Source organism: Lygodium microphyllum, chromosome 11 (assembly GCF_053477565.2).
Source record: "Lygodium microphyllum isolate KBCC chromosome 11, Lygodium_microphyllum_v1.1.10, whole genome shotgun sequence".
Taxonomy (NCBI): domain Eukaryota; kingdom Viridiplantae; phylum Streptophyta; class Polypodiopsida; order Schizaeales; family Lygodiaceae; genus Lygodium; species Lygodium microphyllum.
The window spans coordinates 118,967,397-119,039,485 of record NC_141145.1 but is presented as its reverse complement, the minus strand read 5'-3'; the positions used below and the strand labels follow the sequence as shown (position 1 = coordinate 119,039,485).

Here is a 72,089-nt window from a genome sequence, read left to right as displayed (position 1 = left end):
GAACATTAAGCATTCAATGACTTGTATGAAGTCAAAGAAAGATGATATGCTTTCTTTTCAGTGTACTAAAGTTAATAATGTATGGGTGGACCTTAGAAGAGTGTAAGTTGCAATGGTGCATGTTCATAACTTGACTCCAAGAAATATGGAGGGGAGGCTCATCTTTATATGAAAAATGGATGAGGCACAAATATAAAAACATTGGAAAATGGAACGTGTTAATATTGCATCATGAATAGAGCTCTACAACATGCAAGGTGTTTGTCATCTTAGGGAGACACCTCACAAAAAACTTCTCACCTTCTTTGTCTTTAACTTGTTAACTTAGCTTGATGTGTATGAGTGTTGCTCCACAAAATCTCATTCCTTGCACAATTATATCTCCTCAATCTTCTTGTCACCTATCACTTCCCTTTAGATAGCTTCCAAAGGCTTACTTTGTTGTCATCTCCAAAAAAGTACCATTGCCATTAGTAGTGTTATCACCCCCATAATAGCCTATGTTAGTAGAAGCAAAAAAAGCATACTACCTCTAGCATTTAAGCATCTAGCCTGAGAATTAGCCTATGTTAGTAGTAGCAAAAAAAGCACAGTATCTCTAGCCTTTAAGCATCTAGCCCGAGAATAATTTATGGTGGATAGGTGTAGCACAAGTGCCCAATGAGAGACATGAGACTTTGAAATGGCTTTTTCATCACAAAGATATCCCAAGCATTATTGAATCACAAGACAAAGAAAAGTAACTTGAGATAGAAGACTAGAATGGAATTCAAGTATAGACATGAAGGCCTTAAGTTGCATGTTTGGAATACTGGGTGAAGCAACAATGACATATCTATACTTATATTGTATGGATGAATGACCTTCTTGTCTTAGTTTGATATAAGAAGCCTAGGAGTCACCCCATCAAGGGATAAAGTGAATAATTATTGGGAAAAAGGCCAATGTGGCTGGTTGCCCATCTTACTCACTAACCTTAATTATATATGTACACACTTATTCTTTATTCTTTGAGTGAGTACAAAAAGGTGTTGCTCATAAGATAGCTATTGGAGGCACTATAGACATAATATCTTCTGTGTGTGTGTGTGTGTGTGTGTGTGTGTGTGTGTGTGTGTGTGTGTGTGTGTGTGTGTGTGTGTGTGTGTGTGTGTGTGTGTGTGTGTGTGTGTGTGTGTGTGTGTGTGTGTGTGTGTGTGTGTGTGTGTGTGTGTGTGTGTGTGTGTGTGTGTGTGTGTGTGTGTGTGTGTGTGTGTGTGTGTGTGTGTGTGTGTGTGTGTGTGTGTGTGTGTGTGTGTGTGTCTTTCTCTCTCCCATCTTTGTACAGTCTCCATTCTACTCACAACTCCAATAATTGGTATTAGAGTAGGAAGGAGTCTCTAGCCAGCACTGCCAATAGAAATCTTCACGTTCTCTATTTTGGATGAGATTCATGTATATGGAGGGGTCAATAAATTATTTGGGTAGGCTCGTAACATCTTAGTTTGCTCTTTTTTTTTATTTAAGGTTAGTTTGGGCTCAATTTTAGACCTCTAAGTGTTATACATGTTGTTTTGTCTTTTTTTGCAATTTTGTGAATGGTATTCAAAAACTGCAAAACAGGTTAAGGGTTACAGTTTTCACTATAGAGATGTTGTGTACAGGTTACTGAGCATTGGTAACCAATGAGAGACTACTAGAAACAAATAGTTTTAGGTTTCAAGTAGTCCAATACAAGTCGTAGATTATAGATTTCACAATTGTGGAGGTTGATGTTGATTGTTACTGTATGCAATAAGTGTTATAAGAGTGGAGACTATTATGTATATGCTGTAGTAACCCTTGAGCTACATAGATTGTCATACTATCCACACATATTTTCTTGTGAATGAGTAATAACATTGTTCTTTGATGTATTGCAACATTTTTTTGGGAGATCAGTCTTTTGATATACTTTTGCATAATTGGATGATGTTATGCTACTATATTTGTAAGGAAGCATTGGCATTATAATGCCATGCTTTAACTAAATTAATGATTTTCATAATGTCTAGACAATGATATATGCATTATTATTGAGTGGTGGTTCACTTTCTATCGTTGCTAAATTTTGATTATATTAAGTAGATGTTGTAGAAAGTCTTCCAACTTTGTAGTGCAACTTATTGATTTTCTGATTGCTATCACTTGACAATTGATTGTTGTCTTGCCTGAATAGCGTCATCATTTGTAATGGATAGGGAATTATACAACGTTAGGAATTTTGATGGTACTTAGTTTAGTTTGTAGAATGAGTAGATCCAAGATGTCCTTATTCAGATGAAGTAGTTAAGACAATAAATGCACAAATGGAAAATCAACACAGATGCCTAAAGATGATTGGTCAGAGCTTGGTGTGTTGGCTTAATCTAATCCATTACTAGGTTGCACGTGGAAAATATTGTATATTACAATTGTGAATAGGACTATTACACATGACTTATGGAGAAAGCTATGTGACACTCACGAGAAAGAAATTGCTTCTAACAAGGTATATCTCATGAAAAAGTTATTTGACTTATAGATAAAGGAGGGCTTCACTATCACCTCCCACACTAATGAATTCAATATCATATTTAGCTAGATGTAGGCTCAAAAGGTAAAGTTTGAAGATGAGGTTAAGGAAATCTTTTTGCTATGCTCCTTGCTTACATGGTGGGACACTTTTAGAACATCAACCATTAATTTGGCTCTAGATGTTGAGTTGAAGTTTAATGATATTGTGGGCAACTTATTAACTAAGGAGATACACAAGAAATCCATGGACTAAGGTAGAAATGGCTAGGCATTGGCAACTCAGGAAGAAATAGGCAAAAAATAGTATAAAGACAAGAACCAAGACCATGGATAAATCCAGGCCCAAGAAAGACATTGAATGCTTCCATTGTGGTAAAACAGATCATATAGAAAAGGACTTTTACAAATGGAAGGGAGAGCAAAAGGATAAGAAGGAGGATAAGGATGATAATAGGAAAGAAAGGAAAGGAAAGGTAAAGATTAAATAAATCAATGTAGTGACTCTGCATAATAATAACGGTGAGGTGCTATTAGCTTCTACTCTTCTTCTAGATATGCTAGTTGTAGTGGATGGACAACTAGCTCAAGATTGGATTCTTGATTTTGGAACATCTTTTAATGTGACTGCTCATAAGGAGTGGTTTCATCCTTATGATAGCAACATGCATGGATCAGTCCATCTTGATAATGACTATGTACATGATATAGTTGGTGTAGGTGATGTGTAGTTTGCTTTTTAAAATGGATTTGTCTTTACTCTTTGGAATGTATGCTATGTTTCTAAGCTTACTAAGAGCTTGATATCTAGTAGTTAGTTGGATGACTTAAGATACTCTATTACTTTTGGGAGTCAGTAATAAAAAGTCCAGAAGGAATCATTTGTTGTTGCTAAATAAGCCAAATGTGGTATCCTGTTCATGTACCTTCTATTAAAAATCATGTAATTGTAGTAACCAAGTAGCCAAACGTATCTTTGTGGCATCACCAATTGGAAAATATGTCTAGAAAAGGAATGGAAATGTTATCTCATTTGGGTTACTTATCTTCTCTTGATTTTTTTGTCTTTTCGTTTATGAGCATTGTATATATGAAAAGCATATATCTTCAACCCATAAGAAAAACTTAAATAGGAAAAGAGGTGAGATACTTGACTTAGTGCATAGTGACACATGTGGGCATATGCCTACAAAGTCTATAGGGAGAGAATTCTATTTTATCACATTTATTGACGATGAAACTAGAAAAGTATGGACTTTCACTATGGGTAGAAAAGATGAGGCTTCGTCTTGTTTTAAATTTTTTTGACACTAGCAAAAAGTCAGTCAAATGAGAGACTGAAGTGTCATAAAACTAATAATGGTGGAGAATATATCTCTCACAAGTGCAAATTTTTTTTGTGAATTATGCAAGATAAAAAGAGAAATCATTGCACCTAGCAATCTTGCCCAAAATGGTGTTGTAGAGCATATGAATAAGATTATAAATGAAAGGATGTTGAGTATATAATCTAATTCTGGTCTTACTTAAGGATTTTGGATTGAGGCTATGGCAATTGCTATACATTTGAAAGGTCACCTTATAATACTTTGGAACTATGGTGATTATTGTACATTTGATATACTACTTTTGATGGTGGCATTCTTGATGAGGCATGCTCATGCAAGAAGCCATCTTATGATCACTTAACCATGTTTAGTTGTGAAGTTTATGTGCACGTGCCAAAGGAAAAGCACAATAAGTTAGAATCAAAATCCACTAAATGCATCTTTTTGAGCTATGGATAGAGTATCGAGATGGCAACATAAAAGGTTATTTTCTAGGATATGGTGCTACCTATTATTTTGCCACATAGAGCAAGTGCTAGTGCACCAACTGTATAGATAGAGGATACAAGTGATGCTTCAGCTAGTGAGCAAGAAGTAGGGAAATTTTTTTAGCAACATGTTGAGAGCCCTATGGTGCCTTATGAAGAAAGAGTGGATTTTGAAATTCCCACTCCAAGTTGGCCCATTATGTTGTGTTGATAGACTCATATCTCTCATCTTCATGAGAAATTTCAACTTGGGGTTGACTACGTGATGTTGATCGATTGTGGGGAGCTATCTTGTTATAAAGAGGCCATGATTGGTGATGACAAGCTGAAATGGGAGCTAGATATGCACTTTGAAATGGATTCCATTATGAAGAATCATACTTGGGAGTTGGTTCCTTTGCCCAAGGGAAAATATGCTTTGCCATTTAAGTGAACCTATAAGTTGAAGATTACATGTGATGCTAAACCAAAGTATACGGCAAGGTTAGTAGCAACAATTTTAAGCAAGAAAAAGGTGTGGAATTTGATTAGATATTTTCACTTGTGGTGAAATTGACTATTCTTTGCACTATGCTAGCATTGGTGGCTAAGGATGATATGGATCTTGTACAATTGGATGCCAAGATATCATTTCTACATGGTGATCTTCATTGTAAGATCTACATATAGCAATCGGAAGGCTTTGTGGAACATGGTAAAGAAAAGCTTATCTGCAAGCCTTTATGCAGTCTCATGGCTCTATAAGAAAAGTGAGACAGTTGTATACTAGAAAGACTAAAGATGGCATCTTAATAATGTTCATCCTTTATGTTGATGATATGTTGATAATTGGAAAGAACAAGGATGGAATTGATGCCCTGAAGAAAAGGTTAATGGAAACCTTTGAAATGAAGAATTTGGAATATGAAAATCACATTCTTGGCAGGCACATAATCAGGGATAGAACAAAGAGGTTGCTCTATTTATTCCAAACGGATTATGTCAATAAGGAATTTCAATGTTTAATATGGAGGGGGGAAGGCAATTAGTCCTCCATTGCCTCCATATGTGAAACTTAGTACTTATGATTATTCCAAATCTGATGAGAAGAAGACTGAAATGGCCGAGGTCGCATATTCATCATGTGTAGGCAGTCTTGTATGCTATGATTGCCATTTGCTTGGACATTGTATTTGCAATGGGAGTACTAAGTAGGTACATGTCAAACTTTGGCAAGAAGCATTGGGAAGTAGTGAAAGGCATCTTGCGGTACTTGAGTGGTGCAAGAGATATATGCATATGCTTTGGGAGAAGTAGCATTTGTGTACTTGGATACCCAAGCATAGATAATGTAGGGAATGTTAACAACAAAAAGTCAACCACAAGATATGCTTTTATCTTGAACGGTGGTGCAATCTCATGAATATCTTACTTATAGAAGTACATGGCACTATCTGCCACTAAAGCTAAGTATATAGTAGCTATAGAGGTATGCAAAAAAGCCATATGGCTTACTCATCTAGTGGGAAACATAGGCCTTAGTGAAGACATGCCATTGTTGTATAGTGATAGTTAGAGTGCCATCGTGTGAGTAAAGAATCATGTGTTTCATGTGAAAAACAAGCACATAGAAGTGAGATATCACTTCATTCCTCAAGTGCTTGAGGATAAGTGAGTTGGACTTATCAACATGCATACTGATAATAACCATGTAGACTTTCTCACCAAGAGTTTTCCATCCAAAAAGTTTGCACATTGCATGGAGTTGATGGGCATTGGGTGAGGGCAACTCACATATATTATACCTCACACATTCTCTCACTATTTTGTCTTACTTAAAGGTACATTGACCTTTAAGTGGGAGGTTGTTGGGGTAAGGGCCAATGTGTTTAGCTTCCCATCTTACTCACTAACCCTAACTATACTCACAAGAGAGCTATTGGAAGCACCACAAACATAGCATCTCTCTCTCTCTCTCTCTCTCTCTCTCTCTCTCTCTCTCTCTCTCTCTCTCTCTCTCTCTCTCTCTCTCTATGCAATCTCTATTCTCCTTCCAACAATAATGGGGTAATGACCCTAAAGAGTGGAGGAAAGTAAACAAAGAGAGGTATACTCCAAGGATTACAAGATCCAAATTGGAAGGTTATCTTGCAAATTCCATTAGAAAGAGTAGATATTTGTGCATTGCAGGAAGAGGTACAAATTCTTAATATTTTCATTGCCCATGTGCAATGTCAAAAGAATACATATATATCAATGAGAGAAACAAAGGCGGCAAGAATTCTCTCCAACTTTTATAATGTCCAACCCAATGTAATTTGGGAATATTAGAAAGAACTATGTTAGGGAGGGGGTAGGAGGGGGGAGGGGAGGGGTAGGCTGTATGGGATGGGTAGGGTGAAAGGAGGGGGAGGGGAGTAAATATTGAGACATTACAATTTGTGAGCCTTCTCTTGTTTCTCCATTATTTTTCCATTCTCTTGTACTCTCATTTTTCCTCTTAATATTGTTTCCAACCAATATATTTGACTTCTTGATTCAATTATATAAAAAAATTAGTAAAATTACAACATCTTGCTAATCTTAACTTTGTCCATTATAGTGCAAAGCAAAAAGTCCAAAATGAGTGCCTTACAATGCAAAAAAGCATTGTGGTTATAAAAAGGCATTGTACCTCCTCGAATTCTCAAAAAGCACTACATCACTTGTGTTTATGAAGAAAAAATCGTAACAAATGATTTCTTTTTGAAGTGAAAAATTAAATAAATACATGCACGGAAGATGTGCTAAGCCATGCATGGGGAGAAGATTGTATGCAATTGGTCTCTCATGCTCTCTTGCCTCTCAATTCTCCTCTTTTGCAATTAGTGATATTATGAGATTTTCATCAATTATATACAAAGATATGGTGAATTCTTACAACATTGGTATTAGAGTGAGGTAATTGGTTTGCACTTAACTTTCAAGGTCACCATCAAGGTCAAGATATCCATCCATCATCAGGTCTCCTCCATCTTCACTATCAATAACCACTAAAGAGACTATAGGATAAAGCTTTTACATAGTGGTTTATAGCTTTGGGCATGGGAGATGTCAATTTTATCTTTTCCAAGGTGAGATAGACATTGTCAAAGGTCTTTTTCTCAAGCTTTTCTTCTCTCAAACATGTTGCTCTTCAATACCACCACTTATAAGTGGTTTCTCAACATAAAGGTGGTCTTATTTGACCATAGCTAGACATTGAAGGTTTGTGTGTGGATGGGAAATAACTATCTATTGAATAGAGCATGTGTGCTTAACAAAGAGATTAGGCCAAGCATGTGTATCTCAGTACATCTCTCCTTATAGCCTAGTTTTTGAGTTACATAAGATCATAGTATGGAAAGGGAAGCAATAATTTACGAGTTGAAGAAAACTAATGAGAGTGTATGTGCATGTCTTCTATGAAAGGATACGTCTCACATGAAGTGAGAGGATATGTCTCTCATGAAGTCAGAGTGTGTATTTTCTATTAAGAGGATGTGTGTCCCATGTATCCTAATTGAAAGTGTAATATCAAGAGAGGTCATGCATGGACTTAGGGGCTCTATATGTGTGAGTGTGCGAGTGCATGTGCATACCCACAATTGTAGGAGGAGAGAAAGAAAGTTGGTTTTGTCAAAGATAGTCCTTGGGAGTAGCCTTTCTTGAGTAGATGAAGGGTTTAGCTATTACTTACATCAATATAAAAGATGATGAAGGGTTTAGCTATTACTTACATCTATATAAAAGATGAAGGTAAGAACCTTACCACCTAATGTGTATTGTAAGTATCAATTGTCATCCTAGTCGCAACTACAAAGATGCTAGAAAAAACTAAACCTTAGGGACTTATTACTTGTAAAGGAAGATGTAAATGAAAAAAATCTTATTGATAACATAGTGTGTGTAAAAACTTTCCAACTAAGGATGCACCATCTACACTAGCTAAAACAAAAAGGTTGTAAAATCAGCAATGACCTAAGTAAAGTATTCATTGTATATATCCCATAAGAGCTTACTATAGCATAACCACAAAGCAACCCTTGATATGTGTGTGTGTGTGTGTGTGTGTGTGTGTGTGTGTGTGTGCGCGCGCGCGTGCGCGTGCGCGTGCACGCGTGTGCAAGAACTTGATAAGAGAGAAACATGAGATTTTTTAAAAAGGTCACTCTCATCGATGGCATTTGGTAATAACAAAGACCATGTTACGATGCCCTTGTCATAAAAGCAACACTTTGTAGGGGGAAAGAACCCAAAACAAGGCAAAACATCAAATATTAATTCCATAATAATATCATTAAAATAATTATCTAGCAAAAATCTCATATAGATAATGTAATGTTCCCATTATTTAATTTATTTTAATAAACAATGTGCATATACATTCCAAAAATTGATTTATATTGAAAATAAAATGGTAAAGAAGATTTCACATTTTTAAAACTAGCTCTAACTATGAAGATAATTGAAGGAAGGCTTGGGAAACTCTCCCAAGACCAGCTTATTAAAACTATATTTGTAGCATAGAACAACAAAAAGAACTAGCCTAGTGGATAGTCACTTGCAGTTAAGTGCACTTGGGTGATGACACTGCTGGGATGGGTGACCTTCCAGGAAGCTTTTCCTACAAGCTAGTGGAAGCTTCTCGCGCACATCCAACGAAGCCTTCATAGCCCGTTGCCAAGTATGCCAAGGTCTATGCCTTGGTTGCCACCTTGGTTGCTGCCATGGTCATAAGCCTTGGAATGACACCCGCTTGACATCCCAATGCACAATGCTCGTTGTATCTTTATCTCCACGCTATGTTCCAAAAACAAAGCCTTCTCTGACATCATCGATGATGTCATTGAAAATGCTAAAAGCAGTGTTCTCTCTTTACCTCCCCCCCCCCCGATTACTATATAAACAGTGATAGAGAGTCATGTTAGAACAACAACCCTTGCAAAAGTCTCTCCGCTATTGCTGTTGTTGATGCAACAAAGCTCTGCTGTAATCAACCAAGTCTCTCTCTCTCCACACCTAAGTGGAAGCGTTGCTCAAATCCATCAAGCTTCTTCCATGGCTCCCGAGAGATGTTGAGATGCTGAGCAAGGTCATGCTTGGAGAGCTCCCCAACACGAGAAAGTAGTCACTGCTGAAGCGCAAGTGGAAGTTACCCCCAAATCCATTCAACCCAAAGGACCGGTTATTCCACAACAAACCGAAGTTGCGGTCATAACTCTAAATCACAATGGATGGCCGAACAGAGATAATCAAGTTTAGTACATAAGAAAAGGATTACTTTTAAGCTATTAACTCTACAACTTTCTAATTTTTCTATTTTACGTTATTGTTGTTTTTCATCTTACGATAAAATGAGGGATAAGTTAGTAATGTTAGAGAAACCCATATGATAAGTCAATTACATAGATTATAATTAGTTAGAATGTACTTAAACTGACAAAAATATGTTAGTATTATCAATTTCTTTTTAGGAAAGAACACGAGAATTGATGAGGGGGATATATTTTATGCATCGCATGCATTGACAAGTGTGTTAAAAATGGTTTATGGTTATGGTTGCTTTTGGATTTGTGTATGACCTATGATTCCATGCTTGTAACATATAGACGAGTTGTGGATTGTGGTGGTTTGGGACATTGGGGTCCCCAACCCAATGCTCCCTGAGACTCTACGGAGTGTGGAAAAACTCACATGCGGGTGGGGATCCTATGATCTCGAGGGAGGTAGGTGTTTTTGGTTTTTGATCACTCGAGCACCTGAGAGGGCAAAGGGCCAAGTAATAAGTGCCCTTGGTATGTAGGACAGCTCTTGAGGCTCAAGGAAGCTTAGAGGGGCTCTGAGTCAGTAAATTCCCTATTGATTGCGGATGGAGTGCAATCACATACATCCCAATCCTATGAGATTGGAAGGTCCTATCCTAGGCTTGGAAAATGTCTGCTTGTAGAAATATGGTTTTGTACCACTCTGAGGAGTGATGGTTCTGCTTGTTATTATGAAATAAGGTATTTGATTTTCGAATTGTTTGTTATGTGCTAAAGATTGAGTTTAACAAACCCAGTTTAAATGAGTAATAAAAGGAACCTGTTTTTTATATGTCCAAACACTGTGCTAGTATACTTTGCTAGTTAGAAAGCTAAAGCAAACCCAATCGAGGAAAGTGGGAGGCTTTGATCCTGACAATTGAATACTTATGGCTAGGTAGACCTGATAAGTTGGGTAACTTTCCACTAGATAGAGTTGATTAAATCATGACCCTCCCAATATCGATAGAATTAGTTACCAGGTTTAACACCATTTTAGGGGGCTAGAGCTGAGATTTTACCTTATGGGTAAGCATATGTTAGATTGTGAAGAGGCTATTCAAGAAGGGTACCACCAATATGTACATCACATAAGTGGGCATCATGAACAACTTTACGCATGGCATGCTTGCACAATAACTACATCAGAAGGATTATATTGTTGTTCATGATGCCTGGGTAACATGAACAACTTTTCACTTGGGGTGCTTACACAATAACTTAATAATGGTTATACAATTTTTATTTCCACATTTAGGATTCAGTTGTTTGGACATCATAAACCCAAAAATATTTAGGAACAACATATAGATATGCTAACATAGCTAAACCCATTAGTTCATTAAAAATGTAGTATTCAGCCTTCCATAGTCATAGGATTGCCCCTTTAGGATTCAATTTCATGAATACCATGAATTTGGAGAGAAAAAATGTTCAAAAACAACATAGAGAGATGCCAGTGCAAGTGAAATTTAGTACCTCTACATAATCAATTCTATATTCAACCTTCCATATATAGGTTTGTTGCATTTCTAGGAAGAAAGATCAAGAAGGAGTTTCCTCAAGCATAATATTTTCAAATTAAGATACCTCTAGGTTAGGAATCATTATGCACCATTGTCAATTAAAGAAGCATTGGAATTAGGAAATTATGCCTCAACAAAGAACTCATAATGCCAAGGACTAGTACAAGTACAAAATAGTACCACAAACTGAGTACTAGTGGGCATGCATGCATTTCACGCAACATACCCTTGAGTGCATGTGTTGAAATGAAGCAGAGACAATACTAAGCAAGAACTATATTATAATGTCCCATTGGAAGCCATAACAACTTGACATAAGTTTTATACAATTGATTCCTTGTATGATTTTGAAGATTACAAGGGTGTGAGAGGGAGTCCACAATAGGAGATCTCGTAAGTGCAAAGGTATAGAGAGGCTACTCCTCATACCTCTACAAAATAACCAAGTAGAAGATTAGAAGGACTAATGCATACACACGTGTTGCAAGCATCAGTATGACAAACTTGGTTGCTATCCCTTTCACCATATCTAAAAAAATATGAAATACCTTGTACACTTCCCTTGAGCAACACTGAAACTAGTCAACTCAACCAAAGCTCTAATTCTACACCCCGTGTAAGATCAGGGTGTCTATAGGGAATCTTCCTTAGTTTTGAAAGGAGTCATGCATGGGAATAAATACCACAGTTGGAGTATGAGCATTCAACATATAAAGGGTAGCTTTGGATGGTTGCTCAATGTAAGGGAAGCTTATGTTTTTATGTATTCTAGTGCCTATAACTCCATATGGTCAATTCCATACAAGACACTAGCATCCACTATGATTGCTTGCACCTATGATTCTAGCTATTACTGAGAGTAGGTGTCGATATATGAAGGCAGTCGGGACCACATATAGCTTGTAATAAACAATCACAATCTATGATAGAGCCTCATGCAAGACTGCATAGAGTAGGTGGGTAAATTGCAAGGTTGAAAGCATATTTTGATCCTATAAAGGCACCAAAAATTAGTATTTAATTGGAATATTAAAATAGCATAGTATGCCCTTACAAAAACATGTCCAGATAAGCATGATTATGCTTAATGCTAGTTGAAGGAATAAATCTTATTAAATTTATCCCACTCTCAAGTAGAGAAGCACATGGAAGATTAGATAACATCCAAGCAAGGATTCACACATTTGTAAATGTTGAACAAGAAGCACCCTTATGTGCAAAAAGTATCCATGTGTGTGTGTGTGTGTGTGCATGTGTGTGGAACAAGAGAGAGGGAGAGGGAGAGAATGAGAGAATGAGGTGTAAAGAAATTATATTAGAGCTCTGTGTGTGTGTGTGTGTGTGTGTGTGTGTAAATAATGTGTTGGAAGAGGAGCAAGGACATATATATGCATCTCATATAAAATACAAGAAGGAATAACATCTATCATAATTTGTGTGTGTGTGTGTGAGTGTGTGCGCACGCGCACGCGCACGCACATAGTGTGAAAAAACATGAAATGCATTAGCATTCGACTTTCTTATTGATCTAGAGAGTCAATGTCATCTAAGTCATTAGTGCTAGTGTCCGTGATATGGATGGTTCAAAAATACTAGATTTTTGGACAAGTTTAGTCTATTTTTGATATTTTGGATATTATTTCTTGTAAATATCCTAAAAAGCTGTAGAAAACTTCTAGAATAGGGTGACATGCAAAAAGCAAGTGACATTTTTAGTCGATTTTGGGAGATTTCATAAAGAAAAGAAAGATTGGGGAAATTGTGCGCGTCGCGATCGCAATTAATAGGTAGCAAACAATACTTCGAAACTAGGGGAAGAAGAAGGTGTGATTTGGGAGATTTCTAAGTCGGTGTCTTGAGGTTTTACCCCCCCTTTTGGAGCCAACGGAGCCATCGGATTTGGGATCTAAGTAGCATATAAGAAGTTAATATTTTGATGCACGTTTTGGGTCTACGAGGGAACTCAAGGAGATTTAATGCTTAGAGATTGCTTCTGAGTAGGGTCAAACATGGAATTTCAAGTTCTATCAATACATAGTGATTTGATTCATTGTGCTTTGTGTTTATCTGGTGTACATCTTGTCTATTCATTTTTTCTCTTCGATCTCCTATCCTCTACTTCCTTCTATCTCTGATCCCCGGTGGATATGACCTTGTGACCAAACCCCCTTCGACATTGGTTACCCCGATGTGAAAGGTCGTCAGAAGGAAAGAAAAGTTGGGAGGATATTTGAGACAAATTTCAGTGATGTTTTGTAGCAGTTAGTGCAGAATATGAACATGATTATGTAGGAACAACAACAACAGGTGATGCAGGCTTCTGCTCAAACAGAAACTATTGTGTGATGAATGCTTTGTAAGCAATAGAGCGTGAGATGAAGTTGTTCAATGGCAAGAATGTATCTACATATGTGCATACCTATGCTCAAAAGATGGAATTCTTTGGGGTGACTCAACTTGCATGGAGCCAATATTTTGTTCGAATCATTGTACATGAACTGAAAGCCTGAATTACTGAATTGCACATGCAGGATGCTGACTAGGTAGCTTTCAAGAAGACACTCAGGGAAGAATTTTACATTGAAGACACCAGTTTGATTATGCACAAGACTTTTCAGGAGTGGGTTTTACAACCCGATAAGGGTCTTGTGGCTATAGAATTATTAAGAGAATTTGAAAGTCGATTTGAGCAATTAGATCTTGCAGAACAACAAGTTCTTGCAAGTTAGAAAATTAAATTGTTTCTATAAGCAATAGATCCTGAGCTTCAAGAAAATCTTGATGATTTGCTAGAGGATCAAACTACAAAGACATGTCTTAAAATAGAATGGAGGCATGTTAAGGAAGCTGTTACTGCACTAGTGAAAAATCATAGAAGAAGAGAAAGATTGCATGTATCTAGCTTGCCTACTGTTACGAACAATACAATTGATGTATCCAATAAGCCACCCACTTCTCTGGCTAACCTTATGGCTACACCTGTTATTCCCAATGTTGGGGAGAAAGATGTATTAGAAGATGAATTGGTTAAAGGCATGCAGGATCTTCAGTTGAAGGTCACAAAATTGGATGAGAAATAACAAGAGGAAAGGGGATGGGCAGCAGCCCCTAAACTCAAGAAAAGATATATGTGGTGTGATAGTTTGCAGCATGAAAGGAAGGATTGTGCTTCTTATCAAGAGTCCTTGGTATGATAGCTCATCTTTTGAAAAGATGGCAAGATCCATGCACACGAAACGGGATTGCCTCTTGCTTTGAATTTTGGAAAGGGAGGTATGCAAAAGTTGTTGAAGACTTGGCTATTTGAAATGCTTATGCGACTATACATGCTTCTACGTTTGATCTATAGTTGGATAAGGCCAAGTGATTGTTGGTCCAAAGGCTACAATATGGACACATGTTTTGCATGCAGTTGAAAAGAGGAAAGTTACTGATAGTGAAGTCATCTATGAGACAGTTCATAAGCTCGAGAATATGCCTTTAGAGGATATTAGATGTAATACTCCACAAATGGAGAATGTTTCAAATGCTTTGTTAGAGGCCTTGATATGTAATTCTAAGATGCTTCAAATTATGGACTACTTCACTATTTTCGGTGATGGTGAGAATGTATTGGATGCAAGTGAGGCTCAATTTATGTTTGATATGGTATACAATTGTCAGCATAAGCAGATTTCCATAAGCTCAACTTTGAAAGAGCACGCATGTTGCTATGTATTTGTTGATGGGTGTATTGATAGCATGTATATGGAGATTCAACAATCTCTAGTGTATGATACGCATCCAATGCCTTATGAACCTAGAGGGGATACTAGGTGTGGTTCAAGAGTTATGCAGATACTGAGTATTTTGATCTATGATCCAGGGGGTACCTTCTTATGTGCATGATGAGCAACAAGTTGATGCTATGGTTGTTTGATCCAGGTGGTGCATCAGTAGCATATACTAGAGGATTTGCAGGTTCAGAGGAGGTGGATGTCGTGCTACTACATTCACACAATGTAAAAAAACATGGAATGAATCGTCATCTAGCTTTCTTATTGATCTAAAGAGTCAATGTCATTTGAGTCATTAGTGCTAGTGTCCCTGGTATGGATGGTTCAAAAATCTAGATTTTTGGACAAGTTTAGCCTATTTTGGATATTATTTCTTGTAAATATCCTAAAAAGCTATAGAAAACTTCTAGAATAGGGTGACTTGCAAAAAGCAAGTGGCTTTTTTAGCTACTTTTGGGAGATTTCATAAAGAAAAGAATAAATTGGCAAAATCGTGCGCGTCGCGATCATAGTTAACAGGTAGCAAACAAGACTCTAAACTAGGAGAAGAAGGAGTGATTTGGGAGATCTCTAAGTAGGTGTCCTGGGGTTTTACCCCCCTTTTGGAGCCAACAAAGCCATCAGATTTGGGATCTGAGTAGTGAAGAGGAAGTTAATGTTTTGATGCATGTTTTGGGTCTACAAGGGAGCTCAAGGAGATCTAATGCTTAGAGATTGCTTTTGAGTAGGGCCAAACAAGGAATTTCAAGTTCTATCAATACATAGTGATTTGATTCATTGTACTTTGTGTTTATCTTGTGTACCTCTTGTCCATTATTTTTCTTCTCTTCTATCTCCTATCCTCTACTTCCTTCTATCTCTGATTCCTAATGGATGCGACCTTTCGACAAAAACCCCTCCGATAGTGTGCGCATGTAGATGAAAATCAAGGATCAGCTAAGTATGTGTGAGTGCACACGTGTGGTGTGTACCAGTGTGTCAGAGGATCTTGGACAAGGGGTGTGTGTGTGTGTGTGTGTGTGTGTACTAGAGAGAGCAAGAGAAAGGTTGAGTATACAAGAAATAAATAAGGGTCTTCTTTTTTAAGGGTGACATGACAATGAAAATAGGAAATGTCAACCTTTGAAAAGTTATTCATGGGCTCTCTCTCTCTCTCTCTCTCTCTCTCTCTCTCTCTCTCTCTCTCTCTCTCTCTCTCTCTCTCTCTCTCTCTCTCTCTCTCTCTCTCTCTCGTCCCCTAGAGTGATAAACTTCTTTTCTAATTGAAGATATGAAATGAAAGGATATTTTAATGGTTGAACATGTGCATGCAAAATGTGTGCATATTCTAAAAACACCCACAAATGTAGATATACTATATAAACAGAGATGTTTTTTAAAAAATGAAATAATATTTTAATGGTTGAACACATGCATGTAATATGTGCATATTTTAGAAACACCCACCCAAAAATGTACATCCATCGCTTCCCTCCCAACTTATATTAGAGTGGAGTTCGGTGTTCGTGGGAGCTTGTGTTTGGAGTGAGCAATGCAAGGAGTGAAGCTTTGCCACAAAGGTCAAGATTCTAGCTTCTTCTTTGACATTGTCACTTGTTGTTAGCATCTTGCTAAAATACTATTCTCATCACCTAGGATTTAGATCTAACTTAGTAGATGCTTAAGTTGTTGAGGCTTGATTTGGGATAGGGCATGTTCTAGATTTGACAACAAGTTTAAGTAGTTCAGTATAGCTTAATGATTGTGGTTATAGAGTGATCTTTGGTGCTCATGTTTTTTGCACGGAGTCACTTGTTGTGGCCAAAGAATTGAAATCTTAGCTTTTGTGAGTATTGTCTCTTTGGAAAGTAGACAAAAATGTCACATAAGAGAGCTAGTGGGAGTAGAATATCAAAATGTCTTGATTTCGTTCCTAGTGAATTTTGTGGGCCAATGGCCATTGTTTCATTGGAAGGGGAGTCATATTATTTTCCCTTTTATAGATGGGGCCAAAAGGAAGGTTTGGGATTATAATCTTTGTCAAAATAGTGATGTGTTGGATGCATGTTAAAAGTTCTTGGCATTTGCAAAGAATCAATCAATGAAGAAATTTAAGCGCTTGAGGATTGATAATAGTGGAGAGTATATCTCAAACATACATGCAAACACATACACTCATGTTGTTGGGGGTCAAGGCGCCTTCGCCTAGCCACCCGTGTATTACTACATTGACAGTACCTGCCACTGCACACTGCACGTGGTGGACGCCCATCACCGTCACTTTATTCTTTATTCTTTTAGTGACAGTTTGAATAAATGAAGGCCCAGTCACACATTGTGACTGTTGGAGTTCCCATTTGGTCTCTCTCTCTCTTTCTTGCTCTTGCTCTCCCACCATAGCTCTCTCATACAAGCTTCAATCCTTCTCACCTTTCAACTGATATCAGAGCATGGTTGCTTGAGCATTTTGACTTGGTTCGTGACTCCTTCAGCTTCCTATCAATTACCTACACTCATTGGGTTTCCTTCCCGGTAGCCATAGCCGAGCTCCCGTCACTCCCTGGCTTCCCGAGCACCTACTCGACCCATTTGGGCACCATGAGGGCGTTCCTTTAGAGGTATTGGAGCTCTCTTTTGTTATTTTACTTTAGTCCACAGGTTTTGTGACATAGGGCAACCATGTCCTCTTGCTTCTTGTGATGCCTACTCTCTACAGGTGACTTTGCCCTTCAAGAGGGAGCTCCTGGGGGTCCCTAGCTACTCCTCCAACCTTGCCTTGATCTTGCCTAGCCCTTCCATAGGCCCTAGATCTATTTGAGTCATCTTGAAGACCTACCAAAAATTCTTTTTTTACTTCAGCCCTCCCTTGGCACTCATTGGCAGCTTGAAAAAACTTCATTTGGCACTTGGGAACACCCCCTTGATGCTCGACATTGGTGGTTATCATTGGCATTGGTTTTTGGACTATTTTACCTCAGTCTAGGACAATCTAGGACTATTTTCGACCATCCATAGGTAGCCACAAACAGTGTTACATCAGCACTTTATGTTTATGCTTGGTTGGCATTGACATTGACATTGGTTGCTCGGTTGTCCCAAATGTACCCCGAATGCTAGGGGAATGTATGCCTATGATGTGAGATGCTTTTGGGGCTGAATTTACTCAGTCATTGACTATTTTACACAATCCATAGGCAGTCCAAAATAGGGTAGCCCTTTTTCATTACACTTTATGCTCATGCTACATAGTCATTTGATGCCCAATTATGCCTAGTTGGTGCCTATACATATGGGGAAGTATGACTATGGTTTGTCTATGGTTTTGAGCTTGGATTGAGCCACCGTTTGCTCAGTTTTGGATGTTTATTTGCTGATGGAGTATTCAAGGATGAAGTTTGTTTGCTTATGTTTGGATATGCCTATTTAATTCGAGCTATGTCTTAGATGTATACATTGATGTAGTGACTCTCAGGGATCAACATAGAGCTTGGATTTTCTCTCAAATCATTGGTTCAGCTTGAGCTTGCTTTGCATAGCATTTGAATCTTCATTTTTGATGTACTTATGGCATGTACTTTGCTTATGTTTGATCGGTCTTGACATGCTTGGCATATGCCACTACTACATGCCCATTACATTGTTTGGAGTTGGATGCTACTAAGCCTTGCTTTGGCTTGATATTTGATTTATTGGAGCTTACTTTGGCTATTTCTCAGCTTGCCAGAGTTACAATTTGGATGTACTTGATGTTTGTGGATGCTATGTATGGATGCTACACAGCCTATATGCTCATGAGGTCTTATTGATGCTTGCTCTTGGATCTTCTAGCACTGGTGCTATCATTTGCCCTTGTTGAGCTTCTTTGCTTGATATTTACGGCTTTTGTGCCAGTGGGAGCATCTTGATACGCTTGACAAACATTGAGCAGGCGGTTTATGCTACTTGAGCATTCAAATACTTGAGACTGGGATCTTCACTTGGATGCTACATGGTTGATATACAATGGTCCTCACAGATGTACTTGGGCTGATTTGGGCTTTGCACTCCCTGAGCATACACCTCTTTGTGTCAGGTCTTGCCAGTGTTGTGTACACTTTGCCCTATTATATAGAGGGTGTGCCAGCTTACTGACAAATTCTTTTGACATGCTTGGGTGTTTGCTCAATGTCTGTATGACTGTCACTTGCTGATTTATGTCCACTTGATGCTGGTTATGCTTTGACAGTCAATGGTTGACTTAGTGCATTCATTTTTCCTACAATTTGCTCTCATTGTACCTAGCTGTAATTTATTACAACAAGCAGTTATGCATGGAGTAACGTGGAATTTTTATGTTGAATCATTCTGATTTTTATGTACTTTTGATAGTACTTGGTGGGCAATATCATTAGCTATCATTTCGTGGTCATTTTGCCTTGGCTTTGGTGGTATTTTGGTTGTTTACAGCAAAAAACAACAAACAATTTTGAGCTGTCTCCATTGTTTTGGACTGTAGTATGGCATCTTCTTCCACTAATAGTGTTATCTTCAACATCACTAAGCTTGATGGTACGAATTATGCCTATTGGAAGAGCCAAGTTTGGCACGTATTGGTGCAAAAATCTCAGATCAAGCCACTAAGGATAGATGGCAAACAGCCTGTGATGACAAATGGGATGAGCTTGATGAGTTTTGCAAATCCACCCTCATCTTGTCTCTCACTGAACAGGTGCATTACAATGTGGTTGAGGAAGCACAGAGTGCTTGGCAGCTTTGGGATAAAATTAAGAACCTCTATGACAAGAAAAGTCTAGCAAGTCAGATGTATTGACTGAAGCAGCTTATGGACCTGTGCATGAAGGAGAATATGACAATGTCTGCTCATTTGAGCCAGTTCCATGCTATTCTACAGAACTTGAATTCGCAAGGCATTACCTTTAATGATGAGGTTACTCCATTATTTTTTCTTGGGACTCTAAGTGAGTCATGGGATGTATTCCACACTACCTTATGTACTCCTACTACTATTTTGAACTTGCCTGATGTAGAGAGTGCTCTTCTCAGGAAGAGATCAACAGTAAGAACTTGGATGCCTCTCATGTGTCGCATGCTTTGATTGTTAGAGGCAGAGATGGTAATGGAAAGAATGATCGCGGGTATGGACCTAGCAGAGACTCGCACAAGTTTAGGTCTAAGTCATGTGGTAAGTCGTGTAGCAAGTCTTGTGGAAGAAATGCTAATGTGACATGTCATCATTGCAACAAGAAGGGTCACATACGCCCACAATGTCATGAGTTGCGCAATGAAAAGCACAAAGAGAAGGGAAAAGACAAAGTACATGAAAAGTCCTCTAATCGCAACATCATGCCTATGAAATTCAGTGTGAAAATCGAGGAGATAAATGTCATGCAGACTGATGATTCCAATGGGGAGTACATACTTGCAGCTAGTTCTTGTGATACTACACCATTGACCGAGGTTCACTCTATGTACATGCAGTGCTGGCTTCTGGAATCTGGTGTTTCACTCTATTCGCTTGGGTGATGGCAAGTCACTTGCTATTGTTGACATTGGGGATGTACGGTTGCAGTTCTCTATTGGCAGTACCTTTCTGTTGCAGTTCTCTATTCGCTTGGGTGATGGCAACTCACTTGCTATTGTTGACATTGGGGATGTACAGTTGCAGTTCTCTATTGGCAGTACTTTTCTGTTACAAGATGTATGTCATGTACATGCACTTACACATAGTCTTATGTCTGCAAGAGGGCAGCTTGATGATGCTGGGTTTCATGTTTCATTTGGATATTCTGCCTAGAAGATGACACATGGCAGACTTGTGCATGCTAGAGGTGCCAAGGCTGGCAGCCTCTATCCTCTTGTAGTTGATGGGTCCTCTATTGACCATGTTTTGTCCGTCGATTCCATCCCACATGCATCTCTTTAGCATGGTTGTTTGGGCCATATGTCTTTAAAGGGAATGAAAATGTTTTCTAGCTTGCAGTACTTATCGCCCCTTAACTATTCATGTTTTGATTCATGTGAGCATTGTCTTTATGGCAGACAGACTAGGAATATGCATAAGAGGTCTAGTAGGACACGCATGAGTGAGCCCCTAGCATTGGTACATTCGGATGTCTGTGGGCCCATGCCCTGTCAGTCTATGGGTGGTGCAAAGTATTTTGTGATGTTCATTGATGATTTTTAATATAAAGTCTGGGCTTACCCCATTAAGCTTAAGTTAGATGTCTTAGCTGTGTTTGAGAGATGGCTTGCATTGGTTGAGAACCAGACTAGGCATAGGCTGAAATGCCTTAGGACTAACAATGGGAGAGAATATATGTCACATGCCTTTGAGCAGCTATGTGACGAGAGGGGTATTAAGCATCAATTGACCGCCGGCCCCTATACCCCACCCCAGAATGGTTTGGCAGCTGAGCGGATGAATAGAGCCATCTAGGAGCATGTACGCAATATGCTTAGCCATGCATGACTACCACATAGCTTTTGGGATGAGGCAGTTAGTACAGCTATGCATATCATAAATAGATCACCTTCCAATGGTTTGGATTTCTAGGTTACAGAGGAGATATGGACTAGGAAACCTCCGTCTTATGCGCATCTACGCGTCTTTGGATGTGAGGCATTTTGCCATGTGCCCAAGGACAAGTGTAGTAAGCTAGATCCTAAGAGTGTCAAATGCATTTTCCTTGGCTATGGAGATGCAGGTGAAATGGGTTACTGCCTCTGGGATCCACAGGCACGGAAAGTCATCCGTAGCCATGATGTAGTCTTCCATGAAGACAAGATGCATAGGCAACCTGAGAAGGTGGTAGAGATAGGCAAGGTTATATTCCAGGAGGAGCCGCGTGCTCTTGCATAGCAAATTGGATAGCCTATAGCAGCAAGTGGTACACATGGCCAGGTTGTTGGGAAGGATGCTAGACATGCAGTAGAGCCTACAGTGAGATGGTCTACTAGAGCTAGACGTCCACCTGATCGATTTGAGCCCTCGATGCATTATGTCTTGGTTACAACTGCAAGAGAGTCTCTCACATATGATGAGGCTATGCGCAGGGGTGACAGTCACTCCTGGGAGAGGGTTAGGCAATCTAAGATAGACTCCTGGCATAAGAATATGACTTGGGATTCGGTTTCCTTGCCTGTTGGCAAGAAAACTCTGCCATGCAAATGGGTATACAAGCTGAAAAGTACCCCTAGACACCCCAAGCTGGCTTATAAGGCAAGACTTGTTGCTAAGGGTTTTAAACAGGAGCATGGAGTTGACTTTGATGAAGTTTTTTCTCCTGTGGTCAAGATGACCACCCTATGCTTGGTTTTGGCCTTAGTTGGGCAGCTTGACTTGGACATGTATCAGATGGATGTCAAGACTGCATTCTTGCATGGAGATTTGCATGATGAGATTTACATGGAGTAGCTTAAGGGCTTTGCAAAACCTAGCAGGGAGCACCTAGTGTACAAGTTGAAGAAAAAACTTTATGGCTTAAAGTAGGCACCTAGGGAGTGGTATCATAAGTTTGATGCCTTTATGCAGTCACAAGGATACAACAGGAGTGCTATGGATCCATGTCTTTACACTAAGACTGCTTGTGATGGCTCATTGCTTATTTTGGTAATTTATGTGGATGATATGCTGATAGCAAGGAAAGCTCATGATGAGCTAGATGCTCTTAAATCTCAACTGAAGAAGAACTTTGACTTGAAGGATTTGGGACAGGCCTCTCACATTCTTGGTATGCACATTAAGCGAGATAGGCATCAGGGACTACTCTACATCTCATAGAGGGAGTATATTCATAAAGTCCTTAAGTGTTTCCGCATGCAGGATGTGAAGCCTATTGGCTGTCCATTACCTTCTTATGTGAAGGTTTCACAAGCCAATTGTCTGCAGACAGATGAGCGGGCAGTTTGATGTATGCCATGATAGCCACTCGACCAGATATTTCCTTTGCAGTTGGTGTTGTGGCACACTATATGGCTACACCTGGCAAGAAACATTGGGATGCCATGAAGGGTATCATGAGATACCTGAAAGGCACAATAGATATGTGTATTTGCTATGGCAGCCAGGATACCGGAGTTGTGGGATACACAAACTCTGATTATGCAAGACATGCAGATAGTAGGAAGTCCACTTCTAGCTATGTATTCACCTATGCTGGAGGTGTTGTCCCTTGGATGTCCAAGGTTCAAAAGTGTATAGCTCTCCCTACCACTGAGACCAAGTATGTTGCAGCCACACTGAGGCTTGCAAGGAGGCCATATGGTTGGGCCATGTGGTTCATGACCTTGGGATTGATACTATGCCTACACTGCATTTGAATTCTACGAGTGCTATTTAGCTAGCTAAGAATCCAGTCTCTTGCTTCCACTCATGCTCTACCTTTCAACTGGTATCAAAGCCAACCATTTGAGGAGCTTTTTCATATGTTGCTTCAACAGAGTTCAAAGGTTTAGCTCAAGGTTTCATGGCAACCATTGTTTCTCCCTCTTGAGTATGCATTGATTCTTTCCTTCTTCAGACTTGTTCTAGCTTGCTCCATGCTTTTGAGGAGATTTCCAAGGCTTACTTGAGCCTTATTGAGTGCTTATTGAGTTGAGGAGTAGCCATTTTATCCATTTTGAGTGGTATTATTGAATTTGACTTCTTTATTGTTGTGATAACAAAGACGAAACACATTGAGGTGAGGTATCACTTCATACGTGGGGTCATGGAGGATAGGTCTATTGACCTTTTCAAGATCTCCACTGATGAAAATCTTGTAGATCTGCTCATGAAAATCCTCACTCCTGAGTGCTTTGCCTTCCTCATGAGATTGATGGGCATTGGATGAGATGACGTTCTTCATCATCTTGTTGTACATGTGTACATTGTACTATCTTTTCTTTTTCTTTTCACTCCTCACTAGGGTAGATTCACCTTTAACTGGGAGGTTGTTGGGGATAAAGGTGCCTCCACCTAGCCACCCGCGTATTACTACACTGACAGTACCCGCCACTACACATTGCAAAAGGCAAGCGCCCGTCTCACTGTTACTTTATTCTTTATTATTTTAGTGATAGTTTGAATAAGGGAAGGCCTGATCACACATTGTGACTGTTAGAGTTTCCATTTGGTCTATCTCTCTTTCTTGCTCTTGCTCTCCCACTATAGCTCTCTCATGCAAGCTTTGATCCTTCTCAACTTTCACATGTATGCACATATGCACACATGCACATGCATATGTAAACATATGAGTGAGAGAAAATATAGAGAGAGATAGGAGAGGGAAGATTGGAAAAATAATTGAGAATAAGAAATAGAATTGTGAAAGAGAGGAGAGAGAATGGATACAAACTTATAAAACATGCATGCGTACGCATATAGACACATACATCCATGTGTAAATACATATCTACATGCATGCATGCATGCATGCACACACATGCAAACACAACATGCACACATATGAGGTGGAAAAAGATGAGAGACAAGAAATTCAAGAGAAAAAAAGAAAGAAGATGAGAGAAAAATGATAAGAGGGAGAGAGGGGGATTACACATTTATGAGACCACACAAATGGAAACACGCATACCAAGCACACACACACATATACTTGCACACATACATGCATGCATACACATAAGTGCATACACATGTGTACATAACATGTATCAATATGAGGTGAAAAAAGATAAGAGACAAGGGGACTCGAGAAAATGAAAAATGGGAGAAGAGGGAAAAATGATGAGAGGGAGAGAGAGAGAGGAGACACACACTTACAAGACCACACAAATAGAAATACACATATTAAATACATACATGCATATACACACACATGCATGCACACACATATACATAGAGAGAGAATGTGTGCAAGAGAGAGAAAAAGAAAGAAGAGGCAAGAGAGAGAAAAATCAGAGGGGAGAGAAAGTTGTTAAGCTTATGAGAGTAGATAAATGGACAAACCCTAAAACTATTATGTAAAACTAATCCTTCAAACCATTCTGTTTTATTCTTCCATTATAGCTTTAGTTTGAGGGTGAGAGAATGAGCTTATAGAGCTTCTCGAGTTTGAGTTGTGAAGCTTCTAGTCACCTCTTCCTTGTGATTTCTTCTTCTTCTTCTTCTTCTTCTTCTTCTTCTTCTTCTTTCCTTACTCCTCACATGCATTGGAGGAAAAAAATTCAAGTAATGGATCAAATGAGATGAACCAAGAGGAGCCATAGCATGTGCCCATGGACAAGTGACAATTGGAGCATCCATGAATAACTTTTTAGAGCACAATTGCAAGAGTTGCATTGAGAGGACTTGGATAGCTTGGTAACTTTCTTCCTGATGTAGCTTACATTCTTGGGATAGGAATGGAGTTGGAGAAGTGGCACTAGAGAGCTTAGATGTTGACTAAGCTAGGTGGGAGGTTAGTTAGTCTGTGAGAATGGAACTACTTGGCAAAATATGCAGTCTATTGAGCCCATTTTGTTGAGCTTGAGTGCCTTAAAATTTTGGTTCATGCTACAATTTTCATGAAGCTCTATTCACCCATTAGAGTGCTTAGTATCCTTACCATTGTGGAAAAATAGGGTGTGCTACAATGCAAGTGCTAGAGCACATAGAACATTAAAGTTTCAATATTTTTCTTTTAAATTCACATTCAAGAGTGCTTAGGTTTCAATTGTTTCACTTTATCCTTTTGTTTCATTTCATTTCAGTAGTGCATAGGCCTTTGCAACATTTGCCTATAGTATTTTATAGTTTGTATGGAACAAATCTAGGCACTCAAATTTAAAATGGATTTTTACCACAATTGTAGCTACAAAACTCAATTTTTTTCAAAAAATAGCCAATTTAAATTGACCAAAATTAGGCTCTAGATTCAATGAATGATATATGTGCTCCAATTTTGTATCTAGGTTCTCCTGTCCATGTACTTCTTTTTATGTGCAAGTTATCTCTCCTTTGATTTTCTTTGTCTTTCAACGTAGATGGGGTAACAGTGGTCATAAAAAGGTTGTGGAAAGTTATTACAGGTATTAAGAAGTGGGATGAATCACTTGTGGATGCCACATATGAAGGCACGATGAGGATGAGGAAAATCCTAGTAGTGGCAAAGCACACCTTCAAAATTGTGGTCAGATATACTCTTCCCACTAAAGATAAAAAAAATTCATGTAGTATTATAAGCGAAGGATTTTTGCCTCATATGGATGCATATGAGACTTACATAAGCACATGGATCTAAGGTTTTTAATGAAGAGTGACATGTTAGTTGCACTCTTCAAAAAACATGAGGATCATTAGGACTATGGCATCATAATTACCAATACTCTAAATTCTTTGTAGACCCTTATCACATTTTGCATCTCCTTCAACTCATGATGAAGGAAATTGAAAGGATACATTCTCTTGGTGGGTTCAATTCAATGTGATTGCAAGAAGCACAATGTAGAACAAATCATTTTTTCATGCATACAATTGATCAAGAATTTGCTCTTTTGATTATCAAAAGGGAAAGACAAGGATCTCTTTTATCAATGTTTCAAAGCCTAAGCATGATTATACACAAAGTTGTTTTCCAAATAATGAAGATTATGGGAAAAAGAAAGTACCTTTTTTGCTTGTATCGAAAACATGAAGGACAAATTATTAAAGTGTCAAAAGCTATAGACCAAGGAGAAGAAAAAATATCAAGGTATGGAATTGTTTATGTATCAAATTGTATTTCTAAGAAATATAAGTTTGCACATCATGTTTAGAAGGACTATATACCCGACACAATGCAGCTATGATTATTTCATGTGTTTTCAAGTGTTTTTTTAAAAACTAAAAACCCCTAGAAAAAATGTAGATACGTTGTCTTTTTGCTAGCTTTGTTGTTTGAGTGGTTATTTGTTTAGTCATTTAGTAGTTGGATTCCGTGTACTTGTCTAGCTTAGGATTTGTTTTTGTTATTGAGACTCTTACGCATGAACACATCATAGAGAACACATATTATTTCTTATTGAGACTCTTATGCATCACATGGATTGTGGGTTCACAAGCACTTCACATTGCACTTGTTGGATACGCTACATTCAGGGGTCATCTCCTGATCTTTTCGATTAATTCCATTGATGCACTTTTTGCACCATTGTTGAGCACTAGCACAGCATGAGGCCCACTGCAGCTATATGCAGTAAATCTTAGTTGCATGCACACCTGAGAGAGCACCTTCATTGAGCGTGCACTATTTCTTGCATGCATGAGATTTGGAAATTTTCATCACCGAGTTAGGAACCTCTAGTTGGTGGAAAAGGTGGTTGGGTGAGTTTTAGGGTCGTGAAGGATGCCATCAGTTGTGAGATGGTTTGTTTTTTTGGTCGAAATCATGAGGACCATATTCTTTTTTAGAATAGTTGTGAGAATTTTTGGGTGGGAGGAGCAGAGTACAATATTTTCTTGTTGAGCATTGAGAGATGAAGATAAGGATCTTTAATAATCAAGGAATTGTGTTTGCATGTTGCATGATGCACACACATGTATAGATAGGCTAGGCAGTATTTTCCAATGCATCCATTTTTCTTCGTGTGGAATATCACTTGTTTGATTGCATAGCATGGATTCAACGTTGCATCACTTCTCAAATCATGAATGGTTGAGCATGGCATATATTTTGAAAACATATTTCTACTAGGTCACATTACATGAATCAAAGCAAGAGGTGATGACAGTGAAAAGGTAACAATTGGGTGTGGAAAACAAGTAGCAAAGATTCAAGATGGTGTTCACATCTTTGCAAAGGGTTACCTACTATGTTTTCTTGGTTAAAGAAGTTTTCTTAGGGATGGAACAATGTCTATTGGACATCCTATTGGTGATGGCGAGATCATTTTTTAGGGTTGACAATGTGACAGTTAGTGCATCCAATAAAGATTCAAGGGTGGTTGATGGACAGGTTGGGCTTACCAAAAAAAGATGGGAGAGGTCGCATTAAGAGAAAAATCTTATCCTAGGGCAATACTAATTCCAACAAGCCGAACATTCTACAGAAATAATTGATATAGTTGGTTCAAAGGTGTGAAAATTTGTAGATTGGGTTTACACCCAACCAAAAAATGTAATTACAAAGCATAATGACATCCTAGACAAGGTGGCATATTTGTGTATGGAAAAGGGACACACATGAATATGCTTTGTTCTAGCCAAGTGGTATGGATCTATATTTGCATGCTTGTTATGATCATGACCAAGCAAGTTGCTACAACATCGAGGTGTCCATTAGCCTTGGTGCTTCATGTATCTTGGTTGATTGAAAAGAAGCAAACTACAACAAGTTTCTCTTGTGAAACTTAGTATAGTAAAACTTCAAAGTAAAAATTTTGTGTGGCTTGGATGGCTTGTTGGTGCCTTGGGTGTTGATTAGTTATCTCCTACCAATATCTACATTGCAGTACTATATTGCTGGTTGGAGTGCTTTAGAAACTAGGAAAGTTTCAATCTCCATGCTTTCATAAAATACATCAAAGTACAATATCATTGTCTATGAGAGTGACTCTTAGCAAATGATGTTCTATGTGTCCATGCAAGACAACTTGGCATATCTATGCATAAAGGCTCTCTCACATTTGAAGTTTTATACTTTCCAAATATCTCTGAATTCATTTCCCTTCCTAAATTGATCCATGATATCTATATATTTGCTCAGCCACATCACTCTTGGGGGGGGAGGGGGGGGGGGGGGTATTTTGTAGCATGTAGTATGATAGCAATGTTGTGTGCAAATACAATTAGGACCACCCCAAATTCTTTTCCCTTTTTGAGGGGGTTTTCCCTTGAGCTTGTACACACTATTCTTCTTCATTTAGGGTTTTATACATGCTATTTGTTATTTTTGTTGTTCATTCCTCAAATAGTAGAGTTGTTAGCTTCACCTTGATCATCCATTACTACTTGTTTTGCTTTATTTGCCTAACATTGCACCAAAAATAGAAAGTTCATAAAGAAAATATAAAGAGGAGCTTGAGTGTCACTTTCTTGTTAAGGTTGAACCTTCTCTTGTGGAGGGTCTTAATGTTAAACCTCCCAACCAAAAATAGTTGAGTAAATCTTTTTAGAGTTCCCCTACATATCTGTTTGGTAGGAGTGAGGAGTCACTCAAACAATCTTATGTGAGAGTACCATGAATCTAGATCCCTATGGAAGAATATCAAGATGAGATAAGGTGAAACCCCATAGATCGATTATCATGTACCAAGCTATTTGGTGACTAAGGAAATGTGAATAAAGAATATAAAAAGGTATGGGTCATAGGAAGTTTCATTATGATTACAAAATTTGGAAGTGCAAGAACATTCTATCAAAAAACATTCCAAGAATACAGATGTTGATAGAATACACGTCACATGTCAAGAGAAGATCTTGGGATGCCTCAAGTATCTCAAGGATAAGGCTAAGTCCTCTAGAGTGGCCTATAAGTGTCTATAATAGTCTCTTTTAGCTCATACAAGTCTCATTACCATCAATATTTGATCCCAAGTGGATGATTAGATTAATAATTATTGCTACCATTTAGAATGTGAAAGTGGTACATAATTCACACAAGTACCATACATTTTAAAGTCCTTTAAGTCATGATAAACCAATTATTGAACTTTGGGTTACAATGATCTCTTCTAGTATTCTTTCTAAAGCATGTGTAAGTCAAAGATGCCATAAGTCTACATCTATATAGGGGTTGTCTTCATTAAATCCATTAAGAACATCCAAAATTTTACACATTATCTCACCATCTTTCCAAGGCATAACTTTGACATAACAATCAAGATTGTTATGTAATATTGCATCTATGTCATTGTCTAAACTTATCCACCTAGCAACAAAGTCTTGCTCATGTACATCTGTAATATCCTTAACATAATGCTATCTCCCATGCAAAAACTCCAAAAGTGTTTTATTTTACTTTACAAGCTATAAAAGAAATTATAATGGCTACAATTGTGCATCAATCTCATACATTGCATGCAATGATGTTTATATAAAGCCTTGGGTCAACTTGCGATAATGTGGCATACTATTTTTGGCTTTTGGTAATATGAGCACTAAATATGGGCATCCTCTACAACATTCTCATATGAAATAATAATCTATTAGAGTAAATTTCTCTAAAATATTGTCTCAAGGGCCTTTTCAATGTTACAAAAAATGACACAAAAATTTGCATTAGTATGCTAGATTGTTTAAAAGCATGTCTAAGACAAGAAAAAATCAACCACTTATAATTCATTCTTCCCCTTAAGGTTTAAACAATTAGCCCCCAAGTACCATTGAAGTTTTGCAAAGAACATCATAGTTGGATTTCTTAATTGTATATAAGTGCTCCATAGAGCATAATTAGTGTATTGAAAAAAACCTTTCAACCTTCTCCAAATATGTTATTTTATACGATCATAAGAAATCTTCAATTACTTGAGCTCACTTCTAGATATTTGGGGGTAAAGGTGCCTATGCCTAGTTGCCCATGTATTAGTTACACTAATAGTACCCACCCTGTGTATTAGTTATCCACACACATGTACACTGTTGCAAGTGGTGGGTGCCCATCACTATCATTTTATTCTTTCAGTGACATTTGAATAAAGGGAAGGCCAATCACAATGTGACTGTTGGATCTCCCACAATCTCTCTCTCTCTCTCTCTCTCTCTCTCTCTCTCTCTCTCTCTCTCTCTCTCTCTCTCTCTCTCTCTCTCTCTCTCTCTCTCTCTCTCTCTCTCTCTCTCTCTCTCTCTCTCTCTCTCTCTCTCTCTCTCTCCCTCTTTGCTCTTGTTCCTTCCACCATAGCTCTTGCTTTTCCTCTGTGCTTCCACTTCAAGGATCACTCCCTTCAACTACTATCAAAGCCATTGCACCAGCATTGAGAAGCTCAACTCGACCTTGCTTCAGCTTGTGGAGAGTACCTATAGTTCATACATTTCATTGGTAGCCAAAGCCTCACCACTTGAGATTTCTATTGATCATCTATAGCTTTAGCACTCCTTAGGACCTCTTGAGGCCTAATCTAGGACCTTATTATAGGTCCTTGATCATTGTTTTGAGCCCTATTGTGAGCAACAAAGGGAGGAGAAACATCACACCAATTTGTGCCTTGTTTTCAGGCTAGTAACTATGGAATAGCATCACACCAATTTGTGCCTTGTTTTCAGGCTAGTAACTGTGGAATAGCATCACTTCTCCAACATCCCCTCCTCATTGGCAACTCACTGAGCACTTAAAACCTCACCTAGATGCTCAATATTAAGTCTTGGCATTGCTTCAACACATGGCATTAAGGTTGAGTTCATGCATCAGCTCCATTGACTATGAATAATAGTCCAAAGGTTGTGAGAAATAAGGAATCCCCCTATCTTCATGCTTCATGCTCATTGGTGATGGTCATATGATGCCTATTCATGTCTATTTGATGACAAATCATGTGGGGATGCTATGCTAATGTATTGGAATAATATGGGACTGATTTGAGTACTCATTTGCTCAGTTTTACAAAGGTTTTTACTGTTGAAATAAACAAGATTGAATGTTATTTTATCAGGGATCTTGTATGCCTATTGCTATTGGATGCTACATTGGGATATACCAATGATATTGCATGCTTGGTTATGCTCTTTACATGCTCTTGAGCTGAGATTGGAGCTTTGACTCTTGACATTGGTTGTCATTCAATATTATGTAAGGTCATTTGATGCTACATTAAGAGCTTTGCAAGTTACTTGGGTCAGATAATCCCAAAGATATGATACTTGGATCTTGGATGTATGGATGCCTTCCCCATGATGTTTTGAGCTTTGTTTGCTCGTATGGCATTCGACTCATGTTTTAGTGGGAGCCGCTACTTGACACTTGGATGCCACATTGAGCATTTGGTTACGCAATTAAGGTTGAGGATCTTACAATGAGACTGTAGGAATTGGTGATATGTCATGATCTCATCATGTTTTATCTACGCAGTTGATGCTTAGTGGGATGATCTAACATTACTTTTGGGTTGGCACCTATCTCTATCATGATGTTGTCATCAGTGATATATGCATCATGGTTCGCTATGTATTGAGCTTCTGTTGCATTACTTAGTCCATGTGCCTTTGGTTAGTCTCTTTTGTTACCTGGGACACATACTTTATGCATGATGGTTATGCCTACGGGATGTATCTCAGTGTCTGACGCATTGATCCTTTGACAGTTCTCGGTGCCCGTCACATATTCACTCACTGCTAGTTAAAGCTATTCCTTGGCAATTGCAGTTTGTCTTGTATCAATGATTGCTCCTCTTTGGCATTGATTTCTTACTAGTGTACTTCATTTTTCAACATGCTATAATTGTAGTTTGCTGCACTATTTATGCAAGTAGTCACTTCATTCAATAGTTCTTTGCATTGATTTTGTGGAGAACTCATTATCTGGTTAGTACGCCTTGTTTTCAGCTTGATCTGATAGACGTTTTGGGGCTAATTTGTAGGTTATTATAATATTCTATTTTTTCCTTTTGTGCATTTTCTTGGTCTCAGTATGGTTCATGATTCCAATGATAGTGCTACCTTTAATATTGACAAGTTGGATGGCACCAACTACACCTAAAGGTCCAAATCTAGCAAGTTTTAGTGTAAAAAATGCAAATTAAGCCTTTGAAACATGAGACTGAACATATTGATGCAGAAGATTGTGCTAAATTGGATAAGTCCACAATCATATGGTCTCTCTTTAAGTAGGTTTTTTATAATGTTGTCTCTTATGGACAGTCCACATGGGACTTATGAGATAAGATTCACAATGTCTATGATAAGCAGAACCCCAATTCTTAGATGTGTTGGAATTGAAGTAAGTCATGTGATCTTCGCATTAAGGAGGGCACTTCCATGTCATCCCACTTAAATGAATTTCATTCCATTCTTAGCCACTTGTCTTCACAGGGGATTAAATTCAAGGGTAATCTTCTCCCTTTGTTCCTCTTGGTTACACTGCATTAATCATGGCATACATTTTGTACTACTATGTATGTAAACATGCCTATTGATGGGCTAAAGTTACAGGATGTAGAGGGTGCACTCTTGAATGCTTTGAAAATTAGAGGCAATAATGATAGGAGTGATATAGGAGGGGTTTTTATCGAAAGGTCATATCCATCGGGAATCGGAGATAGATGGAAGTAGAGATAGGACATGGAAGAGAAGAAAAAGAATAGACAAGAGGTAAACACAATAAAGACAAAGCACAATGAATCGAATCAATATGTATTGATAGAACCTAGAATCCCTTGTCTGGCACTACTCAACAGCAATCTCCAAGCATTAGATCTCTTGGAGCTCCCTTGTAGACCAAAGACATATATCCAACAATAACTTCCTCTCTGTTGCTCTCGGAACCCAAATCTGATGGCTCTGTTGGCTCCAAAAAGGGGGTAAAACCTAGAATAAGGACACTCCTTCTTCTTTCTCTCCCAGATCACTCCTTCTTCTTGCTCTAGTTCAAAGTGTTGTTTGTTGCATGTCCACTGCGATCGCAATGCGCATGATTTCGCCCATCTTTCTTTTTCATGAAAAATCCAAAACTGACTAAAAAAGCAACTTGCTTTTTGCATGCCACCCTATTCTAGAAGTTTCCCTAGATTTTTAGGATATTTACAATAATTAGTATCCAAAATATTAAAAAATATGCTAAAATTTTTCAAAAATCTAGTATTTTTGAACCATCCACGCCACCGACACTAGCACTATTGACTCAGATGATTTTGACTCTCTAGATCAATAAGAAAGTCAGATGATGATGCACTCCAGATTTTTTCACATTGTGTCTGTGTAGTGGCACGACATCCACCCCCTCTGAACCTACACATCCTCCGGTATGTGCCACCAATGCACCACCTGGATCAAACACCCATAGTATCAACTTGTCGCTTATCATGCATATAAGAAAGCACCCCCTTAGATCATAGATCAAAATACTCAGCATTTGCATAACTCTTGAGCCATACCTAGTACCCTCTCTAGGGTCATAAGGCCTTGAGTGCGCATCATACACTAGAGGATGTTGAATCTCCATATGCATGCTATCAATGGACCCATCAACAAATACATAGCAACATACCTGCTTTTTCAAAGTCTAGCGCATGGAAATCCGCTTATATTGACAATTATGTACCACATCAAATATAAACTGAGCCTCACTTGCATCCAACACATTCTCAACATCACCAAAAATAGTGAAGCAATCCATATCTGGAAGCATCTTAGAGTTGCTTATCAAGGTCTCTGATAAAGCATCCAAAACGTTTTCCAACTATGGTGCATTACATCTAACATCCTTTAAAGACATATCCTCAAGCTCACGAACTATCTCAAAAACGATAACTTATCCTCCAAATCATATGCATCTAACAAGTCACTAATCTCTGTTTAAGTCCCTACATCAAGTAAAACATGATCTTCACAAACATCTTCAGATGCATTAAGAAAATCTATAGATGCAATGGCTGGCTCTTCCACTATAGGATCGTCCAAGGTATCCATGGTTGTCTCAATATCAGACTGTAGCTTATATCCCAGATGTTTGCCCTCTTTTTTTCCTCTTGTTTGCTATCTTGTTTTTGTTCCTGACTGACCTCTTCCATAACATGCTCGGGAGGTGGTTGATTAGTAGCTTTAGGCAAATCCACACTTCTTCTTGTCACTCTCTTAGATATCCATGCATTATCTTTACTGCCCATCCCCTTTTCTCTTGTCCTTTTTCATCCAATTTTGCGACCTTCAATTGATGTTCCCACATGCCTTTAACCAATTCATCTAATATATCTTTCCTAACAGTGGGAACAATAGCAGATACAACCATAGGGTTAGCCACAAAAGTGGATGGCTTACTATATACATCAATTGTTTTGCCCATAACAGTGGGCAAGCTAGAGACATGCAATCTTTCTCTTCTTCTATCCTTTTTCACAAGTGCAGTATTAGCTTCCTTGACATGTCTCCACTCTGTTTTAATACCTGTCTCTGTATTCTAATCCTCTAGCAAATCATCAAGCTTCTCTTGAAGCTCAAGATTTGCTGCTTGTAGAAACAATTCAATTTTCTGACTTGCAAGAGCTTGCTGTTCTGCAAGATCTAACTAATCAAATCGACTTTCAAATTCTCTTAATAATTCTATAGCCACAAGACCCTTATTGGGTTGTAAAACCCACTCCTGAAAAGTATTGCGTGTAATCAAACTAGTGTCTTCAATGTAAAATTCTTCCATGAGTGTCTTCTTGAAAGCTACCCAATCAACATCCTGCATGTACAATTCAGTATTTCACTCTTTCAGCTTATGTACAATGATCCGAACAAAATACTAGCTCCATGCAAGTTGAGCCACTCCAAAGAATTCAATCTTTTGAGTATAGGTATGTACATATGCAGATATATTCCTGCCACATCGAACAACTTCATCTCACACTCAACTGCTTGCAGAGCATTCATCACAACAGTTTCTGTTTGAGCAGAAGCCTACATCACCTGTTGTTGTTGTGCGTGCATAAGCATATTCATATTCTGCACTAGCTGCTGCAAAACATCAATGGAAATTGTGTTCGAAGGTTTTCCCATCTTGTCTTTCCTTTTGACGACCTTTCACATCAAGTTCACCAATGTCGGCAAGGTTTTTGTCAAAAGGTCGTATCCACCGGGGATCCAAGATAGAAGAAAGTAGAGATAGGAGATGGAAGAGAAGAAAAAGAATAGACAAGAGGTAAACACGATAAAGACAAAGCACAATGAATTGAATCAATATGTATCGATAGAACCTAGAATCCCTTATCTAACACTACTCAAAAGCAATCTCCAAGCAGTAGATCTCCTAGAGCTCCCTCATAGACCAAAAACGTGTATCCAACAACAGCTTTCTCTCTGCTACTTGGAACCCAAATCTCATGGCTCCGTTGGCTCCGAAAAGGGGGAAAAATCTCTAGGACACTTGATCAAATCTCTCCCAGATCACTCCTTCTTCCTCTAGTTCAAAGTGTTATTTGTTGCCTATCTAACACTACAATCACGATACACGTGATTTTGCCCATCTTTCTTTTTCATGAAAAATCCAAAACTGGTTGAAAAAGTAACTTGCTTTTTGCATGCCACCCTATTCTAGAAGTTTCCTTAGCTTTTTAGGATATTTACAATAAATAATATAAAAAATAGGCTAAAATTGTCCAAAAATATAGTATTTTTGAACCATCCATGCCACTAACACTAGCACTAATGACTCGAATGACATTGACTCTCTAGATCAATAAGAAATTCGGATGATGATGCACTCTAGAGTTTTTCACACTATGTCCACATAGTGACACGATAGTGGTAATGACCACCATGGGAGAGACCCTTAACAGTCTTATTCTCAGTCACATGGATAGTCTCGCAACAAGTCCCATGGTTGCAAGTCCTTATTAACTTGCCATTACTATGTGAAAGCAAGACATTCGGCCATAGTGCCATAAAATGCATGAGGACAAGTGTAAGGAAAAGGGCAAGGGTAGAGTACATGACAAAATGATGATCATTGTAGCATTAAGATTGAAGAGATAAATGTTGTGCTGACTGATTCAAATAATGATTTCATACTTGCAAATTCTTCTCTTGATACTTCACAGTTGAACTTCTTCTCTTGATACTTTACAGCTAGCTGATGCTTTGACAAGGTATACTCAATATTGGTTGATAGATTCAAGGTCTTTCTTTCATGTGACCCCTCATAGAGAGCGGTTCCACTCCTACCATAGTTTGGTTGGATCTGTCTATTTGGGTAATGACCTAGCACTAGAGATAGTTGGTATTGGTTCAGGTTGCACATCTACTCCATGATGTATGTCATGTCTCGGCTCTTGTGAAGAGTCTTATCTCTATCGGCACTTTGGATGATGCAGGTTATGCAATTTATTTTGGTGATTCCTCATGGAAGATTACCCGTGGGAATCTTGTCATTGCACATGGTGCTAAGTCCAATACTCTCTACCCCTTGCTTGTATATGGGTTCATTGACCATGTTTTGGCAGTGGATGTAGTTCTACATGTATCTCTTTGGCATCATCGCCTTGGACATAGGTCCTTGAAAGGAATGAAAATTCTCACCCGTTTGCAATATCTTCCGCCCCTTGACTATAAGTGCTTTGAGTCTTGTGATCATTGTTTATATGGCTAACAAACACGTACTATGCATAAAAGGTATGGTATGACATGCATAGGTGAGCCTTTGGCTCTTGTTTATTCGGATGTATGTGGTCTTCTGCCCTACAAGTTGTTAGGTGGTGTGAAGTATTTTGTTACCTTGATTGATGACTATACAAACAAGGTTTGGGTATATCCTATTGAGCAAAAATCAAAAAGTCCTGGCTACACTTCAACATTGGCTTGCTTTGGATGAGAACCATTCTAGGTGAAATACCTAAGGTCAGATAATGGGGGCGATTATGTCTCTAAAGCCTTTGAGAAATTTTGTAATGAAAGGGGTCTTAAGCATCAATTAACCACCTAACACACCCCACCCTAGAATGGTATGGCTGAGTATATGAATAGGACAATTCAGGAGCAAGTCTGCACTATGCTTAGCCAGGTAGGCTTACCACAACATTTTTGAACCGAGGTAGTTACTACTATCGTACACTTGATAAATCGGTCCCCATGGTACTGCTCTTGACTATTAGGTTGCAGAGGAGGTATGGTTTGGAAAACCTCCCTCATATGCTCATTTGCATATCTCTAGTTATGAGGCTTTCTGCCATGTTCTCCAAGACAAGTGCAATAAGCTAGATCCTAAGTCTAGGAAATGCATCTTTCTTGGTTATGGAGATGCATGTGAGATGAGCTATCGCCTATAGGATCCATAGGCTCAGAAGGTTATTTGTAACCATGATGTTGTTTTCCATGAGGAGAAAATGCATAAGTGACTTAAGCCTGTCGTTGAGATATACAAGGTGATATTTTAAAAGGAGCCTCCTACTACTGTACAACTAGCTAGACAACTTGTAGCAGCAATAACTGATGCTCTAGTGGCCCAACTTCCTGATGCTTCAAAGGATGTACAAGCCCCACGACTTGTTTTGAGGCGTTCTACTAGAGATAAACGACATCCTGCGCGGTTTAAGTCTCTGGATTATGTTATGGTGACAAATGATGGTGAGACTCTTACTTATGATGAGGCCATATGTAGAGGTGATAGTCACTCTTGGGGGAGAGGGCCATGCAATCAGAGTATGACTCACTGCGAAAAAATCATACGTGGGATTTGGTTCCTTTTCTTAGTAAAAAGTATGCTTTTCCATGCAAGTGGATCTACAAGTTAAAATGTACCCTTGGATGCCCCAAGCCAGCATACAAGGCCAAATCAGTTGGATTCTCCTATTGTGAATATGGCTACCCTACGCTTGGTACTAGCTTTGGTTTCTCAGCTTGACTTAGATCTTTATCAAATGGATGTCAAGACGACTTTTCTTCATGTGGGGACTTGCATGTTGAGATTAAGATAGAGCAACCTAAGGACTTTGCATAACCTAGCAGGGACCATCTAGTGTGCAGATTGAGAAAGAGACTTTATGGCCTTAAGAAGGCACCTAGGGAATGGTACCACAAGTTTAATGCTTTTATGCATTCACAAGGATACTCCCATAGTGTATGGATTCGTGTTTATACACAAAGAAGACTCGTGATGGCAGCCTTATGATTTTGATCGATCCTCTATGTGGATGATATTCTAATTGCTAGGAGTGCTCATGATGAGTTGGATGCTTTGAAAGGTCAGCTCAAGAATAGCTTTGAGATGAAGGACATGGGACATGCCTCACATATTCTTGGGATGCACATTATGTGCAATCGCTCTAAGGAACTCCTTTACTTATCACAAAAGGAGTGCATCCAAAAGGTCCTTGAGCGGTCTCATCTACAGGGGATGTTAAGCCTATTGGCTGCCCTTTACCTTCTCATGTGAAGGTTAGTTAGGTTGATTGTTCACAATCTAATGAGAAAAAGACTGAGATGGTCAAGATTCCTTATGCATCCACAATGGGCAGTTTGATGTATGCCATGATAGCCACTCGCCTGCATTTGCAGTGGAAGTTGTGGCACGCTATATGGCTACACCTAGTAGACGGCATTGGGATGTCGTCAAGGGTATCATGAGGTACATAAAGGGCATAGCTGCTATGTGCATCTATTATGGTATCCAAGATATAGGAGTATAGGAGTCATGGGGTACACTAACTTTGATTAAGCAAGACATGTAGGCACTAGGAAATCCACCTTTGGCTATGTCTTCACCTTTGCTGGATGTATTGTTTCTTGGATGTCCAAGGTGCAAAAACGCACAGCCCTATCTACTACAAAGGCAAAGTATGTTGCAGTCACTAGGACTTGCAAGGAGGCTCTCTAGTTAGGCCATCTAGTGGCAAACATTGGCATTACTGATGAGATACCTACACTGCATTCAGATTCTATAAGCACTATTCAGTTGGCCAAGAATGTGGTATTCCATGCACAAAGCACATTGAGGTGCATCACCACTTTACTAGAGAGATCATTGAGGACAAGTCCATTGATCTCGTCAAGATCTAAATTAACCAAAATCCTATAGATTTGCTCACTAAAAGTGTGTCATTTGAGCATTTTGCCTTCCATAGGATGTTGATGTTGTACTTTGTCACTTTTTTCTTGTTCTCTCCTCACTAGGGACACATTCACCTTTAAGTGGGAGATTGTTGGAAATAAAGATGCATGTATCTAGCCACCCATGTATTAGTTACATTGATAGTACCCGCACTTGGTATTAATTATCTCAAGTGGCAAGCACCCATCAATGTCACTTTATTCTTTATTCTTTTAGTGACATTTGAATAAGAGGAAGACCAATCACACATTGTGACTCTTGGAGTTCCCACATCTTGTGTCTCTCCCTCCCTTGCTCTTACTCCTTCCACCATATCTCTTGCTTTTGCTCCTTACTTCCACTTTAAGGCTCACTCCCTTCAACAATAGCATAGAATTGCCAAATCTGCACACATATCATTTAGAATTTATTACTATGTTTGAAACCTAGAATATAGCCCATCAAAGAAACATAGTACCAATGTGTGCATATTAAGGGTCTATATAAGAACACATGTGGTCTATACATGAAAGAAAGCAATCAGTGTCACTTGGATTAAACATTGCGTATTTGGAAGTGCAAATTTTGGGTATTCTACGTAGACGAGAGGATACATTGTTAGAAGAGAGCCATTGGTATCACTTGGCTTTAAGGTTACATATTTGGTAGAGGAGATTTTAGCTATCTTGCTGCTTAGATAAGAAGAGGATACATTGTTAAATATAGTGAAGTATAAGACAATTATATAACAACAAATTTCAAACAATATATATGAGAAGAAGAAAGCCATTAGTCATCCAATGAGAGTGAACTCAAGTTCATGTGATGGTCATCCATGTATGTGAATATCAATGCATTTATCCAATACTTGACAACTTTCATTAAATTCAAAACCTTTCAAATTAAAAATTAGTTTTAAGACCCTACTAGAAAGTCCACCATAGATCCCAAAAATTGAGGGACTTCGTTAAGTGGATCCATAATGATAGGTCATGAAAGTCATTTGAAATGCAAAATTATCTTTCTCTTTAAGCATTGCTAGTTATTTTGTCAAAGTTTATAACCACTTCCAAATTGTTGGAGGAAGAAAAAGCAAGATTTTTGTCACAAACATTCTTACATGGCCCAAAGTCCCTTTACTACATGGTGTTCATGTGCGCTATTTGAAATGCCCAAAAGAGAACTTTTATATAACTTGATATTTTAGAGCTATTTAAAAATGTCTAATCTCACCTATCCACTTTCTCTTTCTTTCCAATTATGCTACCTACTTCCTTAGCTAGGTAAACAACAAAATCTCCCTACTTGTTTAGATGTTTTATTCTATATTATCAAGGTGGAAGCAAGCTTCATTATAATGTTATCTTCAAACAAACATTTCTTCAATTTTATCGATCACTTGAATGGTTGGAAAAACATCTAAAGTGGAATCTCTATTATAGAATTTAGTGCACACCCTAAGGGATTTGTTACAATAATTTTTTGTCACAAGAGTTATTTGAAATGCCCAAAGGAGAAATTTGTACATAACTCAATATTTTAGAGCTATACAATTGCATAACCATATGTACTTTCTCTTTCTTTACAAAGTATTGCTACCTACTTTGTCACCTCTAGTAATAAAGAACTCGTGTTTGCTTGGATGTCACCTACATTAATAATCCTAAAAAACCATTAAAATGGAACCAATTTTCATTTTGATGGTATTACTACCTAGTTTTTTCCATATAGAGAATAAAGAACTCCTACTTGTTTAGATGTCACATTTAGTAACAAAGAACTACTATACCCTCAAAAACCCAAGTATTACAACATACTTTGTTGCCTATAATACTAAAGAACTCCTACCATACCATCAAAATGAAATCAAGTCTCATTATGCCTCAAACAAGCATTGTTTTCCTCTTTTAAAATCACTTTCAAAGACGCAAAGAAAAAATTGATGTTGTATTCACATTATCTGCCGTATATTTAAGCTAGATGTATTAGGCCACATTGGTAACAAAAAAGAAGAACATTAGTATCACAATACAAGATTTTGTAGCCCTAACTTTATAGGTTGCCAAATCAATTTCACTTTATGATGTAAACAATCTACATGTGACTGGGAATCATGAAACCCACAATATATACATGTAGTTTTAGGAGTTTTCTTGTGTATGATCTGCCATATGCCTAGATTGTTTGTAGCATAATGGACAAGGATTGCAAGCATGGGTACTACTTGGCTTGTAGGAGCTCATGATGTTGACATTACATAGGAATAAATATATTGTGTGGTCACCTTACATGAGCTCATGATGTTCACACATACAATCTACCACATACCTAGTCAACAAGGATTGCAAGCATCTATCATATGATGCCTCTCTTGTAGGATCTCATGATGTCTACAATACATGATATTAGATGTATGTGGTGGTTCTCTTGAAGGAACTCAAGACATTGGCACTATATGGGAATAATAGACAATACCCAACATTAGAAAATGAGCAAATTTTCATGTGATAGACTACCAACATAAGATATGAAATTGACCTTTTTATAGAAGATTTGGGTGTTATAAACGTTCAAAAGTTGAGAGGATTGTATGAGGGGAACTATTGAGAATTCAATATCAATACATGTGGAGGATCCACTAAGGTGATTGACATAAACCCTAGCATGAGTGATAGGCATCATGATTGATACATATTATGATGTTTTGTTATGGTTATTAGTTAGTTAAACCTATATACAAATAAATAATCTTGTATACTACAAGATCATGCCAATGAGACTCTCAAAAGCACTAGAAATTTTGGTGCAAATGAGCTGAAGGTTGTTAAAGAATATAATTTATCTACACTCTCAAACACGTGTGTGTGTGTGTGCGCGCGCGCGCATGCGTGCGTGTGTGTGTGTGTGTGTGTGTGTGTGACCAAATAAAGTAGTTTGCAAAAGAGTGCCTATGCAAGACTTTTGTTCAATGAAGGGGAAGAAAAGAGAGTCCACAAAGACACTTGTCAAAAATAATTAGTAAGTATCAAAATAGTCCATTACAATCTAGTAGGAAAGGCAACATTTATCATGGAAATATAGCTAACAAAATGAATAACCCAAACATATATCAAGTCAATACTTTATTAGCTTTGGTAAGAAGGTATAGGAAAAAGGAAATGAGAATATCACATTGAAGAACATGAGTAAAGTTTGTTGGAAAGAACATTGATGTAGTACTTAATGAGAATGGTGCGGAGGATAATGATATTTATGATGTGTGAAATGAACAAGGCCATAATGAGGTTTACTATGATGTCTTGGAATACAAGGGGATTTTGTGCCAAAAAGAAAATAAGGAGAGTACCAAAATGCCCCTATATTATGTGGAAATTCCCAAAATGTCTCTCAAACCTAATAAATGACCAAAATATCACTTCCTATTTGGTCAAAATTCCCAAGGTATCCCTTTGTTTGGGCCGAAATTCTCGAGATGCCCCTCAAATTTTGCCAAGATTCCCAATATAACCTCATGATGTTGATGAGCTTTTCACTACCACATATCTTGCCAGCTTTTATTAGGATGGTTACATCCATTTACATGGTATGATAAGACCCTAATTTTTAAAGGTATCATGCAATGAAGAGATGAAACATCGCATGGTTATGGACATAGATATAACCATTTGTAAGCTCATTTGTGGCAAATTTTTTTGTTCAAGGAAACATCTTAAAATGGAAGAAATGAAGTAGAAAAATGTTCAAATTTTTTGACTAAAATAATATAAGGGTATCTAAATAATATTGAATGTGTTGAGGCTTCCTTGAGGAATTTCTACAAATTTCGAGGTATTTCTACAATCTAGCAAAGAAAAAAAGTATTCTACAAAGTTCTAAGGTGATAAAAATGTAATAATCTAGCATTATAGAATATTAAGACAAGCCTCACTAACACAAGCAACCTATGATTATAGTATTACTCATGTTTTATTGAAGAAAATGTGGGAGAAAGGGTGCTATTGTGCTTCGTTAAACTTCATATTCATGGATTCAAGGGGTAGGGTGTAATGAGTGTCAAGTCATGGGGCAGATGGAGAAGAATTCAAGTCTATATTGTGAATGTTTTCAAAAGAAATCCCAAAAGGAACCCCAATTTTGCAAAGTTGCATCGGCTTAGTAATAAGGTAGATATGGGTAATACAACCCATGTAGGAGAATGGAACATGACTAGCAAAGTCTATGATCAATGGTCTCATGGCATGATAGTAGAATGAAACTATATTTGGGATACTTTTCTACTTTAGTATGTATAGTTGTTGGCATGTCCTTAGTGATTGCAAATCCATGTTGATTCTAGACATAGCATGATAAGCATGCCAACACAAAATGGTGAGCAACAAATCAAGACCATTTAATCTAAGTAGCAAAATGCCAAGGGTAAAGTATGGGGTATGGACTAACTCCTTATCTACATTAGTAGAACATGATTTGCTCCCCCCTCTCCCTTTCTTTAGATTAAATGTGAGTATTCCTCTATAGCACAAACATAGAATACTATTAGAAGAATCTACAGAAAAGTATTCATAACATGTTTGTCTTGAAGCTTACCAAGTTGACACTGAAGATTATAGGAGAACTAAGACTTTGAAGAGAAAAGGTCTTTAATCATTTTCAAGGTGGTGAGCGAATGTGTTCAATTGCTTTAATTGTTGTCCCAAACATTAGATTTTGCTTCTTCTCATTCAAAGCACCAAAAATATAGAGTTGAAGTTGCTAGGGTTCAATTGAAAGCATAGTGAGGATGTTCTCATGAAGCTCCTAATGTTTTAAGGAGCCCTCAACAATGCATAGAAGAAGGATAGTATAATTCTAATTAAAGATGATGGTGATGATCAAGTCACAAATGTTAAGGCTTCTAATAAGCACATGTGAAGCATTATTTGAAGAGGAATGGACTCTAATACACATGTAGCTTAGTGCTCTACATGATAAAACTCCTCTTGGAATAGTCATTTTGTTGTACATGCATTTCACAAAGGATGAATTGAGTTGCCATTACGAAAAATGGAAACATGCAAATCACCATGACTCGATGGCTTGCAAACTAAGTTTCTTAAAATGTTTTGGGATGTGTTTGGTGATGGTGTGCATTGTCAAACTATTTCAAGAATGCAGGACGCGTATTTGAGTTTGTCAACAACAATCTCATTAAGAAAAACTCTAAATTGTCTAAAGAAGAAAAATCGCATCAATTGAGGCGTATGAAAATGTTGAAGCTTTCTACAACCTAATTGCTAAATGTATGATCTATAAGGTAGAGATGCTAATGCCAGACTTTTTAAAAACAACTTTAAATTAGGATTTTTTTTCAAGAGTTTGACAAATTTAGAGAAATGTTAGTGCTATAAGGTAACATATTATGTGTTCAAAAAACTACCTTGGTCAAAGGGTTATTTCCAAATGGATGGATGTAGGTACTTTATTCTTAATAGGTTGGGGGGGCTAGGCTATTCTTGAAGAGGCAAAGTACTGTTAGTTGATAGGCAATGACTTGTGATCCAACTTTTTTCTCTTTTTCTTTTTTATAGTTATGTGTACACCTTTTTTTCATGTTTCCTAACCCACAACTAACACACACAAGAGAAAAGAGCAACCAACACATGGTAATGCTTCAATGCAATGTGGGCACTCTTCTTTACTTTTGCAAAAGAAAGTTTGAAAATATTGTTCATTAACAACAAATTTTCAAGGGTACTTGATGAACCATACTTTAAATTAGCCTTCTGTACCTTTGTACATAACAATTGCTAGTATGTATGTACACACACACACACACACACACACACACACACACACACACACACACACACACACACACAGGTCATTGAGGGATACACTTCAAGCCCTTTACCTTTGTGAAGGAACTCTTCTCTGTTAAAGTGCATAGAAATTTATTAAGGAACCCCACATCAAAGCCAATCAAAATCGCATAGAAATTCATTACTCTTATTGGCTTGACAACATGCAGACTTTAGTCATCTCTCCAAAATTTGCAATAGCAATCAAGGACAAGGAAACAATCCAAGTCTCAGCACAAATTGCTTCACCTAAGGGGGCCTTATGGATGGCCCAAATGAAATCGCTACACTAAGGAGACCAATATATGAAGGGCTAAGATAAAATGACCACTTTTTGCATTTTGTGTGCAAACGTGAGTTGAGAACTTTGATGAAAACTTAGACCCATTGCAACCTTTGTGAAACCCAAAAGCTGTCTTCTAATTGGCACATACAATGAGACCCCATGGTATGGAAGTGAGGTCAGATACTAGCTACCTCATCAGAGCAGTCCTCCTCGGAGCCTTGTGGTTCAGAGAGCCTCGAGAACATTAGCAGCACAATGTTTGGGGGGGGGGGGGGGCTAACAAGGCCTTTTTGAATCAAGAGCATTTGGAGAAAATGGAAGGAACAAAGGGTGCGCTAGTGTGAGTTGTGACATGATGTTTCCCAAGGAGGATCGAAATGGTATATGGTGGGAGGCCACAAGAAGGGCCTAATATTTGTAAAGAAGAGGGGAGGGGAGTGATGCACATGCACATGGCATGGACGGCACATTAACTATGGTTAAAGCCTGCACAAGAAGATGGATGGGTGGGCGTCATGTCCTTGGGAGTCAGACAAGCTGCAAGAGCTGCTCGTTGATGCCAGCAAGCTCCTCGATTCGGACCTTGCGCTCCTCTTCTGTCTTGTGAGCCGCCTGCAGCTGAGCCATGAGCTCGATCTTCTCAGTGATGAGCACGTCCGCTGCTATCTGGCTGGCTTTCAACCTCCTCTGCAGCTCCTCTATCTCCGTCTCCTTCTCCTCTACCAGCCACTCAAACTCCATGAACGCGCCCTCGTACTCTGCAATCCTCTGCATCAGGCCCTTCCCCTTCTCCTGAAGATCCCTCACCTGCAATAATACCACCAAAGGGCTAGCTCTCATAAACCAATCTAAAGCCTCAGAAAATTCATTGATGCCTCACGCAGTGATCTTATCCAACATCAAACATGGCTTCAATGCTAAGGTTTTAGATACTTCGGAGGTAAAACTAGAGCTGGCCAATAGTTATTCCTCCAAGATAAGAACCCATAAAATCAAGCTTAAGCTTCTCCAGCCTACAAACCACCCCCTGAAACATTAAAGGGATGGAAAGAATAAACAATCCTACTTTCAACCTCAACCTCCTCAATGCTTCCATAATTGGCTTTAACCACATGCCAACCCATGATACATTCACTTGTCACATCACATATACTCCTTGCAAGTTCTAGGAAAACTTCTTCTCATGGAAGAGCCAATTATCATCATTAATCTTTAGTTCCCCATCACATATATTCATCAATGCTCTAACCTCAAACTCCTCAATGCTTCCATAATTGACTTTTAAGTTTTAACATGCAAGCCTCTGATACATTCACTTGCCACATCACATATACTCCTTGAAGAAATCAATGACATCCTTGAAATAAGGTTCAAACAAAGACAACTATGCTTCTTCATAGAATCAAATCCATGTTGAAAAGACCTTCTGCAAATATATTGAAGCAATTTGCTTCTTAAAAGACATATTCCTAGTTATGATTTAGAAACTCATAAAGGAAGACCTTGTTTGAATTGTTGAATTCCCTCTCAAGATACGATGAGAAACGTTTAGGTTTGGTTGAACAAATATTCCTTGAACATGATGAAACAAGCATGTAAACTTATGCATTTATAGCATCATTAAGGTATGCCTCAAAAATAGCATGTAAAATCCAATTCTTAATGCTAGCATGTAAGTCACCATTGAGCTAGCACCTACATGAACTTTTCAATTCTTAATGTAGTTATTCTAAAAAGAACAATGTAGCAATGATGCATGTAGGAAGAGAGAATCTTGGGTTGTAGATGATGTTTGTTCTCCACCACAAATTGTGGTTATTAGATAGGCCACCTCTTAGGGGTTACATTGTTTAATAGATAGCTCTTCTCTTAAAACACAAGTACCACAACTTGAGGCAAAGTACTTTGGTTTGCCAACCCACTAAAGGCAACTTCAAACCGGCCTTACCCTTGGAGTGAACACAAGTTTATTAAATTCCTTAGCCGCGTAAGCCTAGGGCAATCACAAGAGCTACCTACAACCTTAGGGGGTACAATGATATATTAGACATATGATGTCAAGGTAAACCTATATCTACACACGCTTGGATAGATTTTTGATGCACTTTTTTCTCATTGTATAAAACAAAATTTCCACATATATTACACCACATTGATATCAATTGCATGCTACATCATGCTTTATTATGGATTCAAATTAGCTTGCATTCATTTTGTATCGAGAATTTCTCACTTTCTGTTTGCAAATGTGTGCATTTGTGACTTTGGAGTGAAATATAGAACTTCAGTTAAGGACATTGCTCAAATTTACTATGCTTTACCTAATAGCAATAAATGCATACATGAAAGCAAGTTTAGGAGTTTGGATCAAACTTATTCTTTTTTGGGTAGGCAATCATTTATTTTGGCATGAAAGACCTTTCGAGAAACTGTCCTTACTATATTTTAACTCTATTAGGAAAGAATCAATGTCGTTTTATTTTCTTGTTCATATTTGTATAAGACAACACTAAACTTTGAAAAATTAATGGCTACAAGGCAATATATATTTGGTGTGCACAAAGAGTGCAGAAATTTGCTAAATTCCATTGTGATTAGACATGCAATGGCATGAGAGGGCATATCACATGGTAAACTTGCTTTACTTACCATAGGAGTCATTCTCTGGCCTACCTTCACCTAATGTCGGTATGTTCTATGCGCAACCTTGCATCAATTGTAATATAGTCTCATTTCCAATTTTGATGGAGAAATGTTATCCTTAACCTTGGTTTCAATTTCATATATTGAATGATTCTTCATGGTTGGTAAGTGAATGGGTGAAATAACCATCCAATCATGGAATTGCGTCATTCAACTCCATGTGATCTATGATCTTTGACTTATTGAACCATTGCATCAAATACCTTTAGGGTAAAATGCATGGAACCACGACCTTGTAGCAATGTCAAGCATGGTTGATTGATACCATCTTAACCTTATGTGGGTCGATCCTAGTCTGATGATAGTACTGGGGGACTTAGATCTAGAAAACCTCATCTAGCAAACCCAAAGGCCAGCAATAAACCACCCTAATTAGACAGGAGTCAACAGCTGATTCCTCGAGAACAACCATAGTAGGCTCAATGCATGCAAGCCAGCAGATCCTGGCACTCCCGGGCAAGGAGATGTAACACACTGTATTTTCTCGCACAAGTTGAAACAACCATAGTTGTATTTACATAGTTACATAGCATTAGTGAGTCCCACATTCTTAATCTTTCCTGCAAACCTTCCTATCTTGCAGTGCCTTACAGACTAAATAGAACAATTATTTCTGTAGGAAAAATAGAGAAAATTTTAGTAGTACTGCCCTAAGTCTTCATTCGCCATCAAATATCCAGCTCTCAAACCATGGTGCAGTGTGTTGTCGTTTGCGAAGTTGGGCGTGTTGTATGTGCATTACATCTTTAGTGACTATAATTCATGATGTGGACTGAGCTATGCAGGTTGATTTTGTCGAGTTCCATTCTGAGGCTCTCTCTTCATCAGTGCGTTGTGTTCTGCAAATTTAGGGTGCAAAGTGGTGGTACCGGTTGTATCTTTTTATTTGGAAGCTCTTCTTTCTTGTTTTCCAAAAATCCATCTTTCTTGGCATGTTTTTGCATTTGCTGAAGTGTAGATCTTTTGACTGCAAGTTCCTTGAATGAAAAGAGGAGACATTCATACCCTTGAATGCTCCAGAAGTATTGAGGCCTTCTTTAAACAATTTCCTCCAAGTCTGTATGAACTATCCAAAGCTGACTCCATGCATTAATTGTCTACGGATCAAGAGCAACAATCAACTCCCCTCCCACCTGAAGAGCACTCCACTGCATTGATCTTTGAAGTAGATTGATGAGACTAGCTATTTGTGACTAAATTGTGCAAAAATGCCTAAATGCTCTAAGGGCCTGTGGCTGCTAACCAAACAGTCTGGGGTGGATGATCTCCGAAAAGCAGAATATTATTTGTGCATCCATCCAATCTATCTAACAATTGCCTTGCAATCAATTGATTCAGTATCATTTGCCATTGTTCCATCTGCAACTTGAGTTTCTGAAGTTCTAGTGTTGGATCTCAATGAGCCTAACCTTGGTGAAAGGGCCTGTTTGTAAAACCATTATGAAGCAGAAAAACTGAAAATTTGGAGCTAAAGCACAAATTTTGAGAACTATTGGAAGTCTCCAAATTGAACTAACATGCAAATAAAATCGACCTAAACATTCAGCTGTGTTATACAACAACTTGGTGTTCTCCCAAACATTTAATAATTTACCTTTTATATAGCAATCATTCCAGTGCTGGCATCCCGTTGGCATAATTTGCAATAAGCACATATATTGCTCATTATTGAAATCAAGTGAAATCTGGCATCTTGGCTACATATGTATGAGCAAACATAAGGCATACTGGTCATGAACAAATTTGGTATTCACTGAAGCCTACCTAATAACCATTTGATGATGAAGCACACTTAGTTCTCAAAAATTATCAACACATGGAAAACCAACTAATAACCATGTGACAATGAAGCATGGTTAGTTCTCAAAAATTATCAACACATAGAAAACCAACTAATAACCATGTGACGATGAAGCATGCTTAGTTCTCAAAATTTATCAATACTACTACCCTGTCAATAAGGTTCAATATTCACCTGATGCTCCTTTTCTTGTGAGAAATTCAAAAGTTCTTCATTGATGCTTAGAAGCTCTCCAACTTGATGTCTTTGTGCTTCTACTTCTGCGCGTGCTTCTTCTAGTGCAGCTGTAACCTCAAGTTCTTCACGATTAGACTTCGACTTTCTTTGGAAAATAGAGCACTCATGTTTTCAAGACGCTAACGTTGTTAATCATTAATTACGAATGAAGTTTCTTAAAAAACACACTCAAACTCACATTCTGCACATTTCTCGCCAGTCCTATCTGCATCTTCATCACAAATCTGTAAATATTATAAATATAAGCATTGGTAGGTCCCAAAATGCTAATTAAAAATCATTAGCAAGAAGCCCAAAAATAAAAGCTGAAACAAAGTGGACAAAGCATTGCACCTGAAACCGTTCAAAGAAAGAGATTATTTACAGCCACTAAGAAATAACTTTGTGGATGATGATCCAAGCTCACTCAGATAGACTGGTATAGCATAGCATGTCTTAAGGTAAACCCAAGTATTAAGCCCATATACTACCACTTGTAAAGCTCAGACATGTATGGGTTAGGATATTATTGCATCATAGGCATTTACTCTCACTGAACTAGGACCCTTTTGTTAGATATGTGCTCATTGAGCTGGTTCCAAAAAGTGGACTCCGTTCTTTTTCAGGAATTGATAATGGCATAACAGAAGGCCCATAATCTATTCTCCTTTAGAATGTCACAAGGTGAGGTTTTTTCACAAGCAAAGGAAATTCTTTTTGGAAACCCAGACTAATAAACCAAGTTACACAATGGCAGAACCCTGATGCAAAAACACAAAAAGGGAACAGCCACTCTCAGGGGAGAAAATTTTGTTATGTGGACTCAATAGAGATCCACTCCAAGGAGTGTACTGCCAATACGTGTAAGGAAATGCGTAGAAAATGTGCCTGAGTCTCAGATGGCTGGCAATTCCTTCTATTTCTGCATACTCTCCCTGGAAGCTGACCATCTGCCTCTGACAGTATGAATGATCTGTATCCACGTTGCAAAAGGGTCTCTGCATTTGAGCTGCATCTGGCTGTGTAAATATACCATCATCCACGGAATAATGTTGGCAACAATCTCTCATCTGTGCCAATGTTCTGCAAACTACTTGATTTTTGAAAAGTCCGTTTTTGAGTCACCCTCAGCTCAATCTGAAATAGCATAACAGATGCTTTCCTAAATACCCTCATAGTAGCCACAAGCCAATACTCTATAAGTGACTTGGGCAATGCTCCCCAAACCCCTATCATCTTCCCATCAGTGCTTCTGAAAATTATCTGCTCTAGCAACCCCAAAGGCAATGTCTTTGAGTCTCCTTTGCTGCCCCACATGTAGAAAACAAGATAGGAATGCTCTGAAGTAGTCAAGTCCCCACCACTAGAATCCTATGAGCTAACAATCAATGACATCTTCCAAGGTCGGAAGCTATCATTCATGATGAGAAGTGTGATAGAGCACTTGCAACATGGACAATCGATGGATCATGCAAGTATACAGAGTGAGCACTTCATTTACACAATGGACATTTTGGCCCCTCTCCTCACTTTCATCTTTAACAAGGCACTGACGGAAGGCTTCCCAAATGAGTGGACCATGCACACCATTGTACCTATCCACAAGACTAGAGATCCATTGGGCCCTAGATCCCGGTATCTACAGGACCATCATGGTGAGTGTTACATAATTGGACATTAAGATGGGTGCCAGTAGCATTGATCACAGTGCATGAAGTGACTTAGTGCGAATGCACTAAGGGCACTTCATGGTTAGGGCAGCCAAGTCCTAGCTACCGTCTCATTAGAAGATGCATCCAATGTTTCACCTGAGTAATCTTGCCGAATATCATGGACCTATTTCCACTGCAACCCTAGATTAGGAGGAGCCATTGTTAGTGGATGCTAACAGGCTTTAGGAGAGTAGTCGGTGCCAAAACACATATTCCTTCATAGGTACAAGAACGGTACAGGGAGGAAAGAGCTCCAATATTTGCTCAAGTCTTAGGGATGCCCCATGCACAAGGCAATATGGTTGGATGAATCTCAATTTAGTGATGACTCTTTCCCTTTGCTTCAGATTTACCAAGAGGCTTTGCCAGTCAGAATAGCTGCAGTTCTAGTTGGGGAGAATGTAGTGCACTTAGAAACCACCTACATATACATGCTCATACACCAAGTAAGCAAGGGGACAAGCAAAGGAAAATGACATGGTCAAGGAAACGTGCATGAGAAGGATCATGAGAACGTGCAAGAGAAGGATTGCACGAGAGGCGAGGCACATGCAAGAGGCAAGATGCATTCACAATCACTTGCAAACAATGGTAGCAAGATCATGCCTTGTGGATTGTGGACAATACATCGATGTTTTTGTGCATAAGGTATTATATAAAATTTTATGTCATGGCACATTACTTTTATGGTCAATTGCTTTAACAATGAAGAAGTGATAAACAAACAAAGTGGTGAGCAACAAAAAGAGAAAGAAAGAATGCATTGATGGCAACCTGTGATCATCATCTTGGTAGCAATCAACTGGTGCTTCTTCTTCTTCTTTTGTCCATGTTGAGTTGCAAGGAGTGGTAGGGCAAGTCTACCCACATGCTAAAGTGCACGCAAGATTGATGCGAGCCGAAGTGTTCCAGGCTTGATTGAGGTGAAGACTATTCAATGTAGATCAAAATGGAGTGAAGAGCTGTCCTAGATAGGACAATTAGGGGACTTCATGGATTCGAAGTGCTGGTGAGAGCTTGGGCTCTTTAAGCTAATACTTCTGCAAATCTCATTTACTAAGACAATGTAGATTTGAAGATCTCTTCCACCTTTCCGAGGTCGTCTTTTCTTCTATCGTGTATTAGACTGAGGGAGAACATCCACTAATAGTACTATCCATAATAGCATACCCATCTCTTAAATCTACTGTAGAGATTAGAGCACTCAAGTATTGTGCCAAGAGCAATGGCTTCACTAAGGGTGATTTGGTACGGTGTCCAATGCATACTCCAATACTAATGATGTTGCCTCTAGTAGTGGCCATCAAAGTGAGATAAGCATGTGGATTTTGTTCTTGTCTCTTGGATATCCTTTTTCATACACACTACTTTTTTAAAGATGGCTCTTTTTCAATCCTATTGTTCAAATCGGATGTATGTTTGGAACTATAAAGATGGGCTTTTGTTTTAAGTTATCTGAATATCAAAATTTAAGTGTAGATCATAAATTATGCCCTAAATTATGTGTATGAATTTTTTTTTCATTGGACACACATTCAATACACACTAATGTCAGATCATACTAAGTGGACACCATCGAACATGACAGGAGAGGCCCTAATCCTACTCATATGAATCCTCCTCCCTAATTTAGTCATAGAACCAAAAAGAGAAGTATCTTCGATCTCATCTGGAAAAGGGGCTCTTTACACCCACTCACATGGATCCCACTCTAATATCTAAAGAGGTCTCCTTTGAGAGGCCCAAAGTCTCCAAGGTGGCTGAGCATTGATGAGGGATCTGAATGTACACCCAACTCTTGTCTCTATGAGCCATGGCCCATCACCTAAATCCTCTCTCTCAAACTCAATGCAAACTCCTACAAGTCAACCTCCTCTCATATTAGTTGACCATCATCTTGCATTGTAAAGACCCAGGCAACTGCCAGAGTGCAGCGATGCGGAAGCATAGGTCAAAGACTGAGAGAGAGTGAACACAGAGAGAAGAGAGAGAGAGAAAAGGAGACAGTGTAAACGCAAAAAGTCTGCGGTGTAGTATGCTGTATAAGAGTGCAGAAATACACAAGGAGGCAGAGGAAATATATGCGTATGTCTCCGACTTGATAACCTCAATCTCTGTCAGCCCGAGCATAGTCTATCTCAGCCAATAGATCTCAAGATCAGAATATGATCACAATGCGCTGAGGGACTGCTATATAAAGCAAAAAAGAAAAGGTCAAAAAAGACCAGGTCGGCCGATTGACATAAATCTGTCCGACTGCTGCAAACTGTGCCACGTGGCACCCTATCCAACCTACTGACGTGGCATCCTCTGCAACTGCACTCTGGCCGTATTGCTCTACCCACGGCTGTACAGGGAATGACTCTCTAACACCCCCTCTCAGATTCTGGGCAGGGCAGAAGACTAAGGGATCTGGAATGTTGCCGAAGAAGAGCCTGAGGAAGCGCCTTCGTGAACAAATCTGCAAGATTATCCTTCGTCTTGCAGTACTCCACATCAATGGCCCCATCCAGAAGCTTCTCCCGAATGAAGTGATACTGGATCTCAATGTGCTTTGTTCGGGCATGGAATACAGGATTCCGCACCAAGGCAATGCAACTCTCGTTGTCACATCGCAGAAGAGTAGGACGAGTTTGAGGGCAGCCAAGTTCCTCCAACAATCTCCAAAGCCACACAACCTCACATGTGGTGGAAGATGCAGCTCGATACTCCACCTCAGTAGAAGAAAGGGCTACCGTGGGTTGCTTCTTGCTACTCCAAGAGATAACACCTGTACCCAAGGTAAAACAATAGCCTGTAGTAAACTGTCGGTGGTCCACATTACCAGCCCAATCCGAGTCACTCCAACTTGCAAGAACCAGATCAGAAGCATCTATACCTGCGGGATAAGAAATCCCTAAGTCAGAAGTCCCCCTAAAATACCAAAGAATCCTCACGGCAGCCTGCCAATGCACCTATTTGGGTTCAGTCATGAATCCTGCCAAAAGACCCACAGCAAAACAAAGATCAACACGAGTGTTGAGAAGCCAAATCAAGGATCCAATCAACTGACGGTAGCGTGAAGCATCCATCACGGGAGAATCTGAGTGTGAAGTGGCCTTCCAATTCGGATCCATAGGAGTAGTAATGGGACGACAAGTCTCCATCTCAAAAGTTACCAAGAGCTCCTAAATGTACCTCTGCTGAGAGATGAAAATCCCCCTCTGAGACTGATAAATCTCATGACCCAAGAAGAAATTAAGAAGCCCCAAATCCGTCATCTCAAATGCCTGATATAAAGCTGTCTTGGTCTCTCGGACCTTTTGTGCATGAGCCCCTATCAAAATCAAATCATCAACATACAACACAAACAACACAAGACCAACCTCAGAAGTGTGCATATAAAGCTATAGATCGGCCTCAGAGCGCCGATATCCCAACTTCAACTGAGGAAACGAATCAATATTCTCGTTCCATGCATGTGGAGCCTACTTGAGGCCATACAAGGCCTTCTTCAACCTATAAACTTGCCCATCCAAGGATCCAAAGCCAGGAGGCTGCTCAACATAGATCTCCTCCTGCAAGTCACCATTCAGAAAGGCCGACTTCACATCCAGTTGATAAACATGCCATCTCCTATGGCTAGCAAAGGCAAGAACAGCTCGAATAGTCACCATACGAGCAGTGGGGGCAAAAGTATCATGGAAATCAATGCCTAGGCGCTGAGCAAAACCTTCAACAAGGCGAGCCTTGTGCTTGTCCAAAGAACCATCGCTAAGGTACTTGGTCTTGAAGACCTACTTGACACCAATCACCTTCTTGTGAGAGGAACGAGGCACAAGTGACCAAGTGCCATTCCTCTCAATAGCCTCCAACTCAGCTTCCATGACCTTCCGCCAATGATCTGACTACAAAGCCTCCTTCACTAAAGTGGGCTCTTAATCCTGCATAACACGGGTTAGCAAACAATAGTTGGAGCAAACAAACTCCGAAGAATGTGCATGGTTCCTCCGTGACCTCCACGGTCCATCCTGCGGTTCCCACTCCTCAGGGACCCCCTCAATCCTCCCTGAATCTCGAAGTGTGTCACAGGCCCAACGAGGAGAAGGACAAACCTTTCCCCGTCACTCTCAATCTGCTGAAGACTCAGGAACATCCACCAGCAGAAGCTCCTCGGGGGTGGCCGGTGGAAGAGAAGACTCTGAATTAGAAGAAGAATCTCCATCAAGAGACTCTGGCTCCAAAGGAATTGTCTCGGGAGCCCAACTCTCCCCTGGATCTCCAAGGACGGGGTGCTCCTCACCCCCTTCTGTGGCCGGAACTTCCACGAACCGAACATCTCGGCTTGTGTAGATATCCCGCTTGACGGGATCAAATAAATGATAACCTTGGGACTAGGAGCTATAGCCAACAAAAACCTGTCATCGGGAAGCCGCCTCGAACTAATCACGTTGCGTCTTCGGAATGTGCACATAAGCGTCACATCCAAAGATCCTGAAATAAGAGACATCAGGCTAAGTCCCAATGTAAGCCTCAAAAGGTATCATCCTGTCAACGACTGAAGTGGGAGATCGATTGAGGATGTGAACTGCGGTAGCCACTGTCTCGGCCCACAGAAACTGAAGTGTCTGTCGGTGCTCCATCATGGTGCGCACCATCTCGATCACACTTCGGTTCTTCCGCTCCAAAATGCCATTCTCTTGGGGAGTGTTGGTATTAGCAAACTTCTAGTGAATGCCCCTATCTGCACAAAAATGAGCAAACTCATTAGACATAAATTCACTTCCCTTGTCTAAACGCAAGGTCTTTAGTCGCCAACCAGAACGGTTCTCTTCAAAGAGAAGCCAATCCTTGAAGAAAGAGAAAGCCTCCGACTTCAAAGTCAAAAAATAGGCCCAAGTCATCTTGTTGTAGTCATCTACGATCAACATGAAGTACAAGCTCCCTTTCAGGAACTCGATCCTCATCGGGTCACAAAGATCCGTAGAGACAAGCTCCATGGATGAAGTAGACTGCCTAGAAGCTTTGTTGGGAATCGCATCCCGATGCAGTTTCTCACAAATGCAGGAGATACATGGCTTATGGCTCACCACTATGTTTGGCAAACCTCAAACAAACGACCCTCGCAATGCCTTCCGAAGGTACGCGTAGTTCAGGTGGCCAAACCGAGCATGCCATAGCTCGGACTGTGTTTGAGAAGTAAGAAGAGAAGTAAGAGCGGAAAAAGACTTCAATTTGTAGACGCCATTCTCCTCATACCCTACAAACAAAACCTTCCTTGATCCACGATCAAGGACTCGAACAGTATCACTGTCAAACTCCACCAAGAGGCCAAGAGCACAAATCTTATGGACCAAAAGTAAATGATACCCCAAACTTGGCACATGCAACACCTCAAAAGTATGGATACCACGACGTCCATTTGGAATAAGTTGCATCTCACCCCGCGTAGCAATAGACACAGAAGAGCTGTCTCCAATGAGAATCTGCCCACGCGGACAACACCAATGGGAGAAGGAGTCATGTGCCAGGAGGCATCATTGTCCACGATCCACTCACGAGCCTAGGGAGCTGCCATCGCAACATCAGAAGTCTTCGGTGTAGAGTCCTCAATGACTGTTAAGTGTAGAAAAGCCGCTGATGAGGGTGCAACCACCGCTCCAGAATCCTTCGTGTCCTTCTTCTTGGTATTCTTCTTGCCTTTGTCAGGGCAATCCTTCTTCTAGTAACCGGTCTTTCCACAAATATGGCAAATCGATTTCTTCTCCTTGTCCTTGGATTTGTTGTCCTCCTTCTTCTTCTTTTGATCCTTCCCCTTCTTCTAAGAGGCTTGACCACCAATACCTCTAATTTGGAAGCATTCTGTCCCTTCAATTGTTCCTCCTGGTCCAAGACAATAGGAACCAACTCTTCCCACTGAAGAGTCGACTCCCGCCTTGATGCAATAAGAGCGGAATAAAAGGTACTGAATAGTGGCGGCCACTGGGACAGTAAAGTGATCGCCATGTCTTTGGAGGAAATAGGCTTCTCCGCATTTTGAACCTGCATCCGAAGCTGCCGAAGCTTGTTGATGTGTTCCCGAAGCGAAGAAGACTTATTCACGGACAAGGTCCGCATCTTCACCTCCAAAGAAACCCTCTTCATCAGGGTCATCTGGTTGTGCATCTAATCGAGCTCCAACCATATCTCTCAAGCCACCATCAAGTGCTCAATGTGAGCTATCACGACTGTAGTGCAAGACAGAAACAGAAAAGATCGAATCCTGGCATTCAGTTTGTCCCAATGAGACTGGACCTTGATCAACTCCGCACGAGCATTGGAAGAGAGTTTGGACTCATCCCTCACCGAGGGCCTGTTAATCTCCTCCATCACTAGTTCCACCAAATCATAAGACTCCAAAATGGCCAACATCGTCACCCGCCAGATGCGGTAATTGTCACCATCAAGCTTTTGATCCGATGGAAGAGCCGATAGGACAAGCACCTTCCTGTCCATTATGGCCTAGAACTCCAAATCAGTCTCTCTAGACATGTTAACCTGAAATACCTACACAAATGCAAAATCAGCCCCCTCTGACTGTGAAAACGCAGCCTTCTAGGCCTGGTTCCTTCGCTGCCCAAACCTTCTTCACCCGCCGGAGGCGATGAAAAGGTAAAATCTGCAATGGAAGGCCTTAAACGCAGCATACCTCCCCTTTGAACAGCAATAACCTTGCAATAAATTCACCGATTAGACTCCGTTCCCGCACGCCCACGCTCGCTTTAGCCTTGATCCGATGCGAAGCCCTCCCGCTTGCCCTCGAATCCTGGAAACGCAGCCTTGTGTCGCGCTGAAATCTCCTCTTCAGATAGGTTCAACCCTCAGTCAGTCCATCTTCACCGCTCCGATATCATGTCAGAGTGCAGTGATGCGGAAGCGTAGGACAAAGACTGAGAGAGAGTGAACATAGAGAGAAGAGAGAGAGAGAGAGAGAGGAGACAGTGTAAACGCAGAAAATCTGCGGTATAAGAGTGCAGAAATACACAAGGGGGTAGAGGAAATATCTACGTATGTCTCCGACTTGATGACCTCGATCTCCGTCAGCCCAAGCACAGTCTGTCTCAGCCAACAAATCTCAAGATCAGAATATGATCACAATGTGCTAAGGGACTACTATATAAAGCAGAAAAGAAAAGGTAAAAAAAGACCAGGTCGGCTGCATTAAATGCAGCCGACTGACATAAATCTGTCCGACTGCTGCAAACTGTGCCACATGGCACCCTGTCCGACCTGCTGATGTGGCATCCTCTGCGACTGCACTCTGGCCGTACTGCTCTGCCCACGGCTGTACAGGGAATGACTCTCTAACAGCAACCACTATTCAGAAATACCCCACATGCATGCATGCCCATGTAAAGAAACCCCTATACACATTTGAGGTATATGGGAACTCCAGTAAGGCTGAGGGGCATTACACACTCAAAATTACACAACTTGTACCAATTAATGAGTACTCTTGGATATTCTCTGGGAAGAGCTAAGGGTGTGATCTCTAGGAAAGTAAAGATGCTGTCCAAAGTACTCTCAAATCTTACATATGTGGACTGGATAACGTTGGGCATCAGACCTAAGAGATGGCAGTTCCTAGCAAGGCAGTTGGTCTCCATTGAACGATCTCCAAGCTGTTGCCAATGCATTTTGCAATGCGATGAATCAACCACTAAAAGCCTCTCAGGCATCTCTCCAGTTTGGATAATCTCCCGAAATGCCATCAATGAGCTTCTACAAATGATCTCAATATGCCTGGAAAAAAAGCCTCATCAAATCCATCCTCTCTTGCTTCGACAGGGCAGCCAAGGCTCTACAAAACTCATCCTCTGTATGAGGGAGCCATCCATTGTCTGCTCCTATCCTGACTCCTCAATAACAACTCTTGATACTCTGCCACACCAGCCCTCTGGCTATCTCATGATTAGGAGGGGTCTGCTCATGGTCCCTACCTAGGAGGTACATGTCACATAGCAACCCTTCTATCTCCTCTGAGGTCTGAACTATGATCCCATCTGCCCAGCACAACAGTCTCTCTTTCTCTCTAGAGTGTTTGAAGCCTGTGGTACAGGAGGTTCCTGGTGACTGTCTCTTGCCTAGATCCAGAAGGAAGCCCTAGCATGATACCTGTACTACAACCTGGGCATCCCATTCGTGGCCTCAATCTGTGTTCACTCTATGCCCTGTGAGTTACCCATCTGCCTCCTAGACTCCTCTAACCTTTCCATATTGCTTTTAGAGAGGCTTGGGCTGGCTCTAGCAGGGTTGTGCTCCTGCTCTCTGCCTCCCTCGTCAACAAGCACTGATACCCTGAAGGCAAAGATCCAGGTCATACGGACTACCCCAAAGGATCTAGAACTCCAAATCTCTAAGACTGATATCTTCAGGTCATTGTGGTGGTAAAGGTGCTCATGTATCTAGTGGTGGGGCTCTGACCTCTATGCCTCCCAATTGTACAATGTGGACAGATGTGTAAACAGATAAAGTGGTGCCATGGTGCCATGAGAGTGCCTATTATTCCACCTCGGTTGAAGGCTCAATCCACATCAAATTTGTCAATTCTAAAGAAGTTACAAGCCCGCTGCACACTCTTGCCTGAAAACTGTACCAAGCCCATGAATGTGCCGCACTCAGCTGCAAACCAGGAATTCTGTTCTCTGATGGTAAACAAGAACTCCTACCAAGTGGTTGCTCCCTCCCCAACTAAATTAGTGCCTCTATATCTCCTAACCTTTAAAGCTTCCACCATGTTGGAAGTCTGCTCCAATGATCAGGTCAGCCTGCAGCAAACTCTGTTTGAGGATGGTCCTGAGCCCAGAACTCTCTTTCTCCTCATCTATTGCCACTAACAGGCTGACAATAGTTATCATCCACTCTTACTGTGACACATAAAGTGCAGCCTGGTACTAGAATGCCCCAAACCCTGAATTGGATGAAACCACTGTTCTGCCACACTGATGCATATTCCTGCCTGTATCTTTGTGGTGCCCAAAATCAGGTGACTCTGTCCTGACAATACTTTCCCACAGGAGTCTATATGATCCACTGAGAGATGATGCTCCTGAAGAAACAAAATTCAATGGACCCTTCTCCAGTGCTGCTCTGTGAAGGTCCAGTCTAAGGTCATAAATAAGTACATAATATCAATAAAATCTCCCCTATTTCTCCCTTTCAAGACGTTTAGTCAGTTTATCCCTTCTATGATTGGACCCAAACTTTCAGATTTAATATGGAGCTCGAAGTGCCAGAGAGATTTGTGAGAATTCAGGTTTGGACGAAATTCTCTCCCCAATGTCCCCTCTGGGCAGTTTGGGGGCCTGAAAGTAAGACCATTGCAAATCTGAAAATTGAGATTTGGGCCAAATTTAGAGATGCAAATCTTGGCCCATTCAGCTGTGAAAATGTTTATCTTGAACACTTCTTTCCTTCTACCGAAATTGTTCCCAAACAGCTACCTCGAAATTTCCTTAACGAAATACATGACTAATCGAAACAAGGTCTACAAGCAGGCACTACAAGCAGGCAATGCAAATCTCACAATCTCAAACCAGATCAGTGCATTGATGCTTTGGGCCCTGCATGTAACTGCAGAAGCAAAAGATGTCTTTTACAACAATGATGCAACGGACTGGCTTCACTAATTTTGATCTAATTGACTGAATTTGCTATCCGATTGGGCCAAAAGACTTACTTTTACAGGCGGTGCAGATTCTTTTGCATTTTTCTCAGAAGGAAACAATTCAAATCCTGATTCCTGGCACAGCTCTGCAAGCTTGTTTAGTGTGCTCTTTAAAATAAACAACTCATCTGTAAAAAAGCATGTGCATCAAAATATCAAGTTAGGCAGTGGCACACATCCTTGTAGGCTGCATCTGCAAGTCTCACATTCAAAAGAAAAAGGCCATTCAAAGTATCCTGACCCTCAACTGCTCTGTTATGGATTATAGATGCACTATCCTTCGCATCACATGATTTGAAACTGTTGTCCAGGTTCTCAACTGAATCTTGCAACGTTGCTAAAAAGAAGGTTATTGCTTGCTTTGAATCATTAGTGTCTTTTGGCAACTTTGCATCCTTGAGAGATCTGATGGAAGACAATTTGACACCTGATTAGAAACAGTCAGAATCATAGATGTACCGATGAACAATCAAAGAGAAAGGTCTTTATGTATTGTAGCAGGCTTTTTTCTCCAAAAGAACAAAATATGAATTGCTGATGATTAAAGGAAAATCCAAATTCACATAAATGCATGAAAAATGTGTAGCAGGCTAGTTCCAGCATCAAAGTTTACAACAACAGAGAAACCCCCAAGATTCACTTGCCTCGACCCTTGAAGTCTCTCTGGTGTAGCTTTCATGGATGCATGAGAAGTAAAGTTGTTCAAACCAGGCAGAGAGTGTCGACCCTCCAAAGCTTCCTTTTGTTCGCATACATCTTCTGTCATCTCCCTTTGACCAGGCCCATTAGCTATCTGGTCAGTGGGCTGGAGTTTTAGATTGTTGTAAACTCTGAGCTTAGATGTAGTGGGCAAATTGATTACATTCATCTGAAAGAAAAGTAGTCAATCTCTATAAGTAGTCGCAATAGATTGTCGAATGTTCTTGACTGTAGATGGACTGAAATTCAGAAATATTCATTGACCAGATAGAGTAGTCACAAACCTTGTCAACAAATTTGTCTGCTACTTCACTCTCTTGTTGTCTAAGACGAGTTAATTGCTTCTTGAGCCTAGTTATCTGTGAATTCTTGCTGCCATCACTCCTCGGCTCGCAAGAAGCTGCACTTTGCAACTCCTGTTGAGAATCGAGTTGGTCCTTTCTGTGAGACATACTGTTTTTGCTGTCTTCATAGATGGGGGAGACATAGATACAGTTGTACTCTGCTGCAATAAATGCCCTGTCACGAGGGTTTTTGGTTGGATTCTCACTCAAGATCGATGATTTGAACTCTTCACTCTTTACGGTCCTCAGCTGCCGTTCTAGCTGTCCAAGTACAGGCTCAGATTCACCCTCTTGTTGCTGTACCAAATCCCAAATCTCAGAGCTTGAAAGCAAGTTCTTGCTCTTCAAACTTCTACTGAGCACTTTCCGGGGGCCAACGCAGGACTCTGCCTCCTGACTTCCTGAATGAGCATGGCCAAGCTCAAGCCCATCAATCCCCCCACTTTCAGCCATTGGCTCTGTCATGTTCCCCAATGGCTTGATTCAAATTGAGAGAGAATTTTTGTCACAACCTGAATTGACATCAGACTTGATTGGAACGAATTCACATAGAGCCAAGTTTAATTCACATAAAATGAAACGGTGAATTGACATCAGGCCTGATTGATTCAAATTCAAATGCAATGCAGCCTAATTCACATAGCATGAAAAACTTGATCACCTCAAGGATGCTAGACAAACCTCAAACCTGCTTGTTTGTCTCGAAGAAAATATGAAAAAATCAATAACAGATATATCTGATCACATTAGATTTTGCCAAAACCTGAATTGACATCGGGCTTGATTGAAAATCAAGTCTAACTCGCATAAAATGAAGCACTTGATCACTTCAAGAATGCTATACAAACCTCAAACCTGCCCTTTTCTCTCTAAGAAACTATGAAGAACATCAAAGAACATGTGTTTTATCACATTAGGGACACACATCATGGTAAGAATGGATGCAACATACTAAACCCAACCCCAAAATTTTTTAAAAACTATTGCAGTACCCATAGAGACTACCGGGGTCGATTGAAGCCAAGCAGCTTGATCAAGCACAGCTTTAACAAGGGAGAACGGCCTAATTATGGGATTGAATCGAGCCGAGGACAAGGAATTCAATGGGGTTAATATAGAATGTATCGTCTGATCAAATAGAAGAGATGGAGGATAAGAACTAAACTAAGCTAGCCACAGACACAGAGAGAGAGAGAGAGAGAGAGAGAGAGAGAGAGAGAGAGATTGAGTAAGCCAGCGTCCTAGTTCTGATTTTACTGTACATGATGATAACTTGAATCGATCATCTTCGGACTTGCCGCCTGGCTGTCGTACGAGGACGGCCGAGACGGCATGCCAATCAGAGACGCTCGATTTGAAGAGTTAAATTTTGGAATGTCAAAACCTTATTGGTTTCCTTTCAAAGGCAGCTTAAATTTTCAAACGTTAAAACCTTATCAATTTCCTTTTAAAGGCCAATCTCAGGCAATGCCCGTGAAAAGACAGGTTCGTTTGATCCTCGAGCCGGCTTGAGTTTCATGAATTATGAAAGGAAAGCGGCAAGCTTTCTCAAAATTATGTAAGAAAGGAAAATACCTTCTCAAAAATATAATTTTGAAACTACGCCCTCTGCATTTGGATTCTTCGAGTGCTTCATGCGAATATTCGACGCAACACAGTTAAGGCATTTCACACCCGAATGCATGTCTTATGTGGCAACAGGGTTCGTAGGCGGTTGAATTACAAAGAAACCAACTGCGAGAGACCCCAAAACTTTTATGTTATTCATAAGTATTTATGTATTTAAGAACATAGCTTTACACATGTATAAATATGCTTTGTAAATGTACAAAGAGATCTAAATGTTTTTTCAATATGATTTTAGGATGTATCTAAAACGAAATCAAGAATATTATTCACATTGCACTTACACCATGCAAAGTACAACACAAACAGAGCAATAATATATTATTAATATTTAATCAATATTAATTTATTAATAACATTTTTATGATAGTGGAGACTTTAATTAATACCTAGGAAAAGCCCTCCTATCCAAAAAACTTGGTGCCCAACAAACAGCCTAGAGGTAGGTCAAGACCAACTTGTCATAGATGGCTCCTTGCAAGAGAGATCCCATGCTCCTAATGTTGAGAGAGGTCCCTCGTTCTGTATCAGTTCAATGAGAAGCTATGCACCGTTCATGCTTATACCCAACATCAGCATGTAGTGCAAGCCTATGCCCATATTCTAAGGTTGCTTGTGTCATCCACCAGCTCTCTCTCTCTCTCTCTCTCTCTCTCTCTCTCTCTCAAGCATAAAGCAACTTAATCATTATAATATTTATGAAGATTTCTCTAAAGCATGAAGCAACTTTTGTTAGAGAAACTTAGTTGATCTCATACATGTAGAAATTGTCTCCAACACCCATACCATTAAATAGTTTATTTATAAAAAAGTGTGATTATTATGATATATTCAATTTTAATATTATGAGTTAAGATTAACATATCAAATTACACCACTATTTAATAAGTACAAAACTTCAATGTTTATATAAATAATGCATATTGATATTGTGTATTGATATATACATGTGTATCAATATTAATGGTCAATTAATGTCATTGATAATAATATTATGATTATTATGAATATGTTAGTATTGAATCTCTAATCAAATGATACTTTATTCATGCTCATAAGTAGATTCATGTAATTAATCTTTCTCCTTTTTTTTCTCTCTTTCTCATATCTTTACGTGTGTACGTGTGTGTGTGTATATGTGCATATGTATGTGTATGTGTTTGCACATATGTGTGCATGCGTACATGTGTATGTATACATATACGTTGTGTGCATGTTTTATTGTATATATACATTCTTGGGGGTTTTTTAAAAATATACGCATTGCATGCACATGCATATTCAACTATTAAAATATCATCTAATCTATCTTTAAAAGAATTCATCTCTTTTGTAATAGTGTATGTGCATTTGTGGGCATTTTTAGAGTATGTGCATGGTGCATACATATGTTCAACCATTAAAGTATACCACGCTATCTCATCTCATCCCATATATTAAATTCATCTCTATGAGAGAGAGACAGAGACAAAGAGAGAAAGCATGAACAACTTTCAAAGGCTTGCCTTATCCATTTTCATTATCATATCACCCCTCCAAAAAAAAAACTTCTTTATTTCTTGAATAGCGAACCTCTCTCTTGCTTCAAAGACTCACCTTTCCCCTTTTCATTATTATATCATCTCTCTTTTTTAAACCTCTCTTTATTTCTTGAATACCAAGCATCTCCTTCTTGTGCCACATAGACTTAGGAACCTTCTAGTTAGTTCAAGATCCCCCAAGGCAAAGCTCTAAATAATATATACAGTAGCATTTTCAAGGCCTCTTATTGAAGTACCCTTGTATTTTGATCAAGGTGGATGACATCAAGGCTTAAGGGTGAGCATCGAAAGGGGGATATTAAGACTTACGAGGAGGAGGATCAAGGTTTCTTGAAGGCAATGACTAAGATTTGGGGATTGAAGTTCATGGTTTTCTAGGGGTATTAGATGGCATAAGACTGTCAAGGTCTCTCTCTCTCTCTCTCTCTCTCTCTCTCTCTCTCTCTCTCTCCTCCCCTTTGCTCTCTCACTCTATTCAAGGTGAGAGACAACATTAAGGCTTATGGTGTCATGGGATTTTATGTTTACAGTGTGAAAAATGGAGATGATGTGGATCATGTAGGTCTGCATACTTGGTCTACATGAGCTTTTAGGACATGTTACAAGACATAAAACAGTGATTCTTTAAGTTCACTTTGCTTGGATGTCACTTAGTTTGACAAGTCCACTTGGTTTGACCATGGGACATAGTATATGCCTTTGTTAATGACTTAGGTAACTTAAGGGTGCCTTATGAAACTTAGTGGTTATGTGGATGAAGAGCAGGGGCTTCAATGTGTTTTTTGGGGCATTTCACGGGCGTGGACTGCAGGGAGAGTGTTGGAACAGTTGGTTGGACCACTGGAGGAGCTTCCAAGGCATGCAACTCAAGCTCAACTCAAGGGGAATGGTCAAGATTAATTCCATGAAGGTAAAGTGTGATTTTGCCATGCATTTTGGGGGAGAGGAAGAGAGCTATGGTGCTATCCTAAACAAGGAAAAAAAAGGAATCCATGACCAACAAGACCTCTTCTTGCTTCATCTTTATTCTCAGGGATTTTCTAGATGCCTAGAGCTTGGTTCTTGCTTTCGGGATCTAGTGTACCACTTCAGATAGCCAAAGGTGTGATTTTTCTTGGTCTATGGGCTGTTTTGGACTGTTCAAAACTGTCATACATAGGGCAGCCCACAATCCACGCAATTTGGGCATGTTCAAGTGGTGGTGATGCTTTACAACAGATGATTGCTTTGTTGTAGCAACAACAATAGCAACAGTTGTTGTTACAACAACAGATGCAAACTCAGCAGGAAGCAGAAAGAATTGATTCCTTAGTTATGAATGCATCGCAAGCAGTGGGACAGGAATTGAAGCAGTTTAAGGGTCAAAATGTTTCGGCCTTCATCTAGTTGTATGAAGAAAAGATGTTGTTTCATGGGGTTATGCATGGAGTCGGTATTTCTCCTGTTTGGTCATGCATGCATTGTAGGATCGGATTAATGAGTTACATAGAAGAGACGTTGATTGGGCAGCTTTTAAGGAACCTTTGAGGGAATATTTTTTCTTGGAAGATGCAAGCTTGGTAACTAAAAAGACATTTATAGAATGTTGGTTGCCACAGCTTTGCTCCATGATTTTGAAAGTTGGTATGCACAATCGGATGCCGATGAGTAGCAATCATTGGAGAGCTATAAAATTGATTTGTATCTGAGGGCTACAAATCCTGTCTTGCAAGAGAAGCTGACTAATCGTTTAGAAGATGCATCTTCTGAAACGAGGCTGAAATTAGATTGGGCCGATGTAACCAAGGCAGTGTATATGCTGGTAAAGAGAGAGCGGAGGAAATTAAGATGGGATACAGGCACCACACTTGCCATTGCTCAAAAGGGGGCTGAAATTGTAGTCAAAGCACCTGTAGCTATGGCGGAACAATTAGCTATACCTATTGGTTTGGCTCTTAAAGGTGATGCTGTGGATGAGCTAATCAAGGACACGCATGATTTGAGGCTGAATTTGACTGAAATCAATGTAAAGGTTGAAAAATTGGATGTCAAGGTAGAAGAGAAGGGTTGGGCAGCAACCCAAAGGCCATATAGAGAGGGATACGAGAGGAGATGCATTTGGTGCGACAGTTTACAACATGATAAGCGAGAATGTGCAACCTACCATGAAGCAGAGGTGAAAAGGTGAGTCTTTTGGAAAGATGGCAAAATACATGCAATAGAAGCTAGTCTTCCAATAGAGCCAAATTTTGAAAATGGTGGTATGCAAAAGAGGTTGGAAGAGATGGTTGCAAGGACAACATTTATTGCCATAGATGCAGCCACATATGGTTTGAGAATTGAAAGGGCTGATGAAGCTTGTAAAGGATACATGGCTGAAGCAAAATCTTGCGTTTGGATCCAAGCATTAGATTGCATGAAAAATGGCAAAATAGCAATGGTTGAATTGGCTAATGCAAGTCAAAGTATACAAGGGAGAACAAGATGGAATGCACCAGTGGATTCATTTTTAGCCTATGCTTATTTGGCTGAAGTTCATAATCAAGAAGCTCTTGTGGAAGAAAAGAGAAGAAGAGAAGAGGACATTGTTGGTCCTTCCTCTTTAGGTCCATCTAAATGCATAACACGAAGTAAAACGGAGCAGCAGAAAGAGGCTAAAAAAGCCATACTTGAACATGTTATGGAGGATGCATCTCAGGAGAAGAAACAAGAAGGGAAGAAAAGGGGCAACCATCCCGGTTACAAGTTACAATTGGATCTTGAGACTGCTACAAACCTTTAAAACATCTTGGAAGAACGCAGACTTGGCAATAGAGCGGAATTCACACTTGGCGAAGTTCTTGGAATCGCGAAGTGTAAATTTCATGATGCAATCATTGATATGCTAAAATGAAAAAGGCAGTTTTATGGTGAAGTTTTGCAAGCATTTATGTAGGTTGAAAAATACATAGAGATACAACTTCAGAGGGAGTATGATGATGCATGCAATGCCGTTTTGGAACAAGCTGATGTTGAAAATGGTCTGAATGAGAATGTAAACAACAAGCTTATGGCTGAAAATGGTATTGTGGGTAGCAATAAGCATAGAGAGAAGGCTATGTATAAAGGGGATGTCCATTAGCAAGTACATGAAGAAGAAGATGCTCATTTTATTCCAAGTAGTCATTATTCACACGAATGCATTGGGCTCGTACTACAACAGAGAAATTTGTTAAAGTGGGAGAAAGAGAGATGCCTTCCATAGCTCTCTTGGATCATGGATCCAAAATCAATGTTATGGCACACAGCTTGTATGAGAATGGAGGTTGGCCGATTGATGTAGATCCGGGATGGCGCATGCGGTAGCAAACAATTCATCGAGGGATCTTTATATAGCTTGTTCGAATGTACCCGTGACTATTGGAGATGTTAGGGATGAATATCATTTTTTTGTGCAGGATTTATGTAGTTATCCAGTGATTTTGGGACAGCCCTATATTTTGGAATCAAGGCTGAAAACAAAATCCTTGGATGATGTTTCTTCATATGCTCGGGTACAGAGTAAAGACAATACAAAGGTGGTACAGTTTCTCACTGTTTGTGTGAATCATCCTTGCAATAGGGATAGGCTACGGGATAATCCCATAGCACCTAATGCATGAGAGTTTAAGGGTTTTTAGACAGCATTGTTATAAGTGGAGGCTATGGTAGTGCCTCTAGGTAGATAATTATGCCTCCAAGAAAGGAAAAAACAGTGTTTGTGTTTGGATTGCAGGAATTGACAGCATGTAGTCTTGGCAATTTTAAGAATATTTTAGCCATGTGTAGGGCTGAAAAGAAATGTGTAGGTTGGGTTGAAAAAGAGCTGAAGACATATGGTTTGATGGCTGCAAATGAAGGTATTTTAGGGTTGTTTTCAGGGCTGGTTGATGTTGATACAATGGCTGAAATTTTTGCAGTAATTAATGTTGAAAACATGGTAGAAAAAGAGGTTATTTATGTTGATACTTTAGAGATGTATGAAGTCATTCAAGAGTTTGTTGAGCATGAATGTTATGGGCTGCAAAACAGGGCTGAAGCAAGGGTGGATACAAAGTACAAAACATTTGCAAAGAAGGTTAAGCATGTGGCTTTGCCTTTACTGCTAGAAAGTCATGGGTTAGCTGAAAAAGTATCTCAACAGTCTAGTTTGTAGGATCCACATGGAGTAGGACATAAATTTTACAACTAAAACTTTACAAGAGCTAAAAATTGGTGATACAAGCTTTATTTTGCCTACTACAGAAAGAGCTTGTTTCTTGCATATGTTGGCAAGGCATGGAAAATCCTTTGTGTTTCAGCTAGATGAAATTGGATGTGTTGATCCGACCCGACTATAGTTGCACCTATGGTGATCTTTACAGTACCTCATGTGGCATGGAATTTAAAGCCTATTCCAGTGCCTGGGCATATTTTCCTAAGTTGCTAGAGCTTTTGAACGAGAAGATCAGGATGCGGATTTTGGAGTCCTCTTCAGCTCCATATTCGAATCGGTGGTTTACTGTTCCAAAGAAGAATTGTGCTTTGAGGTTTATATAGGATTTACAACCAGTTAATAAAGTCATCATAAGGAATGTTAGATCAAGCTTGATAGTGGATGAATTTGCAGAAGCATTTGTAGGCAAGGCAATTTACTCTATGGGTGATTTATATTCAGGATATGATCAATTCCAACTTGCATTGGAAAGCTGGGATATCACTACCATGAAGACACCACTTGGATTGGTTAGCATGTGTATGCTTCCATAGGGAGCAACCGATTTAGTGGCACATATGATGAATGCTATGCATAAAGTTTTTAGGGAGTATATTCCTCAGTTGACCTTACCCTTTCTTGATAAGGTGCAGATCAAAGGGTATGATATACATGAGAAGAATGAAGAATTGGATGAGTAGGGATGTAGAAGATTTGTGGCTGATCATATTGCTGATTGTGATAGGATTTTGAGCCATCTTGAAGAAGTGCATTTGACTCTGTTAGGAGAAAAGTCGATTTTTTGGAGTGAAGGAAGTATTGGTTGTTGGGCACATGTGTGGACCATATGGAAGAAAGCTCACACCAGTGAAGATTGATGTCATAAGCAAGATGTAGGAGACATGTTTGAATGTATCTGAGGTGAGAAGGTTTTTGGGTGCATGTGTCTTTTACTTGATATGGATTCCGCATTTTGCTCATATGGCTGAGAGTTTATATCACCTCTTGAGAAAAGGGCAACAATTTTGGTGGGGTAAACAACATACGAAGGAAGCTCGGAAGTTAAAGAGCTTATTCATTTCACCCCCAACACTAAAGAGAGAAAATTATGAGAATGGATAGCATATCATTCTCACCGTGGATACAAGGTCCAATTGAAATTGGTTGTGCAGTGGGTCAAGATGATGTTGATGGGAATAGGTATGCCATTCGGTTTGGAGCAAAGGTCCTCATTGAACAGCAACGGCAGTATTTTCAAGTCAAAAGAGAGTTTTGGGGTGTAGTGATAGCCCTTAAGTGTGATAGGGAGTATTCTATGAGAGCTCATGTAGTGGTAGAGACTGATTGTCTACCTCTATTGGCATGATAATAAATTGCTCAACTCCCGATATTTCCATGTTATGGTGGATTGCATATATAAACTCACTTAATCCTAATTTTCAGCATATTGCAAGTAGAGAAAACCATGTGGCTGACATTCTTTCATGCGCAATGTTTAAAGATGAAGGGGAGCTAATGGAAGATGAAGAGGATGACATGATAGGTGCTGAAAATGACTTTATGACAGCAGGGAATGAGTATGCAACTGTTGTTACTATAGGTACATATATGCAACTGTTGTTACTATAGGTAGAGAAAACCATGTGGCTGACATTCTTTCATGAGCAATGTTTAAAGATGAAGAGGAGCTAATGGAAGATGAAGAGGATGACATGATAGGTGCTGAAAATGACTTTATGACAGCAGGGAATGAGTATGCAACTGTTGTTACTATAGGTATATATATGAAAACAGCAAGTATAGCTATCATAAATGCAAGTACAACTGTCATAACATCAAATACAACAGGTAAAACTATTGTAACATGGATTCTAGCAGTAAGAAAAGAGCTTACAACCATGGAGAAG

At 39.4% G+C, this 72,089-nt stretch overlaps 1 protein-coding gene across 10 annotated transcripts; it reads right to left on the bottom strand.

Annotated features, from left to right (window-relative positions):
• Positions 1-39,689: 39,689 nt before the first annotated feature.
• LOC148029293 (uncharacterized) lies at positions 39,690-64,226 on the bottom strand. Of its 10 annotated transcripts, none has more exons than XM_087688060.1 (9): positions 64,086-64,226; positions 62,764-63,335; positions 62,425-62,648; positions 62,022-62,185; positions 61,793-61,908; positions 50,583-50,628; positions 50,342-50,451; positions 49,961-50,063; positions 47,938-49,789 (listed from the first exon to the last, which is right to left on the bottom strand). In XM_087688060.1, the coding sequence occupies exons 2-9, from the start codon at positions 63,286-63,288 to the stop codon at positions 49,749-49,751; spliced, it is 1,329 nt and encodes a 442-aa protein (XP_087544186.1). In that variant the 5' UTR covers positions 63,289-63,335; positions 64,086-64,226; the 3' UTR covers positions 47,938-49,748. The 10 variants fall into 10 exon arrangements, with proteins under 10 accessions (XP_087544189.1, XP_087544191.1, XP_087544185.1 ...); XM_087688061.1 differs by having other exon boundaries at positions 47,940-49,499; XM_087688062.1 differs by having other exon boundaries at positions 47,940-49,463.
• Between the last annotated feature and the right edge of the window lie 7,863 nt (positions 64,227-72,089).

What these genes read in the sequence shown, in the direction of transcription:
- LOC148029293 (XM_087688056.1), bottom strand. Translation starts at nt 63,288, where the DNA reads ATGACAGAGCCAATGGCTGAAAGTGGGGGGATTGATGGGCTTGAGCTT. An exon ending in CAGACAAATTTGTTGACAAG is followed by an intron (nt 62,649 to 62,763) that starts GTTTGTGACTAC and finishes CTTTTCTTTCAG; the next exon opens with ATGAATGTAATCAATTTGCC. An exon ending in TGGCGAGAAATGTGCAGAAT is followed by an intron (nt 50,452 to 50,582) that starts GTGAGTTTGAGT and finishes TTGAGGTTACAG; the next exon opens with CTGCACTAGAAGAAGCACGC.